Genomic DNA, 72,089 nt, shown 5'->3' on the forward strand with positions numbered 1-72,089 from the left:
TTATGATGATTGTATTATGGGGAGGCGGCATAAATTTCCCTACAACCTTATAAACTTTTCTTCATCTACCCCTACTCTTACTTCTGTAGCAAATTAAAAAGTTGTAATCCTCAAAGCTACCCATGGTGGGCGAGGCTACACCTCCTATGGCCATGATCTTGGCACTTCACTCCAACTTGCTAGACCATAAGGAGGAGTTTCTCCCTTGACAGCTAGCAGGAGGGGAAGCACAGGAACCTTGAGATCAAAATTGGCCCTAGAATACTATAAATGACCAGAGCATTTTTTAAAGTTTGAGTAGCTTTCTGGTTCACTGGAGGTGGAGCCATGGACTCCAACTGGAAAGAGATGACCATGAAACTGGCCCAAGCTCATGTGGCTGAGAAAAGAGGCAGCACAGGATTTGAACTCAGGGCTCTCAGACTCCAGAGCCTATCCTGAGCTGCGTCTCCACCTCCTCACTGCCTGGCTTGCTATTCCCAGATCGAGGGCGCTGCCTCCCTGAAGCCTCCTTGATTGCCCCAAGTTGGAATCAGTGGCCCCTGATTCTGTGATTCTGCAGACCATCCATATGGTTTATGGACAAATGCTTTGATGGACACTTCAGCAGTGCAAAAGTAAGGCAAAGAGATTCTGCTAAAAGAACGAGATGTCGCAAGACACTGTTGTTGCAAGGAGCAGGGGAACAGGGAAAATCATGACATCGAGGTGGACTGTTGCTTCTGGAAATGCATTTCAGCTGAGGGGAGAAGAGGACGATGAGGAATTATCCAGTCTCTATTCCCTTCCTGACTTTTGGACTGAGTTTATGCCCCCATGCTTTAGATATATGAGAGCTGGAAACTGACAGATCTTGATGATCTTGAGAGTCTTTCAGATTTGAGGCAAAAACTAAATACCAGAGACTGTCCACAGGAGACTCTAAGACTCTGGACATGAGAATTGACTTGGGCCCATGGGACAGAGTGTGACCTAAGAACAGGAGCAGGCCACCTTCTCTCTTCCTGTCCATGGACCTGCCTGGCTTCTCTCTGGCAAGCTGAGGTCCGCAGCTCTAGAAGCACCTGGGATGACCACAGTGGTAGTGGTGAGCCTTCCTTGAGTGGCCTCACAAGCCCTGGACCTCCTCAAGGGGAGCAGAACAGGAAGAACATGATGAGCACCATGTAGACTGTTGGTACTACAGAATAATTGGAAGAATAATTGGGGGCTAAGTGCCTTCTCGGGTAAAAGGAAGGGGCTCTTGGCAATGCAATTTAATCTTAAAAAGTTTGCATGTCTTGGCCGGGTGTGGTGGCTCACGCCTGTAATCCCAGCACTTTGGGAGGCCAAGGCGGGTGGATCACAAAATCAGGAGTTCAAGACCAGCTCAGCCAACATGGTGAAACCACGTCTCTACTAAAAATACAGAAAAATTAGCCAGGTGCGGTGGCAGGCGCCTGTAATCCCAGCTACTCGGGAGGCTGAGGCAGGAGAATCGCTTGAACCTGGGAGGCGGAGGCTGCAGTGAGCCAAGATTGTCCCACTGCACTCTAGCCTGGGTGACACAGCAAGACTCCATCTCAAAACAAACAAACAAACAAACAAAAAAACAAGTTTGCATGTCTTTATGTTTTAGTACTTAAAGGTGAGGCTAAGAGGATTTAGAAATATTTCTTTCACTCTATCCAAGAGGAATTGGAGTTTCTTCTGTTATCCAAAGTTAATCCCGCACTTTTGTTCTGGATTTTATCCAAATCACAGAGCTAGGAAACTCGTGAATTACTACTCAGATCTGCATAGCTCCAAAGTCATCCTCCCACAGAATAGTACTTGCCCATCTTTATCCCACATGATTTGTTTACATTCCTGCCCTCTCATTAGATCGTGAGCCCCTGATGACAGAGAGTCTGGTATTTCGCTATGGCTGAGTACAGCAGCTTGACTGTCACAAGTGCTCAACAAGTTAATGAGACAGCACTTGGCCTGAGTTCTAAAGAAGGAGTAAGACTAAGATGGGTTAAAGCTGCTAATCAGGGTTTCCAAACTTTAAGCATGCATCAGAATTGACTAGTTGGGTTATAAAATGCATATTCCCAATTCAGACCCAGTAGGTCCTAGTGGATCCCAAGACCTTAGTTGTTAATAAGCACAGGGAAGGATACTGATGAGCCAACACAGAGACACTCTGCCACAAAACTTTCCCCAACTTCTCCAGCCCCTCCTGGGCTCCCTTTCCCCTGACATTGCTCAGCACTCTTGTCTATGTCCCACACAATGAAATACTTTCTTACGCTGTTTTTCTTACACTGATTCAAGAGCATATCTCTCAAGCCTTCAGCTAAAAGCCCTCTCTGAACTTTGTAACATTGTGTCTGTGCTTCCTCTAAGACACACACACTTAATATTCAGCAGTTCATGCCTCATCTGCTCCACTGAGCTCCAGCCATCTGGAATTTTGCAGAAGAGAGAAGGGAGCTCATAGTCATTGAGTACTTTGAATACTGTGGTGCTCTGCCAGGATTTCCTGCCTTTAGGCAGACGGGGGATATTGTCTGCCTACACCAGGGATTGCCTTCCATTGACAGAAGCTGCCTCACCCAAGGTTACACGTCCTCCCTGAAGACAGGAAGTCAATGCAAGGGGACAGAGGACAAAGGTCCCCTTGCCTCAGGATATCTCTAATGGGCCACTTGCTCAGCTCTGCAGCTCCCAAGTTAAAGGCTCAGCTCTCTGTTGCTAGTCAGCTCCTCCTTCAGCCCAGTCCTGCCTCCCTCCAAGGACTCCCTCTGAAAGCACTCCTCGGCACTCATCTGCATACCAGTCTCAGAATCTGAGAGTCTGTTTCCTGGGGAATAGGACCTACAACACACCTAGTATGTGCCAGGCACCAAGCTAGGTGTTTCATACGCAGGGGCTCATCTAACCCTCACCAAATTCAAAAGGTGGACCTCACCCCTTTAGTATAGCTGAGGCTGCTGACACTCGGAGAGGGTGACTAACTTACCAAAGACCACAGAGATGGTGAGTGCAGCATCACAATTCAAATGCACGGCTGACTGACTCCAAAGCTCTTTCCATCACATTATGAAAACAACATTAGTCAATTAATCTTTCTGCGTCTCTTCAGCACCTAGTTTGATAGTAAACAAATATTTGCCAAGGAAATAGCAAAAGAATGGACACATTTTGAGGTTCTAGGGAATAGGAACTATAACTTGCATCTGTGTGAAATTTCCGATGTAGTTTTGTGTTGGGCTGGGTATCTAGCTCCATCGATGCTGCCAAACACCCTGATGATATCTATGGCTCAAGGAAGCATAGCCTTAGAGTCCTGGAATGGTATGTTAGTCTTCATTAAGATATAAACTGGCTAGCAACCTAATTTCCTTTTATATTTGCCTAGTTTTATTTGAAGGTGAGGGGCTGTGCAAATATATATAAAGGCTGTTACTTAGACTTTAAGGTGCTACTTATCCCTCAGCCTTCTCCACACTTCAGGGTCAGGGAGCACCTGTTGTTCAGATGTGTAAAACTTGCCAAGATGCTCCATAATCTCCATCCAAAGCCTGCCACACAACCACATAACCTAGTAACAAGACTGATCTTGTTACTAGGTGCAGGTGTGCCGAGAATGCACACAGAGGTCAAGCAATCTGTGAGGGGGTCCTCCGAGCACACCTATCTATGGCTGTATCTGAAAAGTTAGCTCATCCTGCTCATCCTTGGAGGGGAAGAATCCATACCAAACCTTGACTCTGGATTCTACATCAGGCTCTATGAGATCACGGGGGATCTGTTATTAACCGTGATTTGCTCAGTGTGCATGTGTGGAGTTTCTTATTCAGTGTGACTGGGAGAACATCTTCAGTGAAGCTCTGTCTGTGTCTACTTCTGCTCTAGGATACTGTCAGATCTGGGGCAGTTCTATGTACTCAAGGGATGCTAAGTGGGTATCTAAAATACATATGTGCAGCTACTTTGCCAGCTAATGAGGCAGCCCAGAAACTGAAGAACACCTGATAACCCCTCAAGACAGGGATTCATACAGTGCTGACCCCAGAGGGGGCAATGGCAGATGACTTTCTGGTATGTTTGTTCAGAACAATTTCCCATTAATATGGGTTCTGTGCAACCTGAATGAAGCAGCAGTTTCGATGGAATCTCCAGGTTGTTTTTTCATCCATCTTCAAAATGAACCACACTCCTGTCTTAATGAAAATGCTACTCAATTACTATGATTTTATTAACAAGACAAGTGTAGCTATTTAGCGTGTAACAATGCAAGAGTTATAATTCCAAGGGGATTGTCAGATGCTAATTCTATATTCAGAATGCAAAGCAAAAGTTTTATTAGCCTCTTCCCTGCAAAGGATACTTCTACTCCATGCTGCAATAATATTTGGATTTGGTGCCTGGGTGGTTAAAGTTGTAAAAGTTGCTGTAGTCATCAGCACATTATAAACTCATGAAAAATTCAACAGTTAAAGGTAGTTTAAACTAGACCTTAATCTTGGTTTTTGTTCACATAAAGCAAGTAGACCCAAGCACATTACCTTATGTGCCCAAGGTATCTCTTTTCTCTCCATTTGGATTATGGATTTTCACAGAATTTAGGCTGAAATCCCAAAGACCCATTGCAAGTCCCGCAACCATCCATTAGGCTTGAGTAAAGCAGAAGGGAGAAATTTTTAATTGGATGTGAGATGGAAATTTTAAATATGACTATACTGGACTTTTTAATAACTGAATGTGAATCTTAACTATCAAAATGGGAGTTTTCATATAAGTGAAAGTGACTTTGAAGACATTACACAGGTGCAGAGAAAGGATATTTGCCCAAAGATGGAAGTGATAGTTGAGGAAAAATAAAGCCATTTCCTGTTTGTATCCTGTTGAATCTCACGCATTTAATATACAAGTTGTAGAAAGCAGATTCAATTCAATATTACAGAACCTTTCTTAATAACTGGTATGTGTGAAGCACCGTGCTAGGCATACTTTCAGATAATAAAAGATGAGAAATACTTATCATGGCCCATATGAAAGTTATTATTAAAAGTGGAAACATATTTGTAAATAACTACAATCATAGATCACAGACTCCAAATAAAAAATCAAGACAGATTTTGATAAAGTTTTGTTGTATTTCTGGCTGAAAGAGGCAGTCTGGAAATGTGGATGCTTGAAAATGTTGGAATTTTTGGATAAAACAGTAAGAAACATTTTAATCTGCTTGGTTTCCACCAATCAAAAAGAAATCACTGCCATATGGGTGGATCACCTGAGATCAGGAGTTTGAGACCAGCCTGGCCAACATGGTGAAACCCCATCTCTACTAAATATACAAAAAACTAGCCATGCATGGTGGCAGGCACCTGTAATCCCAGCTACTCCGGAGGCTGAGGCAGGAGAATCGCTTGAACACAGGAGGTGGAGGTTGCAGTGAGCCGAGATCACTCCATTGCACTCCAGCCTGGACAACAAGAGCAAATCTCCATCTCAAAAAACAAAAATGGAAAAAAAATCTCTGCCATAATGAAATTACAAAGTAATGTGGGTTCCTAGAAGAAGATTTAAGAAACTTTCAAGGAGGGGACAGCATTTGATCTTGACCTTGAAGGATTTTAGCAAATAGAAAAGAGTAGGCAGGAAGGACATTGAGAAAACAAAGTTTTCATGGCCTCATTTGTCTTCATAATGAACTGGTTGAACAAAATCCTTATTGTTTATGAGCAAATAGTCCGAAGGATTTATCTACATGTGAACACTTAGTAAGCCTCTCTCTAATAGATAGAAAACGCCAGTTAAAACCAAACTTATTGCTGGTATTTTTCAGTTTCCCCATTGAAAATTCTCTGTGTCTGGGAATTCAGCTTGCCTCCTCCCTGCCTTGAAACACCCTGCAGTAGCTGCAGCCGTGGATCAGACTCCAGGATCTGGGTGTTCAATAGATCTTGAAAAAATTCAATTTGTTTTAGATCATATTTCAAGTCATCACAGAATTGTTTTGTAGCCCTTCTCTATTTTAATCCCCTGACTTAAATTATCGTCATTCTTTCCCTGAATTCTGATATCTTTTTTTGGACACCTTTCTTCTGAAATCTGTGGAATTTATCTGTACTTATGACTAGTGCCACAAAGGATTTGATAGAGAAATCTAATAAGATTGTAAACTCCTGGAGGCAGAGGACTTTCCTATTTAACTCCATTGCAGAGTTCCTAGTGCGTTGCCTGAACATGTGTTTAACAAAGGTTTTTAAATGAATGGATTAAACTCCACTGCTGAATGGGAATGATTAATCACAGTAACTAATAAGAGACAATACAGGATGAATTTCAGCAAAAGAGCCTCGTACATGCTGAATAATTATTAGAATAATCGTAAGTAACTTAAGAATGTTTTAGGGTCTGCGAAGTTGTTTTGACTATCCTGCAAGGTCAAAGCACCTCATAAAAATGATTGATGCTTTCTGCCTTCCGCAAAGCTGACAGCCCTCATCTCACACTGCAGTTTATGGTTCCTGACCCCACATTCCGCAGCCGACCTGGAAGGGCCGTGTTTCTGTGAGCCAGCTCCGATAAGCCACCTGAAAATCTCCCTCAGAGGCAGGCAGGCAGACAGGCAGAAGGGGTCCACTTGAGCCAGCTGGCCCTCCCCTGCGCCTTCCCCAAACTTCCCCAGATTCAATCATGATGTGTGTGACAGACAGCAACACTAATCTCTTCAGGAACACCCTGGAACACAGAGCTCATCTGTGCTTCTAGGCTGGATTTTGCAGAAAATGGGAGATGGCACCCAACCCCCTCCAGCGTGCCAAGAGTGTGGCTGGTCTATGTGATACCCAGGCAGCTGGCACACACTGGCACTCTCTGGGGTCACCGCAGAAGCTGGTGAATGGTGCTCCGACTCTCAAGGGAGCGTACAATCTGTATTTCAATATGTGCTCCGATGCTGTGGGGAAGGAACTCACGGTGGCCCAACACTTTGTACAGGATGCCACTGGGCACAGAAGCAAGCCTCCAAGATTTGTGGTTTAACATCCACCCATAGGTCTGAGGTCCAGAAACCTGTCTGAAGGCAAGAGGACCAACCACAAGGACAGTATGTGAGAGCTGTTCAGTGGTTAGGTTTTTCCCTGCCCCTGAGAAACCCCCGGATGTGCCCAAGGAGCCGCAAGCCCCATTTGTAAAATGGAAGACTCCTTGCTAATTGACAGGACTGCGAATGGTGTGGCACTTTAAATTACCTTGGCATTAATTGCCTGGACAGGTTGTTCACTCAAATTGCCCTGGCTCGCTAATAACCTGAACGGGTTGGTGTTTTAAATGACCATGGCACTAATGGCCCAGGCTGGCTTCTATTTCACATCGTCCTGGCACTAATGGCCTGGAAAGGGGGCTTGCTTTGCAGATTAACGAGTGTCCTCCAAATGGTAAAGGATTATGGAAAAAGAAAGAAAAACAAGCATTTGCAAGGGAAATAAGAAAGAAGTTTTGCCTCTCTGTTCTTTCCCAGCATTAGGTGCTTTGCGGGCAGCTCTGGAGTGTATGCCTTCTCTGAAAAATATTGCACTTCTAACTCCCTTTTCATTTTCTATGCTAATCCTAGGCAAACATTACCTTTTTTTCTTACTTTAAAAAATTATATACAGTTCGTTGAAGAGGAAACAACACCTTCTCTGCTCTAGCCGTAGTTTCTCTATTTTAATTTCTGTTCATTCCTATCCCCCACTCTCACCTATCCCCAAATCATTTACTTAGCAAGCATTGATTGATTTATTGATTATCTTCTATGTACCAGACCCCTGTTGAGTCCTTGAGGATAGAGATGTGGAGCCATAGATTCCGTATCTAGGAGCTTCCATTTATGTAGGAAACAGAGAGCCATTCACAAACAATTGTGTTGCAACGTGATGAGCACTGTGACAGAATGATGATGCATTGGGGGTGTGAAGGGGGCTTGGAGGCCGTGAGAGGCTGAAGGATGAGATAGGCTGGAAAAACTCCACACTAGAAGCGAGTCTTGAGAAAACAATAGGATGAGCTCCTCAAGGCGAGAACGCCTTGCAGAAAGAGAATGTGCACAAAGGCAAAAGTCATGAAAAGGCATGGCTGCAAACCCACAGCTCAAGAACCGGTGTTGGGAAGGAAGGCTGCTTTTCCCAAGGGAAAGGTAGGCTGGAGCTAGATTGCAAAAGCCTTCAGAAAGCAGGAAGAGTTTTGAGCAGTATTTCTGAGATGGAGTCTCCTGTATTCAACAACTGATTGCATATGGAGTTTGACAGCGAGGAGTGGGGGGTTAACTTCTAGCCTTCTGGCATCGATGATGTGGCAAATGGTGTGGCACTTCACCAACATGAGGCTTACAGGAAGGAACCAGGTTGGAGTGGAGGAGGAGGGACGTGAGTATGTGATTTTTTGAGGGGAAAGATACTGAGTTTTTATTCATCTCTGTCAATTGCATTCTACCCATCTTTGGCATGCCACTATGTTTTGAAGCAAACACTCAAAACACAGTCTTTGAGGCACTGTGAGAATTGCACATTTTGTGGGAGGCCTCTTTGGATTTCATCAAGAGGACCACCCTCATTGGGCAATGTGGGGACTTAGATCCCAAAACTAATCAGTGTAGATGGTTTGGTCCCCACAGTTACAACAGGAATAAGAGAACAAATGGAACAGAAATCCCCTCCCTCCTCCACTGTGTTCCATTCTCGCTCATTTTCATGACAATCTGAACTTGCAGTGGCTCTCAGGGGATGGTTTAGAAGGAGGATTTTCTTTGCCCCTCTTTTTCCCTGTGATCAGGGGAGTATAGAAAGAGAAATGGTTTTAAAAAGGACAGAGTATCTGTACAAGATTAACTATTATTGGAAATCTAAATGCTACCAATGTACTTTGACAAGGGAAACAGAAATGGAGAACTTTTTTTGTTTTTTCCACCGTTTCAAGACTGACTGAATAAATGGAGAGAGTAATTGCATGAAAACAAATGGCTTTTATCGAGTTGACTGAAGTCAATTGAATAGAGATTAATTGAGAATCTACCATTTACACAGCCCCATGCTAGGCACTGTGGGGTATGTCAAAATGAATAAAGTGTGGTCCCTGCTGTCAAGGAATTTAATGTCCCAGCCTGGGTTACAGTCACTACACATTGTATTTAAAGCTGCTCTCTAATATGAGAGCTGCCCACAATGACCAGCCTCTCCAAAGTGAGATATAAACGTTTCTCTTTGTAGAAAAGGTACCTCCTTTTGGAGGGAAAGTTGTTCTTTCATCCAGGCATCAATGGACATAATGTTTGCTAAGTGCAGGGCACCTTGCTGGGCACGATGGGAGGTTTAAGATAGTAAGACACAGATCCTGACCTCTAAGGTTTTACCTGTGAACATCCAAAGCCCCTTAATGTCTGAGGAAAGGTATAGCAACCTCAATATTTTTTGTTAAAATAAACTCTCCTAGGATGTCTTTTAACCCAAATAATGATTCTTAACAAAAACTCATAGAGTTTGGACCTAGAAGGGAGCTTAGAAGTTTGATAATCTCACGCCCATTTATTAAGAGCAGACTCAGAGAGTTTAGATGATCTGCCCAAGAACGCACAGGTGGTTAGTGGCTGATCCAGAACCAGGACCAAAAACAGACAGGTGGTTAGTGGCTGATCCAGAACCAGGACCTAGGTTCATCCTCCTTCCTTATCTAGTGCTTGTTCTGTGTAGTCCATCTCTGGTATCAGCAGATGGAACAAAACAAAAGCAAAGTTGAAAGACAGACAGAGACCCAGGAGCATCATAAGGGATTATATAAGAAAATTCTAGGCATGCCCAGCTGGGCCTTTCTTTAGGAAAATAGATTTGCAGCAGTCTCACCAAGGACCTATCTTTGCCGATTGCATCAGTTGCACTCACAGATATGTGAAAAGGAAATCTTCCTGCAAAGATAGGAAGTATGAGATCCTGTAAAGTTGAATTATTGCCAAAACCAATGACAAGGTGAATAGTTACAACTAATAGCCACAGATTTTTCTTCCAGAAAAACATGAAATGCTATAATGCGCTTTTTCCTGATAACATCTGTAAGGTCCTAACGCTGTATGGCCTTTAGTTTGCCACCTTTCACTCTCTCAATCACTTTCATCTCCTTCAAGAAGCCTTCCCTGACTTCTTCGAGACCATACCAGTGAGTTTAAGAGGTGATAAGAGGATGAGCAGAAGATTATGATAATGAAGCAAGTTTTCTGCTTTACGAATTTCTCTCAGATCCCTTAGAATCCTCACAGCCTGAGAATTCATGACAGTGAACAGCCTAAGATCATTAGAGTAGATTTTATTATCCCATTTTACAGATGAAGACATTGAGGTTCAGTGTAAAGGTGGAGTCAAACCTCAAACCCAGGCTTTCTGCCTTCAAATCCCATGCTTTTTTCCTTATACAACACTGATCTCTCCCTCTCTGAACTTATATGCTAGTCCCGTGATATCTTCTGCATTTTATCATTTTTCTCATGCCTCATATCTCCAAAACTAAAGTATAAGCCATGAAATACATTCCTTTGTCTCCCCAGCATCTATTTGTTGAATGAACAAGTGAATAAAGTACAAATACAAATAGCTTCACATTCAGAAGGCAATAATATATGCAAAGAAGGCAAAAGCAATAGCAGGAAAACATAGAGATCAGCAAATAGTTCGGAGAGCTGGAAATTTAGGACTCAGGATCCTCTTTCAATGTATCTTTATGTCTTTTACGTAAGCTATTTAATTGCATTTAAAAATAATCAATTCTTCAGGATACACAAAAAGGCATACTCAATTGAATTTTCCATATATGAATCTTTGAAACATCTTCCTCTAAGTGGAAAGGAATGCTTTTGAAACAAACTATTTCAGAAATTACTTGGGCCAGATGGAAACCATTGAGATGTCAGGCCATGCCAGTCTGTTGTCTCCCCCACTTGGTTTGGGTTTGTTAGTGAAGTTGTGGTATAACTTAAAAAAAAAAAAAAAAAACTTTATAATACTCCTTAGTAATGGGCTCTGCTAGCCCCCAAAGTGGGTTCTGGAAGATCAAATTAGCTTTTGTGATAAATATTGCCATGAAACCAGTAATTAGCTTCTAATGATCCTGCATTTTTCATCGGCTGTGAAGCCATAAACAGATGAAGATTTTGGCTCCTTGGCAAATTCTTTTTGACATAGATACCTGGGAAAAGAAAAAAAGAAAAGGTCTTTCGTGGTGCCCCAGGCCATAGAAACCTGGCAAGGAGTTCATATGCTTCCCCTCCCCTCCGGGAAGCAGAGCAATTTATCCACCAATATTTTTTAACTCACTCCAAAATTGTGACTGTAGGCACTGCAGGTCAAGCAAATGAGTGAAGTTTTTCTGACTTAATCCTAAAAAAAAAGAAAAAGGACTGTTGGATCTGTAAAATGCTGCACTGACCTATAAAACAAAGAAAGCTCAAGCAATAAGAAGTAAGCTCTACAAAAGCAAGAAAAGCATACCAACTCCTGACTTAGATTTTGTCTGATAAATTGAGATGAAAAAAAACCCTACAAGGATTTATTCATTTATATTATTTGACAAATATTCGGTGGACATTCTATATGCTAAGCACTGGCCTAGTTGCTGGGAGGCAAACCTAAATTAGACATTGTTCTGGAAAAAACTACCACCCCTGCTAGGAATGTTAGGAAGACTCGCAAGAGAAAGTGAATTTACCATTAAGAACATCTTCATGAATGAGTAGGGATTGTTAGGAAAAGGAAATGAAAGTGAGCAAAAACAAGAGTGAGAGGACACACCGTCGAAAGGAACAGCAAGTGTTTCCATTATATCAATCAAACTCGGGTTGGCTGTCCTGGCAGAGTAAAGCCAAAACATCCACACCAAGGTTTGCAGTGGGAGAAAGAAAGATATTTATTTGCAGGCACCAAGCAAGAAGATTGGGCAGCTAATGCTTAAGTCCCGACCTCTCTGATTACTTGCAAGTAAGGGTTTTTAAAGGCGGGGAAATTTCAGGAAAGCAGACATTAGGGGCAAAATCATAAATCAATACATGGAGGTTACAAGGGTGGGATATCTTGAAGTGGGGCTTACAAGTCATAGGTAGATATAAAGACTTTCTGATTTGCCATTGGTTAAGGAAGAGAAGCTTTGTTTAAAATTTTTGGTCAGGGCACAGTGGCTCACATCTGTAATCCCAGCACTTTGGGAGGCCAAGGTGGGTGGATCACATGAGGTGAGGAATTTGAGACTGGCCTGGCCAACATGGCAAAACTCTGTCTCTACTAAAAATACAAAAATTAGCCAGGTTTGGTGGTGTGTGCCTATAACCCCAGCTACTCTGGAGGCTGAGGCAGGAGGATTGCTTGAATCCAGAAGGTGGAGGTTGCAGTGAGCTGAGATTGTGCCACTGCACTCCAGCCTGGGTGAAAGAGTGAGACTCTGTCTCAAAAATAAAAATAAAAAGATAAAAAATTTGGGGTTGTTAGGAAAGAATGTTAGCTCTGGCTCGTGGCTGTGACCCCCTCCAGAATCTTCAGGAAGAAATTTAGAACAAAGAATGGCGCTCAGAGTTCAGGCCTCAGTTTCCCCTTATCTGAAGTCTACAGATCCATTTGGTGGGGGTGTGGGTTTCTGAGAAACAACTCAGGGACATATGTGAAGATGTTCTTTTCAGTTTCTGTAGGGGAGCCAAACATCTCCTGACTCTAATTTCCTTGGCTACTCTTGTAGGCTACTATTATCTTCTTGCTTATCAAGTTGCTTACTTACTTCTCAGGGCTAGCTAGGTGCCTGGAATTTCCCCTGAAGGAACTCAAGATTTTCCTTTCTTCCCATGCTTGGGGACCCACACCCTCTTAGAGTGGCTCCTTGTTTCTCTCATTTCTGGTGACTGGGGCAACAGATGTATGTGAGATTGGGGCAGCAAGCAAGTTGGGACCTGAGTTTTTGAAGCAGGTTTTCCATTCAGCAAAACCTGCTAACCAGTAGGTATTGCATCATAAATGTTAACGAGAACTCCATAAGTGATCTGAGAAGTAGTCACTGAGAACAGAGTCAACTCATGCTTTGCTTTCAAAAAGAATATTTCAGATTCTTCATAACATCCCATGCAGGAAGCTCTTCTATAGCTTTAACTTCTCACTGACACTCCTACAATAGGAGGGAGACCAGGAAAAAGAAGCCCAAAATAGAAATCATGGGACCCTATGCTTATTTCTCCTTCTAATCCTTTCTTCTTTTGACACATCATTTAGCCTCTCTGAATCTCAATGTATTCATTTAAATGACAAATTTGAGTAGTTATTAATCTGGGTCCCCTAACTGAGTTTCAGAGCCTTTGTGGACATCCTGAAATGTATGAAACCTTAGTGTGGGTATGAGTGTGCATCTTCCTGCAAGAAGGTCCACAATTTCCATGAGCTTTCCAAAGACCCAGAGACCTCAATCTCAAAAAAACACTGAATTAAGTTATGTTTAATGTCAGCTCAAAAATTCTCTAGTTCCATAAGTCTGTGTTTAACACAAACCCTTAGTTACAGACTGCCATCTTGTCAACTTTTATAAAACTCATGGACTAGTCATTTTTAAAATAGTGCCACAGCATATGTGTGTCTATTAATTATTTGTGTGATAACAGGATCCTAAATTAAGTAACTTGCTGAAGGCCATACAAAGGATAAGGTGACCTTTTCACTTGCAAAAGAGAATGAAAGTGGGTCCCATTTGGATGGGACCCCAGGGGAGCATGCTTAAACCTATTCTAGCAACCCCAATTGTGTGGTCTTCCCATACAACAATCAGGTACTATTGTGAACCAACTGAGCACTAATTCTACCCAAAATTTGAGTCAGTTCTGGAGCTTCATGTAACTGCCTCCATATTGACGAGGTTTACATTGGCCATACTGCTCCCCAAGACTGATAGCTTTAAAAAAATTCGTTCTATTTTGCAACAATCAAAATTAAGGACCCTTAACAGAAGGATGTGATTGTTATTGAAGGTGGTAGACAGAAGATGGCAAGAATGTCTCTTAGAGAAGTCTAGTGAGTCACCAGGCAGGTCCCACACGGCGACAGTACTTTGATGTGATCACCTCCAGGGATTTGCTGGTGGAGACAGAAGTGATTAGCCTCAAAGGCAAAGAATATAAAGTCATGATTCACAGAAGAAACTCAAAGGGCCAATAAAGAATATAGGAAAAATTACTCTAACTAGTAATCTGGAAAATGCAAATTAAAGCAACAAGGTGATATCACGTTTTACTAATAAGATTGGCAAAACTTAAAAATATGAGCAATAGCTAATGCTGGAAAGAGTGGTATTTTATATCTACGTACCTCTGTATTTTTAAATGAGTTGTATTCATGCAGTGTGTCATTTGGAAAAGTTAATTTTAAAGAATAAATAGAACAAAACAAAAACGAAGCACAGAGGAGAGCAAAGATAAAATGGAGGAAGAGTTCAAGAAGAACAGGAAGTAGGGGCCAGTGAAGGATGGAGTCTTCGGAAGAACGTGAGTGGAGAGGAATCGCTAGCCACAGAGTAGCTGTGGTCTCTTTGAGAATGTCAATATATAAAATCCAACTTTAAATGTTTCTAAGTCTATGATATAAAACCTTCTCCTTGACCTCAAAACTAGGGTAAAATCTGCCACTCACAAAGGCCCTGTGTAGTTGTTCTTAGAATCCTGGGAAGCAGGGGGAAGAGAGAAGCCCCAGTCTGGAGACACAAGTAGAATCAAGAACTCCAGAAGGGCAGGAAATTGGAGGCAGAGTGACCATGAGAACTCAAGCTCCTGGGAATTCACAGAAATCTTGGGGAAAGCATTGCAATCCCCAAAGAATTGGGAAAGGGCATTTGAGGCAATTTTAGCTAAATCTCAAAAACCCAGATGACCCCAGCTAATACTGGAGTCACAAAAAGTTACATAAGAATTTCAGCAGGCCCCGTTCCACCTTGCCCTGGGAGACACTGTCTCTTTCAGATAATGTTGTCCATTTCTTCTTTAATCTGTTATATGTTAAAGTTTTGCTTTAATTCTCAGAGGGCAATCTTATTTCCAAGTCCTGGGGCTCTACCTTCCTATTGTTCCCCTGTATCAACCCATAATCAGGAAGTGCAAATATATGCCCTAATTAATAGCTTTTATTCTCTGCTGCCTGTATAACTAAAATACTTGGCGAATCAACAGAATCACTTAAGGCACAAATCTCAAAGTGATTCTGTTAATTCGCCAAATTTGGATCTTTACACTTTGCACATGAAAACAACAGCCTGGTGTTAATTTAGCATTTTGAGGGCCAGACACCATGACTCACACCTATAATCCCAGCACTTTGGGAGGCTGAGGTGGGTGGCTCACTTGAGCTCAGGAGTTTGAGACCAGCCTGGGCAACATATTAAGACTCCATCTCTACAAAAAATCAAAAAATAAGCCAGGTATGGTGGTGTGCACCTGTAGTCCCAGCTACTTGGGAGGCTTAGGTGGGAGTCCCTTGAGCCCAGGAGGTCGAGGTTAAAGTGAGCTGTGATTGCACGACTGTACTCCAGCCTGGGCAACAGAGCAAGGCCTGTCTCAAAAAAAAAAACTATATATATATATATATATAGCATCTAATAGAAAGAAGTTAGCCATGCACTTCAACATTGATATCTGGCATATTTCTAAGTTGAAATGTAACAAGATGATATTGCAGGTGCAGGGCAGGATACTAGGGATATGAAAAGAATGCAGCACTATGTTGGCTTTCAAGCAGCTGACAATGTACATTGTGGGAGGCAATGTACAGCTCAAGGGGGTGATGCAGCACAATAGAAGCCCCACGAGTCCAAAGACATAGTGAGAGGGACAGGTCTGAGTCAGGCTGGGCTGCCTTATCCTCTTTGTTTCAGACACCCTCCATTGGCTTCATCTGCCCTGCTCCGTTCTCCGCCCTTTACTGTGGCCCTTGAGACAGAGACTTACGGACTCTATCACCCAGGCCCACGTGGCCCATGGCTCCTGGTTGGGATCCTAAAGGAGGCACGCTGCTAAGCACCTCTGCGTGTTTCTTCCCTGTTGCCTCCTTCCTTCGACACTGCGATTCCAACGGAATAAGTGTTTCTTCTCCAGGTTTTACCTCCATGGCTCAAGCTGCCCCTGGGGCTCCAGTCACACAGTTATCTCCTCCTTTTTCCTTCAGACCTAAAGGTGGTCAGGCCTTCTCTATTTCTCATCTCTGGGTGTCCCAAAACCTCTTGTTGAGTTTCTCAACCTGCTCGCACCTGTCAGTAAAACCTACACTAACGTCTCTTCAGTTGAACCATCTGAATAGAAATCCAGTGGACACACATTGAAACAAACATTGATCTCTCATCTGTGCTGTATGTCCATCGTGGGTTGGCAGGCAGCTCTGCTCAGGGTCTAAGGCTGATGGACGCCCTGATATCTTCGCACAAGGCTTCCTCAGCTGTCACAGCAGGAGAGAGAACTGGAGGGCCCTCAGTGCTTTGGCCAGGAAGCGATGCGTATCATTTCTTTGCACAGTCCATTGGCCACTGAAAGTCATGTTTCCAGCCACACTTGATTGTAGGGGGCTGGGAAATGTAGAAGAATATCTGGTGAGCAATAAATGCCTCTCTCCTCCACCCACCATGGTCTGAAAAGTGATGTGGCCAATTCCACTCTGGAAAGGGCGCAGTCGCAGTGGAAAGTAAGTCTTCAAGGTTTTGGAGAAATATGGTTGAGAAATCCTTGCTACTTGTAAACATGTTCATGAGCATACTTCCATGTGTTCATATAATATATACCTCTGGTTGTGATTTGCCAGTAGCTGGTAATGGTGGCTTTTACAAAACCATTTTCCAGAGCTATGGCTGCTGTGGATTCTGAATTTTTGAAGATAATACTAAGAGCTTGTTTAATATTGCTGGGAGGCTTTACATCTCAAAAATAAACATCTCTAACTTCATAATTTTGTCTGGGAATAGCCCTGATTATAGCCTTATAGTTATTATTCTCACCAACCGCTACAACTCTTTAGGGGGTGATAATCCTGGGTAGAGACAGGTACAGTAGGCCTGAGATGACTTTATGTAATAGAGAAACTATCCCCATAGACTCATCTCTTCTCTCCACCCCCAAGGAACCACTGAAAGGAAAAGAATCAAGTTCACTCTGTTTTCCTCAAAACAAGAGTTTTTAGTTCAGCATAACAATTATAATTACAGAATTGTAGATATTCATGCAATTATTCAGCAAATATTTATTGAGCTCCTATTGAGTGTCAAATGCCAAGCAAAGCTTTACACACTGAAAATACAGCAGTAAATGAGCAGGCACAGCCCTCCCCTCCTTGCCCTTCCGAGGAAGATGGGCATAAAATAATGAATCACACTGTCGCCTTTTTAGGTTACAAGTATGACAAAAGCAACAAGAAGAAATGCAGAATGAGATATGAAAAGTAGGAGGGTAGTCCCAAGACACGGAGGTCAGGGAGGTGGCAGAATGGGATGCTTGGTTGACTTCTATCCTGGAATGACCGTAGATTTTCAGAGAGGCTAGGAAGAGGCAGGAGGGGCTAAGGCTTGAGGCAGTCTTATTGCTCCAGGATATTTACATGTTGAAAAACATGCACCTACATAGTCCAAAGCCTAAACCCTATCAGTTAGTTACTGGAGTTTCCCAAATCCAAAAAAAGAATTTCAGCAGTATCATGGCCAAAATCTAGACCTCCTAACGAATGTGGGAAACTCTTTTGTTTGAATTGACCTCTGTCCATCTCTACTTGTTCAGGACCAGCCATGTTGGATTGGCTGGCAGGGAAGCTCCCCAGAAATTTACTTGCCTGAGAAACAAGGCCACTAGCCTTCTGCAAAGACTTCTTCATGGAAGAGAGAGTCAGACAGATATTATTTTTTTTTTCTTTCTGATAGTAAATCTTCCAGCCTTGGAAGAGAAAGGCGAGAACTTAGAGGAAAGAAAGAAATGTAAACAAAAACTAAAATGTTGATTTGTATTTTTACCAAAACACCTCTCCATCAAGACCCTGGCAAAGCACTATACAAAAAGGGAAAGAGATGTCCCACCTTCTAAAGTAGGAGAGGCCACAGCATGCTATGGCATGGAGAGGGCCTGTGGGGCAGTGCCTGGCAGCCACAGCACAGCCCAACGACCACAGGGCCCTGTTGGGGCCACTCTGCTACCGGAAGTCATCAACAAGGCAGATCCGTGCTCCTTCATAGGAAGCAGAAGTCCTGCAGCAGATATCAGTGAAGGGAGCCAGAGCAGATAAGAAAAATAAGTGATGGGGACCACCTGGTAGACAGTCGCTGTTCATGTGGAGTGAAACCTCCTCGGGGCCCCTCAAAAATAATTTGAGGGGATTTTGTGAGGTATTGAGTAACCTTCAATAGTAAGTAAGGAAAATGTCTGAAAAACGCAGGTAATTGGAAATTAAGATTGTGGATGATAAGTTCGCTGATAACCTCACAAAGCTCTTTGGGTCAGAATTGTGTAGTGATGGGATTTTGGCTATCCAGATACCCTATTGAAAAGACAAATCGGCAGGCCAAAATTCTTAAATTAGGGTTTGGAGGGTATCAGTAAATTTTCTACTGTGGAAGTCAGAAAAAGCCAAATGACCAGAAACCAGACAAGAATCTAAAATCGAGGGAGAGAAAGAGAGGGAGGGAGGGAGGGAGGGGGAGAGAGAGAGAGAGAGACTGCAGAAGCAAACATAAGAAAGGTCAGACCCCTGAATTGAAGGAAAGGAGAGAAGTCAGCAAATACAGACAATGATCTTTAGGAGATCCATTTTTAACATGCTCGTGGGCCTAGCAGGAGGACCAAAAATGGGAAGAAAGGCTGAAAGACAAAGGGATGGGAGGAGCTGGACGCTCTTCAAGCAAACAGACCTGCAGGCACTGGGACAAGACATACCAAGGTGTGAAGGGACCAGAAGACAGCAAGATGCCAAGTTGGCTGCGCACGGATCCCTGCAGAGACCTCAGAGACAAATAGGGCCAGATTGCTACGGAGGAGCTTAAAGAAATAGCGTGATTATATAGGGACAAGGAGACTGATTTAAAAGAAAACTTTCCTAGAAATAAAACCTTTCCCTGAAAACACTCAGCTGAGCCCCTTTCAAATGTGACTGAGCCTGAGGCCACATGAGAAGGGGGTCTGAACCCTATTCCCACCTGCCCCAGCCCCTTGGAAATAGGGTAGGATGTGCCGCTCTGGAGATGAGGAGCTGGCCCCTGCACTGGCTGTCTGCACTGGCACAAGTTCCAGCTCACTCCTTGGGCACAAGCTGCTCTCACTTCCTTTCTGAATGTCAGGGTTCTTAACTGTAAGCAACAGAAACCAACGCTGATCAAGTTCAGCACAAAGGTTGGTTCTTAAAATATTGATTAGTTCACCGACACACTAGGATGCCTGGAGAACCACATGTAGGGGATTATGTCCCAAATCCCAACACTGAACTCTTGCAGAGAGGAAATCTACCACCAAGACCCTAAAGCTGCTAGCCACAGTGGCTCCAGGAATCCTAACGTCCTGCAAGCAGAATAAGGGGTTCTTCAGGGACCCTGATGCTGGAATGGACAGTGTCCATGTCCTAGCAGGGAAACTGGGAAGGCAAGCTGTTGGCATTTTCAACTCCAATTGTAGAAGGCAGCTCTGCATCCCATGAGAATCTATACAGTGGTGGCTCCCCGAAGAGAGGACAGGCTTTCAGATACAGAGGGGCCAGAAAGAATGACAAGCATTCCACCGTAGTGACACCCGGCCTCATTTGTGACAGGAAAGGTCACATCCATCTTGTCATTTACCGACATATCCCGGCTCTGCCCACCTCCTCCCACCTATTTACCTCCCTGGTACTTAGCGCTTTTCTTAACCATCACACAGTTTGGAGTGAGGCCTTCGTGGCAGCTGAGCAATTCTCCCTCAGTCGCAGGAGGATATGGGGGAGGGCCAGGGAGGGAGCGAGGAAGGGAAGCTGTCTCTCCTCTGTGCCCAGGAAGGCCCGTGGCTTCTGCCCTCCCTAGCTTGAAGGGGAGGAGACAGGCTCCGTGAACATTCCCCAAAGTACAACTGTCCATCTGTTACACTTGGATGTAATGGGGGTGTTCTTTTTTTTCTTTAATCATTTTGCTACATTTTACTGGTAGCTTCCATGCTGTTTAAGCAGGTAATCATCTAGTCCTTAAAAACCCTGGCACGATTTATCAGAGTCTGCTTGGCTTTCTAATGAGTGATCATAATAGCTGTGCTTGCTGGTGGCTTCTTTTTTTCATTTTCAGATTTATCAAGGTCTGATTTAATTGCCATAAACAAGGAAAAACAAGATCAAATTAACAGATGAAATCATAGGGTTTGGCGCTGATACATATTAATGAGCTCTTACTTTTGTGATCTGGCTAATAATGACCCCAGACCTTGATAAAATTAGCCGAAAGGAAAACAAACATATCAGGGCACTGCAGTGCTCGAATGCTTCTAGGCTGAGAAGCCACCAGATGCAAACAGAGGCTTCATCAGAGGGGGTGGGTCAGGGGTGGAAAAGGGGTCTGTAGGACAAACGGCCTCCCTCGCCCCCATGCCTGAAACTGTGTCCCCTTCAGGCTAGACAGTGCCCGCCAGTGCTGTTAGTGGCCCAGCCATGCCAGCTCCCCATGCCCCGCAGACACCCACACAGCCTGGTGGTGCTTGGATCTGAGAAATCAGACACAATATAAGGCACTCCTCGGTGGAATTCTCTTCAGTCCTTTTAACAGGCTTGAAGTATTTTACATCCGTAGGAAAATCACCTTTGAATTAGTGGTTTTGTTCTCTGAATTGGGCTTTGTATTTGCTCTAATCAAATTCCCTCTCACCCAGATAAGCATTAAATGTGGATCACATCATAGGCAGACACTTGCAACTCCCTGCCTGCTCTTCTCGGGGAGGAGAACTTGCCTTTGTTATGGAAATGTTTCTCCATGGTGAGCCCACTCTGGGAAACCATGCACTAGCCACAACACACCATTTCCGCCCCTGGGTTTGCAAGGCTTTGACCGTGCAACTTTAGCGAGGAGTCTGATTTGGGATGAGAGTTATATTTCTACAGAAACACATCATCAGATTTTTAAACAAGCACCTGGGCGGCAATATTGGGAAGAGGTTAAGGATACCAGCTGGGAGTCTGAGAAACAGGCTCTGCATCCCCATCCGCCTCCAGCTGGGTCACCTCAGGCACATCCTTTAACCTGCTCAGCCTCACTTTCTCCATCTGTACAATGGAGGTAATAAAAATACCTACTCCCAAGGGTCACTGACAATTGAATGAAGTAATGTATATAAAGTGCACAAAACAGTTCCTAACCCATAATATGTACTTGAAAACTTCCTTACTGCACATGTTTTTCTCCCCATTTTATAATAAAATCTCTAAGTAAATATTCTTAAAATAAGCCTCTCCATTCCTGTTGATGGTGTGGAGCTGTGGTACTCAAATGAGGTCTTCAGACTAGCAGCATCAGCACCTTCCTGGAGAAACTTAGAAGAGCAAATTCTCCAGTCCCACCCCAGACCCCCTGAATCAGAGGGTGGGGCTTGGCCACCTGCATTTTTAAAAGCCTGTCAAGTCATTCGGAGGTATGCTCAAGTTTGAGAACCATTGGTACAAGGAAAATATAGGAGGCGAATGTTGCCTATAAATTTCACCTGCTCAAATCTCTGCTTTTAAAATTGTTGGATGCCAGATACAGTGACTCATGTATCTGTCATCTCAGCACTTTGGGAGGCAGAAGCAGGAGGATCACTTCAGCCCAGGAGGTTGAGGCTACAGTGAGCTATGATTGCACCAGTGCACTCCAGCCCAGGTGAGAAAGTGAGACCTTATCTCTTAAAAAAAACAAAATATTGGCGATTTTATATCTATATCTATATTTATCTATATACCTATTATTTATTTATATTAAATATCTGTATTTTTATATATCTATATTTACATAGGTTTATTTATATCTATATTTATATTTATATTCATTGGGTTGACATTTACAAAAGTGGCTTCAACACCTATTTGATGTATAGCATGAAAATGAAATGAGCCACAGTCTGCTTCTCTTCCTCTGAGCTTATTCAAAAGCAAGTTTCAGAGAACGTTAAAACTTCACTTTGGCTCCCTCAGTCCCAGAGAAAAGAATCAATGAATCATAGCTCCAATAGAAGAGGGGCATCTTTGGATAAATCAGAAAGACAGGAAGCTACCTCACCATGACTCTGTTGGGATTGTGGAAAGACAAAAGCAAAAAACCCAGGGAAAATGCAAATCTTTTTATCCCAAATGTTCCAGCCAATAGCAATGGGGGAAGTTGCAATAACATGGGGGAAATTGCAATTTTTATAAAAGTACATTCTAAGGTTATAATTTTTTGTGGGGTTTATCTGCACAAAAGATGGGTTTTATAAATGGATCAACTTTGCCAATCAGGACCTCAAATGTAAAATTTTGTTTTTCATATATGTTCCTGGAAAATTTGTAGGTTCTACAGAAAAAGATTTGCAACCTAAAGAACCAGAAATTTGCTCTAGGCCATGATTTTGTTTGCAATGTTTTCTGATTGTAAGAGTCTTTTGTTTCAGAGGTTGCATTATTATTATTCTTAATGAAATAAATGAATATTTATCTTAATAATTAGCCAAAAGTAATGTTTTTTTTTTTTGTTTTTTTTTTTGTTTTTTTTTTCTTTAATTCCCAGAAAGTACTGTGGAGCCTGAGGCAGACAATGCTACTTTGGGGCTATCTGCAGATTTTACATCTTGAATTACTTGTCCCCAACACTTGCAGCAAAAGTTCCTTTCAGGAAGGTTTGGCAATGATTATAGTCCCTCACCAGGGTCTGACATCTGTCAATTCTATTACACTGTATAAGCTGTGACTGCTTTAGAGAGGTGAATTTTGGCTAGTGGAATGGGTCCTATGACTGCATAGTTATATCGCTTGGATTTAAAATCCTTTAAAGATTAGAATTTCTCTGGATTGCAGAACAACGTGCGTAAAAGTCACTCTCTCTATCTTGAGGTTAGCTGAAAACTTTTTTTTACTGGTGATTGTAGTCTGTTGCAGGACTGTTTTAGCTTAGCTTCCCTTTTATATTTTAGAATTTCTTTTGATTTCAAATTTAGTATTACAACTGCATTAGCATAATTAGGGTCCAAAGACAACATCCTGAAAATATAAATTCATATACGGCTAGGCTTTTATTAATTTGGCAATCCTGGAAATCCTGTTGATGTTCAGGGTTCAATATTTTTCTTAAAAAAGAAAGAAAATTAGGCAGTGGTGGTATACAGTTATTAGCCACTGAACAGCTAGATTCTCTCCATTTTCTAAGACCCTGGTGGATTAGAATTAGGCTCAAGAAGACACATAGAATAGATCCCTGAGACCCATTTAGGCCTAGACTAGGGACCCAGTTAGTGAACAGTACTGGGAATCAAAGACATAGTGTAACAGGCAGTGAGTGGTTAACAACAAACACAAGAATATGAGGTAGGGCTGTAGATTATGTACTTGTAAAGGGCTGACTTAAGAGAGAGAAAGAAAAAAAAATGCAAATTCCCTGACAACCTCCCCCATTTACTTTCCTTTCCTTTGTTAAACTTAAGGCAGAAAAATGAGGTGGTCAAGTATGGGGGTTGTGGAATCCTATAGACACAGATCCAAATCTTGTTTTATTCTGTTATTTACCAAATATGCTTCATTGGGCAAGTTACTTAACTCCTCTACGCTTCCATTTTGTCATCAGTAAAGCTAAGAGAATAATAGCACCTACCCCTTATGAGAATGAACTAAGTAACGGCTTGGCGCAGAATAAGCACTCAATTAGCACTATTATTCTATTTCCATGAAGTCCTGCTTTCGGTTAAGTTATGAATGAAGTACACAGAGCGAGCCAGGAAAGCAACAAAGCAAGAGGTTGAGACAGCTTCCTGGTAGAAGTGCTAAGCAGAGATTTGCTGGCTGCCTCTTTGTTTTTCATCACAACCTTGTCATATGATTTTCTAAGGGTTTTTCCTCTTCTTTCCTGCATCATAATGGTAGGCAGAATAACGGCCCTCTAAAGGTGGCTCTATCCTAATACCCAGAACCTGTCAATATGTTACCTGATGCAGCAGAAAGGACTTTGAAGATGAGATTAAATTACCAGTTTTGAGACAGGAGATTATCCTGGATTATCAGAGCATACCGATGAAATCACAAGGTCCTTATAATAGAGAAACATGAGGATGGGAGTCAGAGGAGACGTGGCAACAGAGGCAGAGTTAGGGATTTGAAGATGCTATGCTGCTGGCTTTGAAGGTGGAGGAAGGGGCCATGAACCAAAGTACGTGGCAATCTCTAGAAGCTGCAAAGGGCTTTGAAACAACGGGGAAAGAGTTTTTAAAAGGAAGAAGGAAATAGATTCCCCATTAGAACCTCCAGAAGGGAGCACAGCCCTACCAACATATCAGTCTTAGCCCAGTGAAACCTATTGCAGACCTTTGACCTTCAGAACTGGAAGATAACAAATTTGTGATGTTTGGAGCCACCAAGTTTGTGGCAATTTGTTATAGCAGCAATAGGAAACTAATCCAAGGGGACAATGTTGTGTGGCTGCACTCCAGGAGAGAACTAAAAAGAAAATCAACTCTTGGCCCATTATAACCAACAGGCTGATTTGTTTATTCTAGCAGTTCTGTAGCTCCATTTTGACCTTCAAAGAATACGTAGCAAAGGTGAATTTTTATTTAAAAGTGAGCGTGATTCACTCAACAGAAATAATTATGTTTCGGAGGAAGGAAGTGTCTGGGTTTCATTTTAAAGATGGTGGAGGAAGGGAGCTGGAGGAGGGTCAGTATTAAATCTTGGTTTTTATATCATTTTCAATGAATGAATAGTGATGTTCAAAAGAGGAAGTTACCAGAATACAGTCAACCCCCATCTGTAACGCAGCCTTTGCATACACAGTAGGTCAGAATGGGTTGAAAACCTCCAACAGAGCAAGCTACGGAACATCATCTTGATTTAAGGCTACGCCTCCATCCCCAGGGGTGGCAGTCATGGTGCAATTGCCCAGTTGCCCCATGTTATGGCTCAGTCTCACTTTCAAGACCCTTTTGTTTCACTTTCAACACATCTTTACTCTCTTGCCTGAATCGGAGTCACCTGACCTCCATACCTTTCATGACTACTCATGATTTTCATATTAAATTCTGTTTTTATAGGGAAAAAAAAAGCTTTGCCAAAGATGTAATCTAGGACTTTTAGGCAAGGTCTAAAGAGCATACCAAATTGACGGCTTGAAAACTGAGCCCCAAGTAATAGAATGAAACCCCAAATAATAGGCCAGATTCAGTTTTTACAAAAAAGGGAAAAAATTAATCCATGAAACACAGCGTAAGTGATCAGTTTGTCCTGCTAGATACAACCACACACTACCAATCTGTAAAATAAAAATAAATTGTATCAATTATACATTATCTAGTAAATAAATAAAAACAGTCTGAAATAAAATTAACAAATACATAAATTATCCCACCTACCAGTGCCTGGTGGGCCCTCAATCAAAACGTGTTTGTCTTTTTATAAAATTCTTTTCAGAAGGCAACGACTCACAACTTCTACAAAACAGGCAGATGTCCACCAGAAAACACCAAAGAATGTGGTGATAATACACATTTATTTAACAAATACACAGTAAGCACCTATTGCATGTTGTGTGGGCTCACTTTGGAGACCAAGTCACATCCTGAGACTCTCTGCCTCTTCCCTCCTCTGTATGCTCATTCCTTAATTCCCAAATGGTAAACAACCTTCCTCACAGTTCCCTGCCTCTGCACGTCTCCCCATGGGTGCCACAATTTCTTCCTAGTCATTTGTGATGATGTTGGAAGTTCAAGGAAACCCAACTCACAGAGAGAAGAGGGCAGAGAGGGCCTTCTAACCACCAACGGGAGTGTGATGCAGCTAGGAGGCCCACCCCTAGGACACCCAGCACAGCAAGTGCCCCACCCCATCTGTAGGTCTCTGCTGCTACCCCCGACATAGGATTCCAAAGAAAGATCCAGATGGTAGTCACATGCAGATTTGCCTGGGCCTGGAAAAGGCTCTGGGCAAGTGGAAGACAGCCTGGTTTTAGAAACGTCCTCAAGAATGTAGCTATGAGGGTTTTCACATCAAGAAGGGGAGAAAGGCAAAGAGAAAAATAGGTCGGGTAGGTGGGGACTGGATGGGATTTGTTCAAGACCAGATTTAAAACATTCTGCTCTTTTTTGAAACAACTTACTTTGTAATCATTGCCTTGGCGTCTGGCCCTCTCTCATTTAACCTCATCTGCCTGACTTTAAATTCATGGAACAGATTTTCACTGCCTTGGACTCCAAGCAGTTGGCTGGCGGAGTGTTCTTGGATGTTACCAAAAAAAGGCATTTGATACCATTAATCATATTGCCATATGTAATAAATTGGCTGCCTATGGTACATCGCCTAAAATTGTCACATGGTTCCAATCAGAGTTCTGCCAACTGAAAGTGGTTACTGGAAACTTTGACTCTCCCTTTCAGGCACGCCTTCCCTGTGTTCCACGGACTGGTCCTGTTTGCACTGCACGTTAATAACTTGCTGGCTCAACATCTGCACAAAGGCCAGTCCTTTCGAGGATGCACATGTTTGGGGGTGCTGCTCTGCAAGCAATAACCTGCTTGGTATCAACGTCACATCTTTACAGTCAGCCTTTGACAGCCAGGCAGGGACTCGAAGGCTAATCCGATGCATCACCTAATTTGTGGTTTTGCATCTGCCTCCACCCTGACTCTTTTTTAACCTTCTCCTTCCCCCCATATACATGTATATGGAATTTAGCAGAGCAGTGTCCATGTCCTCTGGGGAGAATCCTGCTGCCTGGATTCATCTCAGCCCAGGTGCCACATCGCAGAAAGGACGCCCCAAATACATTCATTTAAGAATCATTTATTTCATCAGGTGAGGAAGAGGAGGTGGAGAAAGCCTCACAGTTGTTGGCAGTATCAGGCCATCACTGCTCCTGGCTTTCATACGTTACATTTACATGTTGTTGGATTTGGGTTTCTTTGTTTCTCTCCATCTTTTTTCTCTAGCACATTCATGCGAATCTGGATAAAATTGTAATGAACTCACCCGTTTCTCCCAAATCAGATTGTTGTTTGGTTTGGTCTTGAAACTTTGAAAAACCTTTATGAAAATGTTTTGGAATTTGACTCCATTTTATTCAAAATGGAAAGTACCATCTGTGTGTTTTAAGTAAATTTTTGTGAGTACCTACACATACTATGCCCCTTTCTAGGTATTTGTGTGGGTGTGAATGTGTGTGCACATGTGTTTCTTCTTTGTGCACATCTGTATGTCCAGATTCCAGCTAGGGCCAGGTACTGAAATCCTGAAATACAGTTTTTGTCTCAATTCCAGCAGCTCTAAAACAGGAAGCACAGGAAATCTTAGCCACCCCTCCCCAATCCTGGAAAAAAGTTCTACTCTCATGAAATTTGCAGCCTGATATTTGCAGGCCCAGGAGGTTCAGGCAGTTTGGGTAAGGTTCATATAAACATCCCTGCCACCATCTGAAACCCATAAATAAGACCTTGAGAGGGGGAAAAAAAATAAGATCCCTCCTTTTTTCACACATCTATGTCTTTTATCTTCGGTAAGACCTTGTGCAGTGGAACAAGAGAGCATTTGGGGAGAGTCTGAGCAAAAATGAATAGATGGCCTTAAAAATAAGAGCTCTGCGTGAAAACAGAGCTAGTGGTGTACTCAGACTCACAGAGACCCAAGAAAAGTTCCAAAGTCCCCACGAGGAAGGGAAGGTCTGGCATCCCCGCTGCTTTGGCGAAGTGCCGGAAAGATGACGATCCAGGGCTCTGTTGATCTCAGTCATTCCCATATAGGTGGTACGGTGCAAATATAACAAGTTTGACCTTTGGTTGCCAGAAAAACAAATAATAAAAGTGAACTAAATGGCAAGTTCTGAAAAGAGTTAGAGGTTACTTGCATATCCCCTGAATCGGCAATGCTCTGGAGACCCATAAAAATTCAGTATTACACCCCACTGTGCAAAGGATTTTCCCTCCATTGGCTACAGTGAAAAGTTCAAGTCTAAATATTCATCACTTGTATATTCAGGAGCTTTGTTCCAGAATTCTGGTTTGAGGATGCAAAATGACCACATATCTTTATTAATTGGTTTGTGTTTTGGACTGACAAATAGGTTGCCCTCACAGAACCTCAGACACACCTCATTTAATCAGTCTTTATTGAGCATGTGTTGAAATTAGCAATGGGGAACAGAGAAAAAAATCTCTGCCCTGGAAGTTCATATAGTTTAGTTCAAACACATACATACCAAATTATGTACTATAATCTTATGTGTTGGTTTTGTTTTTGTTTACTTTTCATAAAACTCTTTAAACAAATTTTAATTCTACTGTATTGTAGGAACTACAGGCTTTTTCTGACAAGTTGGTGAGTGTCTAGTTGAAATAGTTTGTATCCATGGTCAGGGAGCTATAAATGTTGCTAAAGATTGAACACTTGATGGGAGGGAATAGGCATGTGCACTGTTAAGAAGGAAACAACAAAATATAAATAAAAACTGATAAGATGAAAAAGCAATCTGGGAACACTTCTAAATGGGCAGAACCCTTATGTAGGACACTGATGTCACAAGTGGTCTTTTTTCCTTTGATTGTATAGTAAAGGGTTACCAGGAAACCAAAGAGAATGGCACAACCTGTTTGCTGATTAAGCAGGCAAGTTCAGAGGGTCATGTGAAGAGGACTACAGCCCAAGTTGGGTGTGCCAACCATTTATTCCTGGGATGTAGCAAAACCACTGGCAGCTGAGGAAGAGCACTTTGGCAAGCCTGTGCCAAGGGGTCATATAATTACACAAGGAGAAACCTTACTCCAAGACAAAGTTCAGGAAGAGTTAAAAGGAATACCTCAATCAAGCAGAGGTCAGCAAATGTTTTCTGTAAAGGGCAAAATAAATATTTTAGGTTTTGTGGCCACATAAGGTCTGTCACATTAATCTTGTGTGTGTTTGTATGTGTGTATACAGTGCCTTAAAAATGCATAAAACATTCTCAGCCTGAGAGCCTTATGAAAACAGAACACAGGTTGGATTTATCCCAAAGGCTAGATTTGTCCTGCAGGTAGTAATTTGCCAACCCTGTAAACTTCCATTTAACAAACATTTGTTGTGCACCTATTACATGTTAGGCATTGTGCCAAGAGTGGAGCTATCTAGACACATGGTCTGTCCCTGTCATCAAGCAGCCTCTAATTTAATATGCTCTTGCAATTTAACAGGGAGCATATTAAGCTGTAACTGAAATACTAACAGTTATTGTGTACCAAATGGCACCTCCATACAATTAGCTTCTCATCTTCATCAGGGCTTAATCATATTGGTATCTCTGTCACCTAACACATAGAAGGATCTCAAAAACTGTGTGTTAAAAATATACCAATGTTTAGCTGAGATTTTATTTTCTTTAAACACTTCCTATGTAAAGTCCTTAACTATAATATTTGGCAATATTGTTTAACAAAGCTTTTTTTAATTGAGGAATTTACTAAAGCATTTTCTTTTCTAAATTGTACCTTCCATTATGTAAATCCCTTACTTATCCCATATCTTGTCACTAGAATACATTTACATGTACAATGTGCACATGCAGATGTCGGTAAGATTCATAGCTTTTATAAATTGCAAATTCAGTATTTTTGTATCAGTTCTAAACTTTCTATTCACTATTTACAAGCCTATAAGAAACCAAAACTTGACTTCCTGCTGGCAAGAATTGGAAAAAAAAAATCAAAACTATTGTATAACATTTTAAAACCATACTGCAAGAGTGCAAGAGTATACACTCTTTCCTTAAAACACAGAGTCATCATTCACAGATGTAGACATGTACTTATGCTGAGACAGATGTTATTCTATTTACTTGGGGACAGGTGGTTTATTTATTCCTTCTCTAACACTCCTCTCTAGATAGACCCATGCTTCTGACCTAGATTATTTTCTGTCTGCTGAAGAACTTTTTTTTTTTTAACACTTCCTGCAGGGCAGGTCTGTTGGTGATGAATTCTCTCAGTTTTTGTTTGAGGTATTTATTTCTCCTTCACTTTTGAAGGATAATTTTGCTGGATATAGGATTCTAGGTTGGTGGTCTGTTTCTTTCAACACATTGAATATTCCATTCCTCACTCTTCTTGCATTCATGGTTTCTAATGAGAAGTTTATTGTATTTCTTATCTTTCTTCTTCTATAGATAAAGTGTTTTTCCCACTTCATACTTCTTTCAAGATTTTCTCTTTGTCTTTGGTTTTCTGCAGTTTGATTATGATAGGTCTTGGTGTGGAAATTTTTTTTAAATCCTGGATAGTGTTCTCTGAGCTTCCTGGATCCATGGTTTGATGTCTATCATAACATTGGAAAGTTATCAGCCATTATGACTTCAAGCATTTTTTCTACTCTGTTCTCTCCTTCTTCCCCTTGGTGTGTTACACCTTTTAAACTCATCCCACAGTTCTTGGATGGTCTCTTTTGTTTTTTTTTTTCATTCCCTTTTCTGTTGCATTTCATTATCTTCAAGCCCACTGATTCTCTATCAACTCTGTGCTGAGTCTACTGGTGATCTCATTGAAGGCATTAATTTTCTTACAGTTTTTTTATTTCAAAAATGTCCTTTTGATTTTTTCTGAGACTTTCTATCTCTTTTCTTATATTACCCATCTTTTCTTACATATTGTTTACTCTTTCCATTAAAACCCCTAACATCGTTATTTAAATTCCCTGTCTGATAATTCTAACATCTGTGTCATATCTGAATCTAGTTCTGATGATTACTTTGTCTTTTCAAACTGTGTTTTCATTTGCTTTTTGGCATGCTTTGTAGGTTTTTGTTAAAAGCAGGACATGTTATATTGGGTAAAATGAACCCAGATAAACAGGCCTTTAGCGTTGAGGATTTGTGTTAATCTGTCTGGGAGTTGGGCTATGTTTAATGTTCTCAGTAGCCGTTAGCTCCAGAGATTCAAATTCCTGTAGGGTCATTTTTGTCTTTCCTCTTGACCTTGGGCTTCCCTAAGTACTCCTCCTCAGAGAGAGCCTGTGTCCTGCAGCTCTTTCAGCTGTCATCCACTGTTACTATGCTGGAGCCCTGCTGATATGGTGGTAAAGTGTCCAAAAGGAAGTGTTCTATAATCTCCCAATTAAATCTCAATCTTTTAGTGGGTTTGTATTTGGGGGCTGTGACCTTCATAAGTGTTTCTCCCATGGTATCGCTTTTTTCTCATCTGATCTCTATTCCTTTCTCTGGATGCAATGTTCACAGTCTATTTCCTTGAAAACATGACCTCTGTTGACTGTTCTTTATCACCCCCACAGCTCCTCAGGTGAGACAGGAAGGCTAGAGAGTGCTAGAATGGGATGAATGCCCCTTCTCAACTGGGATAAGTCTCTATCTAGTAAAGTCTTTTTTCCTAAGGAGTAGGCCTTTGTTATAGAGAAGTCTCTTTGTGTCTTCCTTCCTTACTTCTTTTCTCTTCTCTCTCTCTTTCTCTCTCTCTCTCTCTCTCTTCCTTTGAGACAGGGTCTCACTCTGTCACCCAGGCTGGAGGGCAGTGGTATGATCACAGCTCACTATAGCTTCGATCTCCCAGGCCCAAGTGATCCTCCTACCTCAGCCTCCTAAGTAGCTGGAACCACAGGTGCACACCATCACGCCTGGCTAGTTTTTTATTTTTTTTGTAGAGATGGTATCTTTCTATATTGCCTCTTTGTGTATTTCATAATAATTTTTCTTCTTGCATTTTGTCCAGAACCATGAGGGAATCTTTCCCAGATCTTAGCTGTGAGAACCTGGTAGGGTCGCTGGAGATAAAACCCATGAAAGTGAGAGCTTCCCTCAAGATTGCAATCCCCAGGAGTTTCTCCCTCTCTAGCTAGTCCACACTCAGCCTCTAGGAATTCATCAAAATGAGCATTTGAGTGTTCTGACAGCTTACAGCTCCAGCAGCTTTACTCCAGGTACACAGATCTCAGATGTGCCTCCCTGAATATGCCTGTCTCTCCAGGTTTCAGGGTTGAGGTATACCCTGCACACTCAGTTCTCTGGTGAGTACAAGAAATGTTATTGGTTTTCCATTTGTACAGTGTTTTCTTGTTGTAAGGATGGAAGTGATAACATCCAAGTTCTTTACACATCAGAACTTAAGACAGACAGGTCTTGGTGGGTCTCCCCACTCAGTCGAATAATGTTAGATCATACCTTTTGTTCAATCATATTTCTACACATCTGTCCTGTCCACACTTTGTTGAACCTAAGCATAAGAAAGGACAATTTGCCCTATAATTTTGGGTCCTCATTCCATGTACACATTAAGTAGATTTGTATTGATTTGTTTAAATAACAAAATGTTGTAATGAATAGATATATGAGCAGATAAACAAAAATAGAAAAATGTACCCTCGAATCAGTCTCAAAGCTGAACTTTTCTTTGAAGGCTACAGACCGGGATGGAAGTATCAATGCCAATTAACTGCAGAAAACTATCTAAGAAGCAAGTCAACAGGGTCAACATGACAGAGAGTTATAATAAACGTTTTATACTTTTTGTATAAAATTATATCTTCACATATAAGAGAATATGATTGTGTTAAGGTATGATTTCAACTCCAAATCTACTTCGTCATAAGATTTCATACCCAGAAAGCACATTACCCTCCTCATCAAGCAGTTATCAAGCACCTACTACTAATACTACTGTATTAGAATTATTGGGTATTCATAAAGGATGTGATTGGTGAGCCTGAGGGACTGGAACACTAGCTAGAGATAAATTCAAAGATTAAATAACAAAATGTACATAAAAATAATGAATTTTCATATATTGCTAAAGGGTGGAAAGGGATTCAACTCTATGTTTGTTGGAGCCTGTGGAAAGCATTCCCTTAACCCTCTGAAGATTTGTTGAAAAATAAACTCACAAAAGACAGATTAATTGGAGAAAAGGCATATAAATTTATTTAATGTGTACATGGAAGCCTTCAAAATGAAGACCCAAAGATATGCGGGAAATTGTCCATTTTTATGCTTGGGTTCAACAAAGTATGGACAGCCATATAGAAATATGATTGAACAAAAAGGGTATGATATAAATTAATAGACTGAGTGGGGAGACTCAGCAAGGCCTGTGTGTCTGGATTCTCCTTCGCCTCTCTGAACAAGCGTTCCTTCCTTCTGGGTATTGGGCAAGACTCCCTCTGGAATGGGGGTTTTATGACCTACAATCAAACAAGGTACGCCAGATCATTTCTTTATGGCCAGTTTTTACACAGACAGGTGGAGGGAAAGTTAGCGTAATATTTTTAGGTTTTATGGCCAGCTTTGGGAAAAAGACGCTCTGGTTTCCACGACCCACTTTGGGGTTTCTACGGCTAGCCTTGGGGGAGAATGGGACTGAGAGTCAGGAGGGCAGGAGAGGGTCGCAGAGAAACTTTTGCTTCTGAGGTTGTTTCTCAGGTTTTCATTTTGGGGCACTGTTTTCTGAGTCCCAAAAATGTAATATTTTAAATACCTATATGGATAGTCTATTCATGTATTGCTTTGTAATTAGATATTAATTAAAATAACAACTCAGAGCAGTACGTGTTAAGTACCAAATGAGTGGTGGAGACAGTAATTGCCGCAGATCAAAGAAGCTTTGTATAGCAGTCAGCTGGGTACTCATCTGCACCTCCCATTTGCAGACTTTCAAGCATACTCCTAAAATATTAAATGGCATGATTTTTAGCTGAGCTTCTCCACCAAATATATACCCAGAAAGCACATCGTCTTCCTTATCAAGTAGTTACCAAGCACCTACTATGTGCTAGAAGTATTGGGTATTCACAAAGGATGTGATTAGTGAGCCTGAAGTACTAGAACACTAGCTAGCTATCTTTCCCATCAAATGTATATGCCATGACAAAATGAGGTTTGAAATCACCAAGCAAGACTTGTAAAAGAAAGTTTAAAACCATTTTGTGACTCTTTGATGATTGCCCACTTTAGCTGAGAAAAACAAGTTGAAGAGACTGAAGAAAAACTTTGATGATTAAAATAATGTCGAATGTTTTGCCTTCTCACCAAAAGGAAGATGTGCTTCCTTCTTTTTACTTTTTCTTCCTGCTGTTTAGTAGTATCCCAGCATCCCTGCAGAAACTTAATATGTCCCTCCAAAGAGCGGGGGGATCCACTGGGATGATACCTAACTGCTGGCTGGAAAATCTAAGGCCGGAGACTGGCAGGCTAGCATGCTATCAGCGTGAGATCATTAGAGACTGCCCAAGAGGGCTGCTGGGAAGGTGGCAGTGACACCAGTGAGAGAGTGAGATATGAGATTCCTGGGGCTTAAGGAAAGAGCCATAAGCAACCTAGAAGGGATGTGTTCTCCATATCAAGGGAACTAGGGGAAACTCTTAAAAGCACTCAAAAACGCCCTGTAAGACAAAGGCCACCTTGAAACACTACCAAGCCTGAGGATTGCTTATGTCACCTTGGAGTAGCAGAAGTCCCACCTCAAAGCCTCTTCACTTGCAGTCCCTTCTGCCTGGGTGCCTCTCCACCAGGTGTCTGTTAGCTACCATGCTCATTGTTTTCAGGTCTCTAATCAAAAGACAGTCTCTCAGGGAGAGGAGGCTTTTTTGTCCTAAAAATGCTGACATTATATGTCTCCTTGTCCTGTATTATTTACACCCTTAGCACATTTATCTAACATACGAAGTGTTGTACTTTTTTTTTTTTTTGGAGGCAGAGTCTCACTCTGTTGCCCAGGCTGGAATGCAGTGGCACCATCTTGGTTCACTGCATCCTCCACCTCCTAGGTTCAAGTGATTCTCCTGCCTCAGTCTCTGGAGTAGCTGGGCTTACAGGCTTGTGCCACCACGCCCAGCTAATTATTGTAGTTTTAGTAGAGACAGGGTTTCACCATGTTGGCCAGGCTGGTCTTGAACTCCTGACCTCAGGTGATCCACCCTCCTCGGCCTCCCAAAGTGCTGGGATTACAGGCGTGAGCCACTGCACCTGGCCAGTGTTGTACTTTTATATCTTGTTTTGTTTTTCTTTTCCTCCACGGGATTGTAAGCTCCACAAGTGCAAGCATTTGTATTTTGTTTAGTACTGTATCCCCAGATTTTCGACACTGTAAACATTCAACAAACATCTATTTAGTGAATGAATTAATAAATAAATAAATGGGTAGAAGAGTGAACAAACTGGCAAGGTCTGTGAGAGGCAAAAGTAAATGACTTTTTTATTATACTCCATGAACCTTCCTCATTCAATGTGCCAATTACACTAGTTTCTAATACCCAACAGTGCTTACAGTGATATACTGTATTATGCATGAACATATAGAAAATGGAGGTGGTCAGGAATACTTTTTATAGGAGCTGAAATTTGAGCTAGGTCTTAAAGAATTGAAAGGATGTAGAGATGCCAAAAAAGGCCTGTTACAAAAGTAAAGAGCCAAGAATGTTCACGAGGTACCCGCTGAGCTATGAATAGGTTTGTTTGCCTAAAATAGAGGATTTTGTAACAGAAATAAGACTTGGGAGGGATGTAGAGGGCATATGGTCACTATAAGGGTAGGCCCTGGCACTATCCTAAAACCTGTGGGTGGACCCAGCCTTCACACATACCTGTGAGTAGGCTTCATGTTAACAGAATAAGTCAGAGATAAGTGGGTCAAGTCTAAGGGCTGGAATTTTAAGGACCAGAGCAATTGAGACCTCCAATCAGAGCCCAGTCAGTCAGTGTGTGTTTATCTGGTGACCAGGAAAGAAATCCTGAGGTCCATGGTGAAATCAGATGGGGTGTTGGAATAGATGCACACTGTAGTCTCTGTGTCACCAAAATTTTATGACTCTAGGGTTGTATTCTCTGGCAGAATCCTCCAGGTCTTGGGAAAGGGTGTTGTCCAATAGACTTTGAGCCTCCCAGCTGCTGACTGGCCAAGCCATAGCAGGAAGAATGTTAAGAGATAGGTTTGCCTCAATGGTGCATTGTGTTTGCATCTGCTCCTGTGGCTTTTGCTTGCACTTGAGCTTCACTGTTGACCAACAAATCCTTTCACTCCCCACCTTAGAAGAGTTTTCTCAGCTTCAACCTTCTTTGTCATCTTTGACCAAGAGCACTGAATTCTGCTCGTAGTGGGTTAGGCCCCTCAGTTTGACACTGCATTTATTCTCAACCCTTCCTTAACTAGTACATAAATGTATTTTTAATCCTCATCTTTAATTGACCATTCATATTTAGGTTTGTCTTATTTCTGATGGGTCCAAATCTGTATGAGGCTTTCTGACTGTTAAGTAAAACAGTCTTTCTAAAAAGGATTATTTTCTAATCCTTTCTGCCAAAATTTAAATTACCAGCCTCCTGTATTCTCTTTTTTGTGATTCTCTTTTAGAGGCCTTATCTCAATTTGTAGGTGTTCATTATAATATATATTTATTTATCTGCATGTTTTACATCTGGGGCCACTGACTAGTTGGTAAGTAACGAGAGGTCATAAGACTTTCTGCTTTGTTCACCACTGTATCTCCAGTACCTGAACAGTGTGTGCACTCTGCAACTATTTAATAAAAACTTATTGTTGAATTTAGTCACTATCAGGATGAATGCCCCTTTTGACCTTCCTTATCTAAGTAGGTGGTTTATTCCATGGTACCCTTCCAGCATGGCATATTCAACCCCTTCCCATGGTCTGCAGGCCTATTCCTGGTCCATTATGAAACTTACATTTTCAACCTTCATTTATACAATACTGTTTTGAAAATTTTGACTTCAGCACAAAAAGGTAATTACTTTACAGCACAAATCATAATGAAATGTGTTCCTTATCAGAAAAGGAAGAGATCAGAAAGAGGATTGTTTTCAACCACCATAGTAACTTCCTACCTTCCCAAATACAGCCCAAGAGAAGGGCCCAGAACATTCCTTGAATAGTGTTCTCACTGAGCTTGGATGGTGGATGGAAAGCAGTGAGGATGTTCCCAAATCTAAGTCCTCTCAGTAAAAAGGCACAGCCTGCGGACAGCCTTTCCCACTGAAATCTTCTGACCAACACGAGTGAGGACTCTCCTGCTTCTCCCTGCCTGAAGCTAGAACTTGTTTGTGAGTGTCTTTGGTGTCTGAAAAATTGATCCTTCACTTTGGGTCACATATCCTAGTACATGGTTCCTATGGAAATTCATTTCTCCTGGAGTCACATGAATTTCTTCAAGGGCCCTGGAGTCATCTGTCATCTTCTCAACCCCCCCTTTCCTTTTTTATTAGGCTCAATGTGCTCAACTTCACCCTGACTGAACAACCCTGGACTCTTAAAACTAGTAACATTCCTTGGCTGCCTGGGCACTAACATCACGTGAGCTCCAACCCAACACTCCCCAAACCAAGACCAGGCCTCCTAGGCTAAGAGAAACTAACCACTTATCATGCCTTAAAAGTGTTTCTGGTTTTGACGGGTGAAAGAATATTTTCAATGCGACAGCTGTGTTCCTCTTTTCTGAGTACACTATTTGAGACTAACATTCATACTTGTGCCTCTTTGATGTAAAATTGTCTACATATTTAAGTGTCATTCATTCCTTTTCATTTCCTTATTGCATATATACTCCAACCTTTTTAAATTTCTTAAACAAATTCTAAGGAGAATTCCTTCCTTAGACTAGTGGGTGGCCAAGCTCATTTCTGATTCAATTGGCTGATGGTGGAGACCAGGCATCAGAACTGTTTTAAAACCATCCAGGTGATTCTAGTCCTCCAGGTGATTTGAATGGGGTTGAGATCCATTGATCTGGAGAAGGACAGCTCAAATTTTAAGGTGTATGGGAATCACCTGGAACCTTATTAAACTGAAGATTCGGTAGTTCATGGATGGATCTTGAGATTCTGCATCTTTAATAGTAGATATTATTCTGTCATATAATAATAAAATTATTCAAAATAATATAATTATTATTATCTAAAAAATCACATAATTATTATTATCCCAGAATTCCTAATCTTTGGAGAACACTTCAAGTAAGAAGGTTATTTAAATGACATAAGGCTATTTAAATACGAAGTTGTTTTTTAACTTCGTAAAGTAAAATTAAATGAAAGTGAAAAAATTTAAATTTTCAGTCCTGCTAGCTACATTTCAAGTGCCGTGTGGCCACATATGGCTAGTGACTACTGTCTTGAACAGGGCAGGGACAGAAACATTTCCAGGACAGAGAGTTCTACTGGGCAGTGCCATGCTGGATTCTTCATTCCCTGTATTTCAACTTGCAAGAAACTACATTCACCAAGCCTACAGGTAATGCATTTCTGCAGTACCCATGGGGCTTAATGACATGGACATTTTGTCTGCATTTTTGCTTTGGACTCTTAAAGATGGAACACACACCAGAAACCTTTGATTTCAGGACCAGTTTTTAGCCAAATAGTTAATGTAAAGTATTATTGGTTTTGTTGCTGCTGTTTAGTTAAAGCAAACTTTATTGAAGATTGGGTTGAGTTCATGCATGCTCTCTGGTTACTTTTAAACTTCTTTTTAGGAAGGACTTGCCAGTTTCTCTTGCCAATCTATTTTACTGGCATTGCCTGGAAAACAACTGTGTCATAGTATTTGTTTACCTTCTCTCCACTCAGGTCTAGCCACCTACTTCCCCCTTCCTTTAATTCATTCAACAATATCAGTGTAGAGTACTCCTAGTCCAGCACTCTGTGGCTGCTATGGGAGTTAAGGAAGAAATAGCAAATGGCACTTCCCCCTCACCGAGTTTATAATTGAATAGAGGACCTGTGATGAGACAAGTAAAACTCAAAATCTCATTAAGTTGCTAGCAGAGGCTAGCGAGTGGTAACACATTAAAACATTAAAACAGATTAGTTTCTCATATTAGCCAGCTATCACTGAGCAAAGGGCAGACTCCAATAAAATGGTACATGGGAGAGGTAGGATTTAATGGAGGGGTAGGGGAGGCCAAGGTAAGGGCAGGCAGGGGCTAAGATATGGAAGGACTGCAATGGGAATAGGGTACAGCTCTATGGAGGAAAGGACTTGGGGAAGGCAGGCAGAGTCGGACGAAGAGAGCACAGCAGGGTAGGAGGCATGAAAGAGGAACTGTGCAGCAAAATAGGGGGTCCATGGAAGTGACTGACAAAATTCTCTTGTTTCCCATCTTGATTGTGCCTTCATCAGGGCAACTGTGCCCTCTGATGGACAGGATGCAAATATAAGGGAGAGAGTGGAGAGAGGGATGAGTCCATGGAAGGAATTGGCTTTGTCCTGCTGCCTCCTGGGCCCACTATAAAAGCAGATCTGCACAAAAAGGGATGGTGAGAGAGAGCTTAAGTATCCACAGCACAGTGAAAATAGCGCTGGTCTGGGAGGATGGGACGGCCAAGTTCTATTCCCAGCAAAGCCTGGTGAGCTCAGGACACTCTCAGCCTTCTCTGGGCTCATTTCCCAACTGTGCCATGAGAGAGTGAAATGAACTTTCACCATGAAACTTCTGCAGTCTCTGATCCTATGCCCTAGGGCAGTGGTTTGCAAGCTGGGATTGGTAGGGTGGTAAGTGGGGCCTGGCACCCTCCCTGCACCTGCCTCACACAGAGGAGCTCCATTTTACACCACTGATGAAGACATTGTATTTGTTAGAATTGACTGAGCCATTGCATCTGAGCTTCTCTTTGGCTCCTTAACCCTTATACACATCTTAGAAATGTAAATGTGGCTTCAAAGAGAGAGAGGGGCGGGAATGAGGAGAGAGAGAGAGAGAAACAGAGAGAGAGAGAGAGCGAGTACAAACACTATGCCTCATCTGGGGAAGAGGAGACTGGACGTCTCCACTAAACCAAGCCACAGAGTCCTTTCCCGTAACTCATACTTGTTAATGAGACAGGGTCATAAAGATCACCCACCCCACTATGTACAGGAAGCTTATAAAGAAAGTTGACAGATCATTTAACAAATATACCAAAAATTATGCATCCATATTACTTATTATTTTGGAAAACTGTACACATACTTGAATGACATTGCCTTTACTCAACCACTTCAGGTCCTTAAAATTCCTCCTTTGAAGCCTGATTAGTTTCCAGGCATACCTTTCCTAAATCTCTGTGAAATTGATAGACTACCTTTCATTTTCCGAGCAATCAGAGCTTTGCAGCATACACCTCTGTAGTGAACGCCTTGTTGTGAAAAGAGGTGAGGTATGTTGGTTTGAAAGGCAGGTGGGGGTCAATCCATGATGCTCCAGTTCACGTGCCCAGGGTCACCACCTTCAGGAAAGGCTGGCCCTCCTGACATGTGCCCTTGGCCAGAAGGTCACCACAGAACACTCTCCTCTCTGAAAACAGAGCCCTCTGGCTGAGAAAAAGAACCCAACCATGATTTAGAGAGAAGCCTATTTCTCTTTTCAAATTTTCCAACTTGACATGTTGCTGTAGTGCACTTCACATCTGATTACATTAGTCACATTGCATTATCCCATATCAGATGTGACATGATGCAATGGGATTGTGAGCTGTGTGTAAAGATGTAGCAGCAGCCAATAACTTCAACCCACTCCTGATGTGAGAGCCGAGCCACCTACCTTCCCGGTAGCCCTTTACTAATTCAGATAAGCCATCTGATTCTCTTGTCAAAGAGGAAGCCCCGTAAGTATTTACCTGAGTAGTCAGCTAGAAAACAGATGATTCTAGATGCCTTCCTTAAATCGGAGCTGCTTTTACTATTCCAGGAAGCAATACTCCCAACAATGATGCCTTCTGTGTGTCCAGCCCATTGTAATTTGCAAGGTACTTTCAAATCCATCATCTAATTCACATTCTACATTCTTAGCCAAACCTTAGCAGAGATTTTGTCACATTTGATTCGGTGATTCAAAATGTTCAACAGTTTCTTCCTGTCCCCAGGATTTGGGAGTGAAGAGAATGTTGGATATGCACCTCGGAAAACGCATGATAGTAAATGTCTGTCCAGGTTACTAGTTGGCATGAAGCAGGGGTTGGAGGAAGAGATGGCCAACCCAGGAAACACAGAGTATATCAATCCATTCAAAGGATAACTATCTTTTTTTTTTTTTTTTTTTGAGACGGAGTCTCGCTCTGTCGCCCAGCCTGGAGTGCAGTGGCGCAACCTCGGCTCACTGCAAGCTCCGCCTCCCGGGTTCACGCCATTCTCCTGCCTCAGCCTCTCCGAGTAGCTGGGACTACAGGCGCCTGCCACCACGCCCGGCTAATTTTTTGTATTTTTAGTAGAGACGGGGTTTCACCGTGGTCTCGATCTCCTGACCTCGTGATCCGCCCGCCTCGGCCTCCCAAAGTGCTGGGATTACAAGCGTGAGCCACCGCGCCCGGCTCAGGATAACTATCTTAAGCTCCATCTCTGTCATGGAGAAAAATCAGCTGGCCATGGCCGCTCTGTGTGGCACACTCTGTGTGGCCATGTCTTCATGATGGGCTGCTTTACATTTGGTGATTAACTTGACTCAGTTTTGTTTTAATCTAAGTACTGATTAAAAGAAAGCTACTGAAGATACATGTTACAACTATGGTACACTAACTTCAACATGAAAATTATAATATTTTCCTGGTTTCCCCCACAGGGAAGAACAAAGAAAATGATACTATCTTTCTAGAAAACACAAGACCAGACACAGTATGGTTTGAACCAATCTAATTAGAAGTTGTACTTGATTCTTCTCACAAAGATTCTTTGAAAATCTTTCATGATTTTCAAAGGAGTTAAAGAAGCTTCCTGAATCTCATCATGAAGAATCCATGGCTCTGGCTTCTACATCAGGCCAGGGAAAGATTGTTGCTGAAGTTCAGGCATTACAAACTGACACAACCACTTCTAGGGGGAACGAGGTAGACCCTGTCTTCCTTTCTTGGAAGAAAGGAAACCCTTCCCAGGACCACTATCCCTACCCTAAAAGACTTCTCTCAAATGCATTGGCCAGGATTATGCCACATAATTTTTTAAACCAATTTTTGACCAGGAGAATGGGATTATTATAAATGGACAAGAGAGGCAACCACAATGTTCACGACATTCCATCTGTCATAGAAGCAAACGTGTAGGAACACCACTTGGACAGGAGAAATGGGAACTAGCTGCAGAATTGTGAGGATAAGACTCAGCTGGGAAAATGCTTTTGGTGCCATTCAGCCTGGGTTTATACTCCTACATGAGGTGAGAAGGATCAAGAATGAGGCATCTACCACGTCGCTATCCCACATTGTCACCCAGGACCAGGCTTTCTCAGCTGGGTCTGAAGGAGAACTAGGCTCAACTTCCAGGAATAGTGCACTCACTACCCTCAGGACAGATCATCATCCATATTGTTTGTACAATATAGATGTATTCTGCCTTTCAACATTGGAAAGATGTATATATTTGAAAATAGCTGCTGTGACCGTCCTACAATGCTTCTTCTCTAGGCTAAATATCCTGCTTCTAAAAACATTCCGATAATTCCAAGGTCGAGCTTCCTATTGGCTCACTAACTACCACCCAGGGCTATACCTTGAAGTTTACTGGCTTAACTGCCCAAAATTGTTAGTTATCAGCACTTTGGTAGGAATTGATTTCATCAAATAAAATTTCCCCTGGAGTTTCTGAGGGAGAACTAGGAGGAAATGGAGAAGATGTAACTAGAGAAGGCAAAAAAAAAAAAAAAAAAAAGAGCCTGGAGAGAAAAACGAGGAACTGAGGACACATCTTGCCAATGACACCAATTTACCTAAGATGTGTGATATCTTGGTGCTGTGCCACAGCTCATGGTAGGGCAAGACAACCTGGGCAAACTGGAGTGAGCTGAGATCTAGAAACCTCTGAGATGGGTGAACCTTGCCAGAAAATACTGGAAGGAAAAGGCCTGGATGGCAGGGAGAATAAATTTATTTATTTGAATGAATTTATTTGTTGAATGCCTAGTATGAACTAGGCATTCTGCTGGACGTTGGACATGCACTTTGGAAAGTGTATGATAATAAACATCTGTCCAGGCTGCTAGCTGGCATGAAGAAGGGGGAGGGAAGAGATGGCCAACCCCAGGGAGTAGAGGGTATCCCAATCCATTCAAAGGATAATATGAAGATTCTAGAAGCCAGTAATATCTAGTCTAGCAGGAGTTAAGAGACAGGGAAGGCTGTAGACTTTTAGATTTTGGGTAAAGAACTGGCAATGAAGACAATTCTAAACGGACTAGGGCATTAGACAGATTATCCACAAGGGGCAGGACAAGGACACAGATACCAGGATGAGGATACAAAGTGGAGACCAGATATTCTGCTCAAGGGACGAGCCCCTTTATGAAACCTGGAGTGCAAGGTCAAGGTCACACCTGGATGAACAGCAAGACTGACTTAGTGCTGATCAGGATGGGGACTGGAGCCTAGAGCAGAGCTGACCTACTTTTGAGGGTCATGTGGGTCTGGAGGTTATAATTTCCATTCACAGGCCACCACCACCTTTCAGCTACCCCTCTTCCTTGACATGCCAATCCTCACTTGTTCAATTTGGAAGCTACTATGGCCCATTAGATCAGCAAAGTGTAGCAATCTACTCCCCCTTGAGGCTACTTCTAAGGAATAACAAGTTGAGCTTGAACAAGACATTTTTGCTTCTTGGTATTACAGGAACTACTAACCAAGAAGAAGAGAGAATTACTGTAACCTAGAATTTAAGATGCACATATAATGCCTAAATTGACTTTGAACCACTGAAATCCAAATAGAGTTCAGATACTTGTAAAATTTAGCTAGACTTACCTCTAAAACTTGTAAAGCCATATTCACCCAAGTGTACCATGTTTGATAACAAAATACTTTCTTCTTTTATCACCAGAATGTTCTCTCCCCTTATAAGCATGTTAACAGTTGCAAACTTCAGGCAATTGGTAATTTTCCAGCAGTACAAGATTCTAGAGTGTTACATAAATGCTTAATACTCATCAATTTTAATTAACAGCCTCGGCTGATTTGATTATTAGATTATTGGAATTTCCCACTCAAATACCAGCTCTTCATTTTTAAGATGGAAGGGTATGGTTTCTCTCCTCTAACCAGAGCAAATTGCTCCACAGTATACAAATAAATTCTCTACTTCCCAGAACCGATGGCAAATTTGCAAAGCTCCATAAAACTCATGTATGACTTGCTGCTGCAGCTGCATAATTAAAAGAAAACTAATATATTGACTAGTTCTCCTCAGAATAGCATTCATAAGTCTCTGCTGCTTGGGAGAAGCTTGTTGCTAAAAGGATTATGGCCAATATCATTTTTATGATTAAAGAGAAAGAACGGTTCTGGTTTGCCTCGTCCAATCCTCTCACCGATATCCAAAATGCTCCACTGGCTGATGTTTTTTACATCCTGAACTATCATGACAACCGTAAGGAAATAGTTATCTAATGTCCAGATTTACCACCAGAGCTATTGCTTTATCCTTGTTATATCGGCCCTCTGTCTCCCAAACCCAATCCATAGAAGGCTTATTTTTAGCAGTGACTAAAGGACTCCATGCTCTAATTTATGCACACATATAAAATCAATAATTACTTAGTCGACCTTTTCATTCGTCTAAATTTGGCCTGGCATAATGGAAGCTGCCCACACAGTTCCCATTGAGAATGATAAATAGGAGACAGGAGTGCATCTCTATCTTCTCTCTCAGGGTCAGATGAAATCAGAGGCAGCTCGATTCTCAGCCAGCCCTTGAACTGAGCTGCATGAACTTCTCTTTGAGGCAGATTCCATTCTGATGAACATCACCCCTCTTTCCAAAGAGGAACACTAACTTTGACTATGCCCCACCCTGGAGGCCTGAGTCCTGCACAAAACCAATCCTGCCTCCTCGTTCATGAGAGCAGTTCTTGCAATGAGCACTAATGGCAGTAAAGAGTACAGTTCCCTAAATGGGCACAAGGCAAAGAGGGCTTGGACAACAAGCCGGCTTCCCTGTGCAAGGTATGGGAAGACAGGCTTCTAGAAACATTTCCCCATGCCTAACCCCTTCCAACAGCCTCTTTCAATTTTGGAGGCTTTCCTACCATTGTCCAACACCTCTAGAAGGCTGACTTCCTACTGAATGAGCAGTAATTAACCCCTACTTTGTTTTTTTAAATATAAGTTTAAAAAATTGAAATTATTTTTAATTGAGATGGAGTCTTGCTCTGTCACCCAGGCTGGAGTGCAGTGGCACAATCATAGCTCACTGTATCCTTGAACTCCTGGGCTCAGAAAATCCCCCCACCTCAGCCTCCTGAATGGCTGGGACTATAGGTGCATGCCATCACACCTGGCTAATTTTTTAAAATTTACTGTGGAGATGGGGTCTTGTTATGTTGCCCAGGCTGGTCTTGAACTCTGGGCCTCAGGCGATCCTCCCGCCTTGACCCCCACAAATTGCTGAGATTATAGGTATGAGGCAACACACACATCTGGGCCCGCTTTTATTTTTTTAAAAGACTGCATTTCTGGCTTTGAGAGTGGCCATTTTATTTTTCCTGAATTTGCTCAAAACAGGAAGGTATTGGATGACTTTAGGCACAGATATAGAGGCTATGTTTTCCTCTGTGCCTCAGGATTATTTAAACTTACCAGCAAGCCTATCTTCCTGCTTTAATTGCCCTATGATCAGGGCAGAATGAAGACCTCCATGCTTCATATTAGCCACACTCTGAATCTTGAATTCTATGCCTTTGTTTTCAGGGAGTGAGATAATGCAGCATCTTGGTCAAATGGCATGACCAATCAACAGGAGGGTCCCTCCCACCAGGAACTGTGTCACAGTGAGACCTAGAACGTGGACTGGAACTTTAATTTGTTCTCTATGTCTACAGATTTATGAGCTATCCTAGACCACTGAAGTCATTAAGTTATATACAGGAGCTGGTAAATTGTTGAGGTGCCTAACGATAAAAATAATCATATTATTACTACTATTTTAACTACCTTTTCTTGAGCATTTATTATGCACTTATGACATGCTAGGCATTTTTTAAAGGCCATATATATATATATACACACATATATATATATATATATACACACACACACACACATATATATAAATTCACCAAATCTTTATCACAAGCCTGGTGTGGAAACTATTATTACAGTGTAGTTCTATTTGCTGATGAAACATCTGAGGACAAGTGACCTTGACCAAGGTCACAAGATAGTAAGTGATAGAACTGGGATTAAAACCTAAGCAGTCAAATTTTAGAATTTTATATACAGTATTTGAATTAAGCCTCATGACAGGCACTGTCCTCCGGCCCCTGTATTCCATCCACTATGCTGGAGTGGCTCTTTAGATTTCTGCCTGGTAATATGGCACTTCTTCAGAAGGTTTGAACAAAGCCTCAGCCAAGAAGACCTATTAAGTATGAGACATTCTGTGACACCACTCCCTGTGTTTATCAACCACATTTTAGGAAAGTTCGGCATTCCTCAGCACTGCTGCCTGGCATGTAAAACACACAGACCATATCCAGTGAATACTGACACAGGGGAGTGGTGAGGGAAAGATCACACGGCCTGGAAGCCAGGAGGGGAGGGAAAAGAAGGCAGAGAAGAGGCTTTGGAACACAAAAGCCCCAGATTCTCAGGGGTTTGGTGGCCAGCTGCTCACATCTTTGCATAAAACATGGGCACAGGGCTGTCGGGGGACAGAGTGAGGATGGCTCCTGGGGGCAGCCAGCAAATTGGAGGATGTGCCTTGGTGAGGAGGGGACTCAGGAAAAAAAGGGGAAAGGAGGCTTTTCTCTTGCATGTGCCTAAGAAATGCATATTGCACAGAGCTGAAGGGAAAATTAGAACAATTCAAGTGCTAAGACGCTGTGTATGTTGCTTTAAATTCTCCTGGCAACATCTAACATAGTCACTAACACAGAGGGGAATCTAGCCACCTGTCAACCCCAAGACACACTACCGACTGTTCGGGGAGATATTCTAGACAGGAAGGAGCCTGCCACAATAATTACAGCACACTGTGATGGCCTTAAACAGTACCATACTCGGTGCATTATCTAAGGCTTTTTGTCAGCCCCTCTGAAAGCCATCAGCGAACCGGGCATGTCTTACTGGCCAAAGAAACTGATATTTGGCTTTGGGTGATTTGTGGAATCGAAATTCTCATTATTCTGAAAGTATTACAGTCCCACAATTGAAAACCTCCAAGGAAGAAATGCCAGGTGCCAGAAATGACAGAGAAATCTAGGGACACTAAGATTGTTTAATTACACACACAGGATTTTTAATGGATTCATTCCACTTGAGGAATGCGAAAGTATTTTAAATTTTTAAACTAAGAATAAAATCTTAAATACTATTATTCAGTGAAAGAAGGAAGATTAAGAACTTGAAATTATCTACAATATAATTAAAATAGAACCGATAGTAATGAAAAGTCTGCAAATACATAGAATGAAAACCAGATCAGAGGGCTATGACTGAGGAAGATGGGATATCAGTCCTATTCCTCAGGAAAACATGGCAGAAGAAAGATGTCCTGTTCTGGCCTTCCTCATCCAGAGAAAGGACAAGCTTTTGTAACCAGAATGATTGGGGAGTTTAAGGGGTTGATTTATGAGGGTACATTAAAATAATTAAATGTGTATAATCTAGTTAAATGATGACTGACAGGGGACAAAATAAATGTCTACCAAACTTTGAAGGTGTAAACACTAAGAATATAAGGAATTGTTTATTCTAATTTAGGAAGATTATTAAAAATAAAGAAATCTAAAGATTGAAAATAGTCTGGAAATTGAGGAATTCTTTGTGATGGAGAAGCCCAGCTAATGCATAATTAATCTCCCAGTGGGATATGGTTAAAGATATATCAGTAGAAATTCTTAAATGAAGCTCTTCAAGATGCTCTAAGGCCAGAGCAATCAGGGTTTGATGTTACCTGGAAAGGTCAGATGCATTAGTGAGTCCAAATCCTGACTGCACATCAGAAGAAAGATGGACACTTGTCTTGGTCTATTTTGTGTTGCTATAAAGAAAAACCTGAGGCTGGGTAATTTATAAAGAAAAAAGATTTATTTGGCTCATGATTCTGATGGCTGGAGAGTTCAAGATTGGGCATGTGCATGTGATGTTTAGGCTACTTCCGCCCACAGTGGAAGGGGAATGGGAGCTGGTGTGCACTGAGATCACATGGCAAGAGAGGAAGCAAGAGAGAGAGGGAGGAGGTGCCAGGCTTTTTTTAACAACCAGCTCTTGAGGGCACCGAATAGGGTGAAAACTCACTTACCCCATATGGAGAGCATTAATCTATTCATGAGAGATGTGCCCCCATGACCCAAACACCTCCCACTAGGCCCCACCTCCAACATGGGGGATCAAATTTCAACATGAGGTTTGGAGGAGACAAACATCCCAACCACAGAAGCCACTTTCTAGGATCACTTTGGAGATTCTGAATCAGCAAGTTTTGGCAGAATGTTAAAATGTACGTATTCAAAAACTTCCTCAGGATTACAGCAATAATAAAGTAAGAAGTATCACACCTACCCACTATAGTCAACTATAAAACTGGACAAAAATATATGAAGTAACTGTTTTCAACATACAGAGAATGAGAAAAACAAAAAAACCAAGTCCCACGTTCACCTTGGCTTTCTGTCTGGGAACACTTTATAAACTAGTACAGGAAAATCGAGCCAGTCACAGGTCTTATCAAGGGTAGTATCAATTAAGTGAGATAACCTACAGAAAGCAGTCAACATGGTGACTTATACTAAGATTTTAATTGTAGTTATTATTAGAAATCATCTGCAAAATAATGGTATTCCTAGGAAAGATATTGCCAACTTGCAGATTTCAGGAAAATTATTATTAAGGAGAAAGAAATAACAGCTAAATTTTTCTAACTATAGAGATATAATTCATCTTTAAATTATAATGTTGCCTTTTATTTAAGGTACCTTTTATTTCTAAGTTCAAATAGAATTTAAATTTGCAGAGACAATTAGAATGTGTGGTGTGAACACCCGGGAGCAGATAACTGCAAATAGATGGACCCTCAGAAATCGGAATAAGGGTTTCCTTAAATTATTGATCAAATATTAATTTGCACAATTACAGAGTTGGACTCTGTGAGAGCTAGCAGACAACAGCTACCAAAACATCGTGAACAGAATGGACATTTTGAAGGTGCACAGGACTGGGAGATGCTGAAGTTCTGACCAGCCAGAGTGTAAAGAAGGCTCTAAAAACTCCGTGCATTGTGTTAAGACCCAAAAAAGACCAGACCTTAGTTGTAGGGTTACTCTAGATCTCTCTAACAGAGCCTGAAGCCAAGCTTCAACAGGTCAAGCTGTTTTACCACTAAGAGCTTTCCAACAGTACAAAATGCAACTTTCTTCATAGAAATGGGGGGGGCATATTTTCAATGATGTAATATCCACAGTGTCTAACACATAATAAAAATTATTAGACATGCATAAAAGCAAGAAAGTGTGATTCATAACAAAGAGAAAGCCCAGCAATATAAATAGACCCAGAGGTAACACAGTTAATTACTGGAATTAGCAGAAAATTATTTTAAAACAGCTATTATAAATATATTCAGTAATTTAATGGAAAAGGTGGATGTATGAGTAATCAGATAAGGACTCTAAGGAAAGGAACAGAAATTGTTTATAAAGAACCAAATGGAAATTTTAGAATTAGTATAATATCTGAAAATAAAAATTCAATGGATAAGCTTGACAACACATTGGAGACTGCAGAAGAGATGATAGGCATACTTAGGTGATTAGAAACTCTCCAAACTTAAACACTAAAAGAAAAACACTGGAGGGAAAATGAACAGGGCCTCAGTGACCTAGTAAATAATATCAAATGGGCTAACACGTGTGTAATTGGAGTACCAGAATAAAAGGAGAGAGAGGGATTCAGGCAGATTAGAAAGACACTGGGGCAGAAAAAAAAATGTATTACAAGAAATAATGACCAAATATATTTCAAATTTGATATCAACCCACAGATACAAGAAGCTTCAACAGACCCCAAGAAGAGTAGGTAAAAAGGAAACCCTAAGCATATTATAGTGATATTACTGAACACTAAATATAATGAGAAAATCTTAAAAATATCCAGATACAAAAGACATATTACAGTCAGGACAACAATGATAAGAATGGAAGGTGATTTCTCTTCAGAAATAGTGCAAGGCAAAAGACAATGAGATAGCATCTTTTAACTGCCAAAAGAGAAACAGGTATCAACCTAGAATTCTATATCCAGCTAAAATTACCTTTCAAAAATGACAGAAAAAGATAGTTTTAGATAAATGTTAGCTGGGAGAATTTATCAACAACAGACTTGCTCTACAAAAGTTATTAAAGGAATTTATTCAGGCTGAAGTGAAATGATATCAGAACTCGATTCTATGTAAAAAAGTGAAAAGTGCTAAAAATAATAAATATGTGAGCCAACAAAAATATTTTTGCCTGTTTTTAAAATTTCCTTATTTAGATAGTTGATGTTTAAGGTAAAATTATTAAATGTATTTTATAACTGTATTAGTCCATTTTCACACTGCTATAAAGAACTACCTGAGACCGGGTAATTTATGAAGAAAAGAGGTTTAATTGACTCATTTCCACGGGCTTAACAGGAAGCATGACTGGGAGGCCTCAGGAAACACAGTCATGGCAGAAGGTGAAGGGAAACCAAAGACTTTCTTCGCATTGGTAGCAGGAAAGAAAGAGGAAGGGGGGAAGCACCACACACTTTTAAACCATCAGATCTCATGAGAACTCACTCACTCTCACGAGAACAGCAAGGCGGAAATCTTCCGCCATGATCCAACCACCTCCCACCAGTCCCCTCCTCCAATTTGACATAAGATTTGGATGGGGACACAAATTCAAACTAGATCAATAACATACATAACAGAAAGTATGATTACAATAGGAGAAAATTGAAGTATACATTTTTTAATTCTGTACATTGGAAGTGGCATAATGGGAATTCAAGGTAGATTCTGATAAATTAGGGCTGCACGTTGTAATCCAGAATAACAATTTTAAAAATAAATCAAATATCTATAGCTTATAAACCAATAGTAGAGATAAAATGCAATACTGAAAATAATTCAAAGGCAGGCAGAAAAGGAGAGGGAAAAAAGGGGCAAACAATAGATGGAACAAATAGGAAACAAATAGCAAGATGATAAACTAAAATCTAACTACATTAATAATTGCATTATATCTAAATGGATTAATCACTGTAATTAAAAGGCAGAGATTATTAGACTAGATGAAAAGACCCAAATGCATACTGTTTAAAAGAAATGAAGTTTTAAACAGAAAGACACATATTGGTTAAAAGTAAGAGGATAGAAAGGATGTATTATGCAAACACTAATCAGGAGCAAGCTGGAGTGGCTATATAGGTATCAGACAAAGCATACTTCAAGACAAGACAGAGATAAATAGGGACATTTCATAATGATAAAAGGGTTCAATTCAAGAAAAAAACCTAAACATGTATACACCTAATAATAAAGTTCCAAAATACTTGAAGCAAAAACTGTCAGAAGTAAAAAACAATTAGACAAATCCACAGTTAGAGTTGGAGATTTTAACACTGAGTAATTGACCCCAAAATAGTAGATAAGAAATCAACAAATATAGAGATTTTGATAATACTATAAAAGCCTCCTCAGGTGAATCAAATGCTGCCCATTCTTGGACTCATGTTTGAAAACTACTGATTTACTTAATCTCTAACTTTCAGCAGAATGATAGCAAAATCATACAATCAGACAAGTCACGAGTTTATTTTTTTAATTAGGAGGACAAATCCAGAACCTCTGTAAGTATTATATCTGATATCTAACCTGGAAATTCTTACTTCTTTATCATCTGAAGCCACACGATTCTGTTGAAATCCATTCTCTTCCCTGTGGGGTTATATAGAATAGGCTTTTAGAATTGAAGAGGTTTTAAACATCACATAGTTCAAATACTCCATTTTACAGAACAGATTCTACTGATTCTTTGTGGCCCAGTTCAATTGCCACATCCACATTTAAAGATGAGAAAACAGTGCCTCAGAAAGGATAAGTAGCTCAACCAAGATCACACAGCCAGTAAATTATAGCCCCTGGATTCTAACCTACATGGTCTAATTCTAAAGCCACTATCCTCATAAGAGACTTTGCGAATGCTTACTGAATTAGGGTAACAATGGAAAGAAATCAAGATACCATAAGTTCCTAAGATGTGACTGCTTTGATACAGGTGGTTATGGATGGAGCCATTAGACCCCAGATCTTCTGAGCCCTGACACCTTCCACGTCACCACACTGTCTGGGAGAAGGCAAACTAAAATAAAAAATGAAATTTTCAGTCTAATATATTTCAATCTAATCTCTAATTTTGCAGTCTAATCTCTTGCAACTGAAGTTGTGAATCAGCTAAATCCATCCTGAATAATGAGAAATGTGCTTCCTAATCATCTATTTTAATCAAATTGTACCTAAAATCTAACCAGTGACTTGGAATGACCAACGGAATTATTCTTGTCAAACAATAACATTCATTGTGGCTTTTCAACCGCAATCAAATACAATTTATGACTGAATGGTCTGAACTGCGTTTAGATACAACAGTTTTATTGTTCTCAAATTGCTGCCTTCACCTTGATGTCAAATCTCCATTTCCAACCTCAAATATCCCAGCAAAACTCACAGCTTTCCAGGCATTTTCAGCTATTAAATACTCATCCTAGTATAGTCCAACATTGTGATCTCTTCTCCAAATTGATATTTAACTTTTCCACTTACTAAGAGGTAGCAAGGCATCAGCCCAAGAGGACAGTTACATCGTCTTCTCAATTCTCTTCCTCCCCAACCTTAGGGTTGGAGTGGAGGATCTAGTCTGTTCTGGGGACACCTCACATTCCTCTTCCATCTAGATCTCTAGCCCATCCCATGTGCTGAAGTCAGGAAGAAGGATGGAAGAGATAGCAGATATTATCTCATATAATTGGCTGACTTCTGGGAGTGGTCTTCCTCTGGCTTGGTTTGGGGTCATCTTCTGTGCAGTGCTCTCCCATGTGTAAATGGTGTCCATGGTTTTCTTGGGACAGTTCCCAATACTGAGAAGGACCCCTTCAGAGAGGGTGGACAGTCACATCTTTCTTTGGTCCCTGCCACTGTTCAGTGCCCCCAAAGCTTCTCTCTGGAAGGGGGCAGGGCTAACTCTTGTTAATCACCTGAATGTTTTATGATTCGTGCCTCCTTTTTAATCCTCATGGTTCTTCTTTTGAGTTCTTGAGACCAATGAAGATTCTCCGTGCCCTCCAAGGGATTCAGGGAATTAGCATTTGAAAGGTATCCCCGTCTTCTTCCAGTCTCTTTCTGCTATTTATCCCAGCAAGCTTTGTGCCTTTGAAGATTAAAGGGAAACCAAAATGGGCAATGGTCACTAGATCATGGGGACCTCCAAACTTCAAAGACAGTAGCTGACCTTCTCAAGAGCTTTCTCTTCATGCTCGACTCCTCTCCGCCAGAAAGCACCAGAGCAGACTCTGCAAGCACCGAGCCAGGGCTGAGATGACAGTCACCACTCCTTACAGGCACATCCAACCCTTACCAGTAATACTCTTGGTATTTCCCTCATGTGGCTTGTAGGCAAAAGAGGTCAGCAACCCCACAGGAAAGGAAGAGGAAATCTCTTTACCACAAATACTGCACTCCAGTTGACCACTTCCCTGTGGCCGCTTCACTTACCCACCCAGTGATTTTCTCCTACACATGTGTGGGGTGGAATGATTGTGAAGGTAGCACAAAAAGGCATGGTCCCTTTCTTTTTTTCTCATTCTGTCACCCAGGCTGGAGTGCAATGGCGCAATCTCGACTCACTGCAACCTCCGCCTCCAAGGCTCAAGTGATTCTCTTCCCTCAGCCTCCCGAGTAGCTGGGATTACAGGCATGTGCCACTGCACCCAGCCAATTTTTGTATTTTTAGTAGTGACAGGGTTTCACCATGCTGCCCTGGCTGGTCTTGAGCTCCTGACCTCAGGTGATCCACCTGCCTCGGCCTCCCGAAGTGCTGGGATTACAGGCATGAGCCACCATGCCCCGCCAGCATGGTCACCTTTTAAGAAGCCCCAAGGAGCTAGCCAGACACATTTGCCATTGGATCCTGTTATGAACTGAATGGTGTCTCCTCAAAATTCACATGTTGAAGTCCTAACCCCCAGTACCTCAGAATATAACTGTATTTGCAGACTGGGCCTTTACAGAGGTAATTAAGGTTAAATGAGCCCATTGAGTGGGCCCTAATTCTGTATGACTGGTGTCCTTATAAGAAGAGGTGATAAGGACATAGACACACAGAGAGGGGAGACCACGTAAAGACAGTGAGAATGTGGCTGTCTGCAAGCCAAGGAGAGTGGCCACACAAGAAACTAACCCTGCTGGCATCTTGATCTTGAACTTCTAGCCTCCATAACTGAGAGGAAATAAATGTCTGTTGTATAAGCCACCCAGTCTGTGGTACTTTGTTAAGGAGCTGGAGCAGACTAATACAGATCCCTTTAGAAGATGAAGACAATTAATGCATACCTCTTCTCAGGTTTGGGTTCTAGCTCTCAGACCACAAGAAAAATCCCACTCAGCACCCTGTTGCATCCATCAGGTATAAAAAAATAAAAGTACATGTCAATACTGGAGAATGCAAGAAGGAAGATGGAGCCAATAGCACAAAAGTAATGGGCAGAAAAAGGAATAAGGAGCTGTGAAAAAAGACTGGGCAGAGTTTTAGAACATTACAACAGTGAGACAATGGAAACATGATTGCAAATGAACCACATACTTACAACAGAGCCAAAGGGCTCTAGGTGAGACCACTGGTGGAGAACCAGGCTATGTCAGAATAGGACAGTCCAGGTAATTTCTGGGGTGGATGAATAGGGCCTGAGTTAGGAAGGCAAATGTGTAAATCTACATGAAATATCAGAGTCACAGAAAGCAGGGCAAAATGTCACCTAATGAAACAGAAATTATACAAAATCAGCCACATTTTTTTTGGTCATGACCTGGTCCCTGTCAAAACTGGACCTATAAGTAAAGACAGAGGAGGCAGCCTGCCACGTGGAAGGATTTGAGGGACCCCCTGTCTTCTGTGTCTGAAGTTAGTCTGATCAGAAAGCTCTTCCCTGTCAACCTGTCTCGGACTGAAAACTTCATCCTATAAAATGTTATATGTGAATAAGTGAATTTTAACTGGGTTTAAGAAATTATGTAAACGTGCAGGGATGAAGTAGAAAGGGTAAGTTGGGCATACCCCTTGAAGTCAGAGACACTTTATTCCAATTCTGACTCTACTTGCTGTGTGCTGTTAGGTAACTGGGAAACTAAGTGTTCTCATCCATAAAATAGAGATCGCTCATATGTGTAACTGTGGCTCAAATGCAAGGAGAGCTCTATCTTCTTAAACAACGGCTGGTTACCATAGAAGGTCGGTACATGTTAGTTCCCTGGTCCCTTTCTACTATCAAGATAGTGAGATCAGGACTTTTAAAGGACCAGGACAATGGCTAGCTAGATTTTGAAGATGAGGCAAAAGGAGAAAAAGCAACCAAGAGAGGTGGAGACCTGGCAGGGGGAGGGAGATTGGGGGTCTGGGAGAGGGCCACCAAAATCAATGTTACAAGTATTGTGTGTTTCATGATCTTGCTTAGAAAAAGGGCTTGTTTGCAGCAGACTGTCCCTTCTCTAATTCTTAGCCGAGCACTGCTAATCTTCAGACTGGAGATGGATCTGAGGAGATGAAAGCTGTTTCTGCTGATCAGTCTGGCTAGACAGGCAGGCCTTCGTGCTCAGCAAGCCATGGGAAGACCACCCCCAAATCTGCACCTTGCTCTGAGAGTATGCCCTTCCCAAATAAAGAAAAGCTGCTCTCCTGCCAGTCACAGAAAAAAATAGCTGCCCTTCTCAACTAGAAATTCCTCCAAGTCCATTTGTCCTGACCTTGATCAAAGTTTCACTGCTGTGGATTGGGATATTGTGTACAGTATCTAATAGAAAGAATTTACTCTACAGAGAAAAATTCTCAGGATAGCCACCCCTAGGACACTGATTATAAAGTCCTCATGTGACAGAGCCGGCAATTCCCGCATCCAGACGTCAAAAGCTGGTTAATTAAGATTAAGACATAGTTGCTTGAGCAAGTCCAGTCAATCTAATTCCGGTATAGTTCTTTTCCCATTGTTCATTTCTACAGAAATGTCTTTGTCTCTGTAGAGCAGCCGTAAGTAGCAGAAATTACCAGAATTTCACAATACCATTTCTCAAGCAAGAGTGAAGAATAGCTTATTCATTTGAAAAGAGAAGCGGACATTTTTAGAGAGGAATTAAAATGTCTTGTCTTCAAGCTATCATTTTTTAGCAAAAAGTATAGGCTACAACTTCAAACTGTACAAAAGGTAAAGCTGAATATTGCAATTGACCAATTGACGCAATGAAGAAGAATGAAAGCTCATGGCTGAATCTCATTCACAACATTTCACCAGCCCACTTGGGTAATTTGCACCATCTTGACTCAAAAGGAAAAGTTTCCCCACCGACTCCATCATAAATGCTCTGCTGACATTTCTATTTCCCCCTTTGCTTGACTATAGACTAAGTCCCAGAAAACAGTGCTTCCACAATCTGCAAATTAAGATGATTTTTCGGCATCCATAAACTTCAAGCTGAAGAGGCTATTCAAAAAGCTGCGGTAAAGGAGGCAGTAACTGTTTTATCTTTTTCCATAAACCTCTAATGCATTGGAGGGAAAATAAAGAAACCCCAGGTATAAACACTGCTATTGTAAGTTCAGTACACAACCTCTGTGATCCATCTACAACAAAGTTAAAGCTGTTGCATATGACAGTGATAAAATTCTAAACAGAACTCATGAGAGGAACGAAAACGATTCAAAAAAGGGATTTTTTAATGGGATTTATTAGCAAGGCCATCCTTGGGAATTACAGTGACATACATATAAGAGTTTGCAAAGGCAAATTATACTATGTTGGGCATTATTCTACCTTAATTTAAAGGTAAAAGGCAAAAAACCAAAGGTCATCAGCCCAAGAGTATATTAATTTATATCTAATGTAGGGTTTTTTCCACACATGAAGAAGTCCAAAGGGGAAAAAATTGTAGCTCCCGCAAGAAACTTTCAGCAATAATCTTACATAATTTACAACATAGAAGGACATTTCTGTGTCCAGGAATTGTGGCTCATCGGCATTGCAAAAATGGATCTGTGCAACTCATTTGATGCAAAAGTCCTATTAAAATTTTCAGCCAAATGGCTTCTTTCACACAGCCTCTTTCTTCTATTGAAAGTCACACTCACAACAGGTAATATTTATGGGCACTGTAGTGGAAAGACAAATACATGAACTTTGGGTGCGGGAGGTCAAACTGAAAGGACAAGCTCAGTTCTTCTGAGCCTCAAGAAGCACTGCTCAGTTACCCGACAAGGCCCATGCCAGCTGGGTTCTATATCTATCCTAGCACAGTCTCAGGAAAGCCCTGAACAATTTTATTATCTCATGCCTTCCAAAGGGAGAAAGAGCCTGCTTTCCTATTTCATGATAATTGGATGAAGAAATGTGGGTGGGAACACAATTCATTTCAGAGTTTGATGAATTATTTACCAATTAAGGAGATGAACACAGGAAGGGGAGGGCTACAAAACTTTGATATGAATGTTCCTTTTATTATATTATTTATACACACGAAATTGTTGCTTTTATTAACTAAGAGGTTAATCACTTGAATGGGATGCTTTGCATCCTTTCCAATCCCATACACAGGCAAATTGGCTAATTTTATGTTAGGAAAATAACCTGGCAATTTTTCTAGTACTTATCTGTGTGGTGCAGTTTAATAACACTTTATAATATGAAAAATGAATAAACTAGCCAGGCTGCTGGTGTTGCAAAGCCACCCATTTCAGTGGTGAGGGAAAAGGGAAGCATACATAGGATTCTGGTAAAAAATGGATTTCAAGAACATTACCTTTTTCTGCTTTTCAGGTGGCCACATGAAAGTCTGTGTTATGTGGAATCAAAGAATAGACTGCAGGGTTCGAAAACGTGACTGGAGACCCAGCCTTGCCACTCACTGTGTATTTTGGGCAAGTCATGTGCCTCCTAAGTCTTATCTTCATTTGTGAAATAAGGATTCATTCATTCATTCATTCATCCATTCATTCAAACGTATTATGAAAACATTCTACGTATTTTCATTTCACAGGATACCAGGATTGTCATGATGACAAGATTGACAAGAATCTTCTCCCCTTGAAAATTTCATTCTAGTGAAAATAACAGTGCACACATAGAAAATGAATTAAGTGAATTAAATGAATTTGCACGTTGTGATAAGTACTCTCAAAGAAATAAATAGAAATAATTGGAAAATAACAATGAGACCTACTCTTTTTATTGTAATAAACACACTGACATGAGATCTACCCTCTTAACGAATTTTAAGTGTACAGTACAGTGTCATTGACCATAGGTACAGTGTTGTACAGCAGATCTCTAGAGCTTATTCGTCTTGCTTAGCTGAGACTAAGAGATAGAAAGGAATAAGCAATTTGCAGGCCAACAGAAGAGAATTCCACAGGGAACAGCAAGAGCAAAGCCCCTGATGCCTGAAAGACTTGATTTGTTCTTGCAACTGAGAGATGGTTAGTGTTGTCAGGGCCAGAGAGGTAAGCGATGAAGCTGGAGAGATAGGAGAATCCAGATCACACAGGATCTTGTAGGCCACAGTAAGAAATTTGGACATTTATTCTAAGTTTCAATGTGGAGCCATTAAGGGTGTAAACAAAATCTTATTTACATTTTTTGAAGATCTTCCTGGTTATTATGCAGAGTCAGTTGAAAAGACACAAGAGAGATGGAGAGAAAACTAGGGGCCACTGCAGTAATCTAAATGATAGGTAGTAGTGGCGTTGACTAGAATGTTGACAATGAAGATGGAGACGGGCAGAGAGAGACAAGCTATGTTCTGGAGGTAGAATCATCAAGGCTTTGTGATGAAAAGATTACGTCTCATTAGATTTCCCATGAAATAACAGAGAAGTTTATGATGACAGTGACTGAAATAACAGAGACCAGGCTGGTGCTACAGGTGACACAAGACTGGAAACAGTCCAGGTTTGGGAAATATTCACAAGTTCACCCCAGGCCTGATTTTGAAGCATCTTTTGAGACATCCAAGTGGATGTGTCAAGGAGGGCAGTTAGACAGGTAAGTGTGAGCCCAGATAAGAAGTATGAGTTAGGAATGTAAATTTGGGAGTTGTTAGATTAGCAAGAATATATTAGTAATGTGCTCCTTACACACCTTTCAAGAGTTTTTGTTTTGTTTTGCTTTGTTTTTTTAATCTTGCAAGCTGCCATCTCACTGAGAGAATTTAAGTTATGCTACGGTAACAAAAACTGGAAAACACCAGTAGCTAGAAACAACAGAGGTTGATTTCTTGTTCATGTTACCTGCCTGCCTAGGGCTCTGCTCTAAATCTCTGCTATCATCACTATGTCCAAGGCTGACAGATCTGCCAAGTTTAGAGAATTGCCAGCCATAGTAGCTGTGATGGTTAATCTTATATGTAACTTAGTGGGACACAGGGTGCCCAGATATCTGGTTAAACATTATTCTGGGTGTGTCTGTGAGGGCATTTCCTGAAGAGATTAGCATTTGAATCTGTAGACTGAGTAAAGCCGATTGCCTTTCACAATGTGGGTGAGCTTCATGAAATCCATTGACGACTCGAATAGAACAAACTCTGAGTAAAGGAACATTTGCCCTCTTGCTGGCTCATTATTTTTGAGTTGGAACATCAGTATTCTGCCACCTTTGGCCTCTGGCTCAGAACTGGAATTTACACTATCAGTTCTCCTGATTCTCAGGCCTTCAGACTCAGACCAGAACTAAACCATCAGCTTTTCTGGGCCTCCAACTTGCCAGCAGCAGATCTTGGGACTTGTCAGCCTCTTTAACTGCATGAGCCAATTCCTTATAATAAACCTCTTTATGTTATATGTATATTTTATATACAAAATATTATATGTGTGTAGGGGAGGGATGGGGAGAGAGAGAGAGATGCTTCTGTTTTCCTGGAGAATGCAGACTAATAAAAATTTAGGTACCAAGAATGATTCTAGAGGAACAGAGTTTTAAGGATGAGTTTTCTAAATTTGTTCTAGAGTTTCTGGAATTGACTCTCTAATTCAATTAGATCTGAAGACACTAGTAACTCTATTTCCAGTAGTAAAGAGTGCAATGATAGGCCAGAGTGATCAGGTAATAGGGACACAAAATATCATCATTGGATACTCCTAATTAACCATTTATAAGAATAAGGAGTTGGGTGACTGTGTATATGATACTTTTGAACATTTTTGGAAAACTAATTAATATTATTATTAAATTGGCTGATTGCTCCTAATATTGCTGAACAAAGTGGTGAAAGACAAAGATGAGTTCAGGGTCTTGAATTTCCAGCTCAAGCATAAATAATCTGAAGAGATCTATGTGTGCTCTGAAGGATACCCTTACCTCCTGTAGCCACAGGGCTGAGATTGCTGAAAATCAAATGCAGAATCTCATCCTGTGACTGGCTGAATCACAATACAAATTTAACTCGCATCTTCACAGGGTATCTACTGTTAGAGTAAGAGCATTGATCAGAAAAGAATGAGATTCTGTAAGTAGGAATGGGGACATGTGAGAAGACCCTGATGAAGGTGGGGACATTGAGCCCTTAAATTGTGATGAGTCTTTTTTGCCCGTGAAAGAGGCTTTCCCACCACCAGTGGAAGTGACCTCCTCATCCCCAGTAGAAGCACCCTCACTGGTAGTGGGATAGTGGCTTCTCCAATCTCATCTGAGGGGAGTAACCACTCATTGTCCAAGGAAACTATAATGGCCTCCTCTGAGGCAGTTGCCGTGGAAGACAATACTGATTCTCCTCAGGACCCACCTCTACTACCTCTCCTTGATTCTTGACCTTCAACTAGACTCAAGTCACAAAAGGCCCCTGCAGGTGAGGCAAAAAGTGGGACCCATGAGGAGATGTGCTATACTCTAGAACTACTTGAGTTTTCTAATTTATACAACCAGAAATCTGGGTTAATATGTGGAAATGGATATTAAAGGTGTGGGATAATTTTGGAAGGAACATTAAATTATATCAGTCTGAATTTATTGACAAGAGTCCACCAAGCAGAGATTCTGCATTTAATGTTGCAGCTCAGGGAGTTAGATGGGCCTCCAACAAGACATCTTTCACCACTATTGTGAGAAGTAAATTTGTGACAGGAAACATAGCATCCCTGTTGAGTTCTGTGATCACTTCTCTATAGGTCAGAACTGATAATATGGACGGCAGACAGAGTTGGGAAGTCTAAATGCAATGGGATGGGGTGGCAGAGGCCAAGTGGCAGCACTCAATTGCCAGAGGCAAAGCGGGTGTGGTAACTGTAATAGTAGAGTCAAAGCAGCAATCAGAATAGTCTGACTTACTCAGATCTATGGTGTTAGCTAGTTAATGACTGTGTTCCTAAATGTGAAATAGATAAATGCCCACTAAATTCTTACTTGATCTGTATAAGCAGAAAAGTTCTAGATCAAGTGAACAAATGTCTAACTCAAATCATAGTAAAAAGAGAGTCATAGCCCCTCAATCAACTACCAGACTTGAGCCAGTTTATAGACTCAGAACCCTTTGAATAAATGGAAGGTTGAGTCCCCTCAAGGAAGGACCCAAGTATACGACCAAAAATGTGTACTGTTAATCTTTCTCCCAGCATTTCCCAAAGGATTCTGTAAGTAGGAATGGGGACATTCCTATTGCCTTTTACTAGGGTAACTGTACATTGGGAAAATAAAAGAAATAATCACACCTTTCAGGAACTACTGAACACTGTTTCTGAACTGATACTGATTCCAGAAAATTCAAAATGTCACTGTGGCTCTCCAGTTAGAACAGGAGCTTATGGAGGTCAGGTGATAAATGGAGTTTTAGCTCAGGTCCATCCCACAGTGGATCCAGTGAGTCCCTAAACCTATCCTGTGGCCTTTCCTGAGTTTCAGAATGCATAATTGGAGTAGATCTACTCAGCATGTGGCAAAACCCCCACATTGACTCCATGACCTGTAAAGTGGGGGCTGTTATGATGGGAAATGCCAAGTGGAAGCCACTAGAACTGCCTCTACATAGAAAAATAGTAAACCAAATGCAATTCAAATGCAATATCCCTTATGCAAAATGCTTGGGACCAGAAGAGATTTTACCTGGGATTTGTTTTTAATTTTGGAATATTTGCATTATACATATTGGTTCAGCATCCCAAATTTGAAAATCTAAAATTTAAAATGCTCCAATGAGCATTTCCTTGGAGCATCAAGTCAGTTTAAGGTTTAGATTTTGGAGCATTTTGGATTTCAGATTTGAGATACTCAACCTGTACTGCATTCCTGGAAGAATTACAGAGATTAGTGCCACCATCAAGGACTTGAAAGATCAGAGGTGATGTGATCATTAATTTTATGTGTCAACTTGAGTGGGACATGAGGTGTCCAGATATTTCATTAAACATTATTCTGGGTGTGTCTGTGAGAGTGTTTCCAGAAGAGATTAGCAATGGAGTCGATAGACTGAATAAAGTTGATTGCCCTTCCCAATGTGGGTGGGCATGAGCCAATACACTGGGGTCCTGAGTAGACCAAAAGGCAGAGGAATGGAGAATTCATTCTGCATGATGGATTGAGCAGAGACCTGGATCTTCTCTTGCCTTTGGACTAGGAGTTCACCATTGACACGCCCAGTTCTCAGGCTTTTAGACTTGAACTGGAATATAAACCATTGTCTCTCTGGTTTTCAGGCATTTGGACTCTGACAGGAACTACACCATCAGCTTTTCTGGGTCCCCTGTGTGCAGATGGCAGATTATGGGATTTATCAGCCCTCATAATTGTATGAGCTGACACCTTGTAATAAACATGTATATAGATATATAGATGTAGACATAGATATACAGATAGAGATATCACATTGGCTCTGTTTCTCTGGAGAACCCAGACAGGTAGTGATTCCCACCACATCCCCATTCAACTCACCTATCTGGCCTATGCTGAAGACAGATGTGTCTTGGAGAATGACAGTGGATTACTGCAAGCTTAACCAGGTGTTAACTTCAAGTGCAGCTGCTGCACCAGATGTGGTGTCATTGCTTGAGCAAATTAACACATCCCCTGGTACTTGGTATGCAGCTATTGATCTGGCAAATGCCTTCTTCTCCATACCTGTTTATAAGGCCCACCAGTAGCAGTTTGCTTTCAGCTGACATGGCCAGCAATATACCTTGTCCTGTCTCAGGAGTATATCAACACTCTACCCTATGTCATAATTTAGCTCACAAGGATCATGATTGCCTTTCCTTTCCACAAGATGTCACACCAGTCTATTACATTGATGACAATATGCTGATTGGACCTAGCGAACAAAAAGTAGCAACTACTCTAGACTTATTGGTAAGACATTTGCATGTTCAGAGGGTGGGAAAAAATATGACAAAAATTCAGGGGCCTTCCACCTCAGTGAAATTCGTATGAGTTCAATGGTATGCAGCATGTCAAGACATCCCTTCTAAAGTGAAGGATAAGTTGTTGTAGTTGAACTCCCCTACAACCAAAAAAAAAAAAAAAAAAAGTCAAAATGCCAAGTGGGTCTCTTTGGATGTTTTGAGACACCACATTCCTCATTTGAGTATCTTACTCCACCCCATTCATTGAATGACCCAAAACCTACCAATTTTGAATGAGGCTAAGAATAAAAGAAGGCTCAGCAAAAGGTCCAGGCTGCTGTGCAAGCTGCTCTGACACTTCAGCCATATGATCCAGCAGATCCAATGGTGTTTGAGGTGCCAGTGGTAAATGGAGATGCTGTTTGGAGCATTTGACAGGCCCCTATAGGTGAACTGTAGTTCAGGCCCTCGGGATTTTGGAACAAAACACTGCCATCCTCTGCTGATAACTATTCTCCTTTTGAGAAATGGTTCTTGACCTACTACTGGCCCTTAGTAGAAACTAAATGCTTACCCATGGTCCACCAGGTTACTAGGCAACCTGAGCTACCCATCATAAACTGAAATGTCATCTGACCCACCAAGTCATAAAGTTGGACATACACAGCAGCACTCCACCATCAAACAGAAGTGGCATATACACAATCAGGCCTGAACAGGCCCTGAAGGCACAAGTAAGTGACATGAAGATGTTGTCCAAATGCCCATGGTGCCCACTCCTGCTACATTGCCTTCTCTCTCCCAGCCTGCACTTACACCCTCATGGGGAGTTCCCTAGAATCAGTTGATGGAGAAAGAGAAGACTCAGCTTAGGCCTGGTTTACAGATGGCTCTGCATGATATGCAGGTCCCACCTGGAAGTGGACAGTTCCACCACTACAGCCCCTTCCTAAGATATTCCTGAGGGACAGTGGTGAAGAGAAATCCTCCTGGTGGGCAGAACTTTGAGCAATGTACCTGGTTGCATATTTTGCTTGGAAGGAGAAATCGCAAGACATGTAATTAATACTGATTCATGGGCTATAGCCAATTATTTTACTGGATGGTCAGGGACTTGAACATGATTTGCAAGTTGGTGACAATGGTATCTGGGAAAGAGGTATGTAGATTGATCTCTCTGAATGCACAAAAAATGTAAATATATTTGTATCTCATGTGAATGCTCATCAAAAAGTGACCTCAGCAGAGGAGGATTTTAATAGTCAAGTGGATAGGATGACCCACTTTGTGGATACTAGTCAGTCTGTTTTCCCAGCCATCCTATTCATGACCCAATAAGGCATGAACAAAGTGGCCATGGTGGCAGGGATGTAAGTTATTCCTGGGCTTAGCAAACATGACTTTCACTCACTAAGGCCAATCCAGCTACAGCTACTGCTGAGTGTCCAATCTGCCAACAGCAGAGATCAATACTGTGTCCACAATATAGCACTATTCCCTGATGTGGTCAGACAGCTACCTGGAGGCCAGTTGATATCACTGCATCACTTCCATCATGGAAGAGGTTACATGTGTTCTTATTGGAATAGACACTGACTCTGGATATGGGTTTTCCTTCCCTGCACACAATGCTTCTACCAAAAAGGCTTACGGAGTGCCTTATCTATCATCATTGTGTTCCATACATCATAGCTTCTCGTTGAAGAACTCACTTCACAGCAACTAATGTGCAGTGATGGGCCCAGGGCCCATGGTCATGGAATTCATGGCCTTACCTCATTCTCTACCATCCTGAAGCAGCTGGTTTAATAGAATGGTAAAATCGCCTTTCGAAGACTCAGTTATACCAGCTAGGTGGCAATATCATGCAGGGTTGGGGAAAGATTCTCCTGAAGGCTGCATGCTCTGAATCAGCATCTAATTTATGGTGCTGTTTCTCCCAAAGCCAGGATTTACAGGTTCAGGAATGAAGGGGCAGAAATGGGAGTGGCACCACTCACTATTAACCTTAGTGACCCACTAGTAAAATCCTCTGCTAGCCTAGGGGTGTTAGTTCCAAAGGAAGGAACACTTCTAAAAGGAGACACAACACTGACTCTATTGAACTGAAAATTCACACTCCCACTGGCCACTTGGAACTCTGCTGCCATTGAATCAATAAGCAAAGAAGAAAGTGACTGTGGTGGCTGGTGTGATTGATCCTGACTAACATGGGTCAGTTGGGCAGCTACTATATAATGGAGGTAAATAAGAGTATGTCTGGAATATAGGAGATCCCTGAAAGCATCTCTTAGTATCACCATGCCCTGGGATTAAGGTCAATAGAAAATGCAACAACCCAGATCCTTCAGGAATAAGGGTTTCGGTAGCTCCATCAGATGAAAAACCATGACTAACTGAGGCATTTGCAGAGGGCAAAGGAATACCGAATGGGCAGTGGAAGAAGATAGTTACAAGCAGCAGCTACGACCACATAACCAGTTACAGAAATGAGGACTGTAATTGTTATGAGTATTTCCTTTTTATTTTGTTGTAAATATATTTATAAATATATATATATGTGTGTGTGTATGTATACTGAGTAAAAATCTTTATTTTCTTTCCTCTCTTATTCCCTTATCATGTAGCATAAGCTGTACTGATTTTATATCATAACATTTAAGTATTATTAATTATATGTAATACTATTTCATGTACGGGATATCAAGGAGAAGGGTAAATATCTCTCAAGGATTTTACCTCTTTTTCTGGGGAAGAGGTTACTGTGTTTTCAGTTGTATGCAGGATACTTGTAGCATGTTGGGTGGAATTATAGCCTTGTTATTGTCTTTATTTGGAGATTAAGCATGGTTTAAGAAGATTCATGTGGGTGCCAAGTTGACAAGGGATGGATTGTATGTGTCAGCTTGACTGGGCCTGGATGCCCAGATATGTTGTCAAACATTATTCAGGGTGTATCTGTGAGAATGTTTCTAAATGAGATTAATGTTTGAGCCAGTAGACTGGGTAAAGCAGACTGCCCTCCCCAGTGTGAGTGTGCCTCATCTAATCTGAGCCCTAGATAGATAGATAGCCCTAGATAAGAGCAAAAGTCTGAGTAAGGGAGACTTTGCCCTCTTTCTGCCTGATTGTCTTTTTTTTTTTTTTGCCGGAGCATCACTCACTGCAACTTGCCTCCTGGTTCAACAATTCTCTGCCTCACCTCTGAGTAGTGGTTATAGGACCCACCATCATCCTAGTAGAGATGGGGTTTCACCATGTTGGCCAGGCTGGTCTCAAACTCCTGATCTTAAGTGATCCACCTGCCTCAGCCTCCCAAAGGGCTGAGATTACAGGTGTAAGCCACTGTGCCTTGTCCCTGATTGTCTTTAACCTAGGACATTAGTCTTCTGTCCTTGGCCTTAAACTCCAACTTAGACTCCAACTTATGCCATTGGCTTTCCTCATCCTCAGGCTTTCAGACTCAGACTGGAACATACATCATCATCTCTCCTAGGTCTCCAGCTTGCCAACCAGAGATCTTGGGACTTCTCAGCCTCTATAACTGTGTGAACCAATTCCTTACAATATACATGTTTCTCTGAAAAACCCAGGCTGTTACAATAGCAAAGGGAAAATTGAACCTGGAAGAGTCTCATGTTGACCTTCATGCTCCAGCAAAGAAGTGACACATGTTGCTTATCTTTTCAGCTCATTGGCCAAACCTAGTCACATGATACCGTCAAAAAGGGAGTCAGGAAATATGCTCATATCATGTATATACTTGGAATGAGGAGAGATGAGAACATTTGGTAACCAGCACTAATAGGCACCATACTAAGGAAATGCTACCCTCTTGGAGGCAGAAGGTGCTGTGGAGCTGATGGTTCTCAGCTCTGCCAACTTTAGGGTCCCACTTTGTGTTTCCTAGTGTGGTGTTCTGATCATTATAACAAAATCTTAAATAAGGAAAATAAAAATGATAAGTAACAGGGTAAATTTTAGAAGAGTATTTTTTTAAGGTAGGTTCAAGGCCCTAGACTGAATGTGATGAGGGTGCTGTTGACACACAAAGCAGATCATTAAACATTTAGTAACCAATGGTTATTGGGGCCTTGGCTTGACATCCTCATTTAGGAGACAGCTGCACTTGCCTGTATCGATTGAGATGGTGTGTGCTAACAAAAGCTGAAACCTTCAGATTTAATGAAGGCAAAGAGTCATCCTCAGGCAGAAAGCAACTATTGAACTGATTATAGTAGACAAACCCAAAGTTTGATTAATTCCATGGAGCATTGTGTCCAAAAAGAAACTCACTATAGTTTATATAAATCAACTCAATCAGGATCAGAGAAATCTGGTAAATTCCAGTTGACTGGTGGATAGAATGACTCAGATAGGCAGTCAGAAGGATCACAAATAATTACTGAACAAGATTCTCTCAAGCTCCTTCCTGTTACTACATTAAATGTTTAAGGAGTCCTACTCTCTCAGATCATGAGGATATTCTTAATACCTCCTCTCTAAAGCCCTTTACATTACCAGAGATGTAGGCTCGGCCCCTAGAAGGTTGTAGCTCTCACAAAGTCTATTCCACTTTGAGCCAGATGCTATGAAAAGCTAAAGCTCAAAGGCCACAGCCTTCACCCTCAACCCACTGTTTAACATTGCAGACCACACTGTCTTTTCAATTACATGTATTTCATTAGTTTGCTTATTGATCTTTTGCAAATAATCCAAGTTTTAACTTGAGTATGCAGGTAGAGGAGGAGGCAGGCAAGCTGTGGGTCTGTGGAAAGTAAGGGAGCCAGGAGGGCAGGTGGGTAGGGCTGATCTAGGAGACAAAGTGCATGAGAGAATTATTAAGGACTACTGATCACTCAGCAAATGGATGCTGACTCCAGAGGATATTTGTGTATAGCACAAAGATAAACGCCACACATAGAGGTGGGAATGAGGAGTAGCAAGAAGCTCTGATGCACTTGATGGAAGGGGTGTGGGAAAGAGAAGGGTTGAAAGATGAGACGGAGCTGAGGGCAGAGCACTTTGATGACTACTGAAAAGCTTTGGTGCTCACTTCTTTGGGCACAGGGAAGTCATACAACTATTTTTAGCTGGAGGGTAACTTGATAAAGTGTTGAGTTTTTGTTTTTGTTGTTGTTGTTGTTGTTGTTTTTGAGATGGAGTTTCTTTTGCTCTTGTTGCCCAGGCTGGAGTGCAATGGTGCAATCTTAGCTCACTGCAACCTCTGCCTCCTGAGCTCAAGCAATTCTCCTGCCTCAGCCTCCCGAGTAGCTGGGATTACAGGTGCATACCACCATGCCCAGCTAATTTGTGTATTTGCAGTAGAGACGAGATTTCACCATGTTGGTCAGGCTGGTCTCGAACTCCTGACCTCAGGTGATCCACCCGCCTTGGCCTCCCAAAGTGCTGGGATTGCAGGCATGAGCCACTGAGCCCGGCCAAAATTGAGGCAATGCTTGGGGTTGGCATGGACTGAAAGAAGGAGCAACCCTGGAAAGGACCTCAGTTATGAGGCTATTGTAGGGGCCCACACAATCATTCTTTCAAACTGGTTTCTAATGACAGCCCCCAAACCATCAGGGACAGATGACCCTACCCACACAACATGTCCATTATTTTCTCCAGGGTAAAAAGTTTCTTTTTCTTTCTCTTAGCATCATAATTCAAATGATGATAATAATTCATTTCCTCCACACTTCTCTCCTTTGTTATAGACACTTCTAGTACTAAAAGAGTAGGAAACCAGTCTTAGGCTTTTCTTATTGTTATCTGATTCCACTCAATCCTGCCTAAGAAGAGCAACTATTATTCATATCTTTCTACATATGTCTATGTTATATACCAGACACTGCTTGTGAGGCATACAACGAAAATTCCTGAATTGCAGCCAAAGGATGCTCAGAGGTAACTTGTGAAATAAACAAATAAGCTGTACCATTAAAGGTAACAGGAGGAACGTGGGCTGCCTGGTCCCCTCCTCAGTCTAAGGCACATAACTCCACGAAGTAAGGTGGCTACAATGGAGAAAATCATATCCACATTGAGTCTAGAAAAAGGAAAAAAGGAAACACTAAAAGATTATCCTAGGTTGGCCGGGCATGGTGGCTCATGCCTGTAATCCTAACATTTTGGGAGGCCAAGGTGGGCCGATCACGAGGTCAGCAGATCGAGACCAACCTGTCTAACACAGTGAAACCCCATCTCGAAAACTGGCTAGCCATATGTAGAAAGCTGAAACTGGATCCCTTCCTTACACCTTATACAAAATTAATTCAAGACAGTTAAAGACTTAAATGTTAGACCTAAAACCATAAAAACCCTAGAAGAATACCATTCAGGACATAGGCATGGGCAAGGACTTCATGTCTAAAACACGAAAAGCAATGGCAACAAAAGCCAAAATTGACAAATGGGATCTAATTAAACTAAAGAGCTTCTGCACAGCAAAAGAAACTACCATCAGAGTGAACAGGCAACCTACAGAATGGGAGAAAATTTTTGCAATCTACTCATCTGACAAAGGGCTAATATTCAGAATCTACAATGAACTCAAATTTACAAGAAAAAAACAACCCCATCAAAAAGTGGGCAAAGGATATGAACAGACACTTCTCAAAAGAAGACATTTATGCAGCCAAAAGACACATGAAAAAATGCTCATCATCACTGGCCATCAGAGAAATGCAAATCAAAACCACAGTGAGATACCATGTCACACCAGTTACAATGGTGATCATTAAAAAGTCAGGAAACAACAGGCGCTGGAGAGGATGTGGAGAAATAGGAACACTTTTACACTGTTGGTGGGACTGTAAACTAGTTCAACCATTGTGGAAGTCAGTGTGGCAATTCCTCAGGGATCTAGAACTAGAAATACCATTTGATCCAGCAATCCCATTACTGGGTATACACCCAAAGGATTATAAAACATGCTGCTATAAAGACACATGCACACGTATGTTTATTGAGGCACTATTCACAATAGCAAAGACTTGGAACCAACCCAAATGTCCAACAATGATAGACTGGATTAAGAAAATGTGGCACATATACACCATGGAATACTATGCAGCCATAAAAAATGATGAGTTCATGTCCTTTGTACGGACATGGATGAAGCTGGAAACCATCATTCTCAGCAAACTATCGCAAGGACAAAAAACCAAACACTGCATGTTCTCACTCATAGGTGGGAATTGAACAATGAGAACACATGGACACAGGAAGGGGAACATCAATCACACACCGGGGACTGTTGTGGGATGGGGGGAGGGGGGAGGGATAGCATTTGGAGATACACCTAATGTTAAATAGCGAGTTACTGGGTGCAGCACACCAACATGGCACATGGATACATATGTAACTAACCTGCACATTGTGCACATGTACCCTAAAAATTAAAGTATAATTAAAAAAAAAAGAAACCCTATCTTTACTAAAAATATAAAAAATTAGCTGGGCATGGTGGTGGGCGCCTGTAGTCGCAGCTACTCAGGAGGCTGAGGCAGGAGAATGGCGTGAACCCAGGAGGCGGAGCTTGCAGTGAGCCGAGATGGCACCACTGCACTCCAGCCTGTGTAACAGAGCGAGACTCTAAAAAAAAAAAAAAAAAAAAAAAAAAAAGATTATCCTGGGTTAGTAGAGAAACTGAGCTTTAAGAAAAAGGAAGCTGCTACTTTGAAAGATTAAACAAGGAAAACTAAGTTCTGACGTGGACACAGAAAGGTCTTGGTAGGGAAAAGAAATGAAGAGTGAGGTGCATCGCCAAGGGGCATCTTTCTGGGTTACAAGAAGCAAAAACAAATGCAATGCCTGTTTCTCAAGCATTTGTCTTGTGCCAAGTGCTCCACGTGGCTCCTCTCATTTCATCCTCTGCACAGTACTATGAAATATGAATCTGAGTTAGTATCCCCATTCTGCAGATAAAGAATCTGAGGCTTGTCTAAGGACACACAGCTAATAAACAGGTGGTTACGGATTCCACCCAACTGTTGAGCTCCAGAGCTTATGGATTTAAGCACCACACTTACACTGTCTCCACAATCCTAATAGTAAAGTCTCAGAATCAGGTCCAGTGATCCATCTCTTGCAGCATAGCTACGTCTAAATTACATTTCCGTGTACTTCCCAAACATCTACGTGGATATTCCGTAAGTACTTCTTTTTGAAAATGTCCAAAAACATCTCTTTATCTTGTACCACCCAATGCACACCTCTTCCTGCATTCTCTAGTTCAATAAAGGTATCATCTTTCTCCCAGTAAACTATCTTTAATCAGGGGATCTCTCAATGTACAAGCAGTTGCTAAATCTTGTCTGGCCTTCTTTTGAGATATTTCATATGATTCTAAAGTCACTTTCTATTATAGCTGGCCTATCCCTGTTCTCTCCTTCTGCAATCCACTACCCAACTGCCTCACACTGTCAG

The sequence above is a fragment of the Hylobates moloch genome, unplaced genomic scaffold (genome assembly GCF_009828535.3).
Source record: "Hylobates moloch isolate HMO894 unplaced genomic scaffold, HMol_V3 SCAFFOLD_5, whole genome shotgun sequence".
Taxonomy (NCBI): domain Eukaryota; kingdom Metazoa; phylum Chordata; class Mammalia; order Primates; family Hylobatidae; genus Hylobates; species Hylobates moloch.